At 41.4% G+C, this 72,089-nt stretch overlaps 2 protein-coding genes across 6 annotated transcripts in view; one reads left to right on the top strand and one right to left on the bottom strand.

Annotated features, from left to right (window-relative positions):
- The window catches only part of CARD19 (caspase recruitment domain family member 19), a 40,397-nt gene extending 14,113 nt beyond the window's left edge, over positions 1-26,284 (top strand). For 3 of the 4 annotated variants that reach the window (XM_063121260.1, XM_063121262.1, XM_063121261.1), the window contains exons 2-6: positions 8,299-8,441; positions 9,623-9,776; positions 16,372-16,431; positions 18,447-18,518; positions 20,479-26,284. In XM_063121260.1, the coding sequence (XP_062977330.1) occupies positions 8,299-8,441; positions 9,623-9,776; positions 16,372-16,431; positions 18,447-18,518; positions 20,479-20,594 (545 nt within the window). In that variant the 3' untranslated portion in view covers positions 20,595-26,284. The remainder of the gene's footprint in view (positions 1-8,298; positions 8,442-9,622; positions 9,777-16,371; positions 16,432-18,446; positions 18,519-20,478) is intronic. The other variant, XM_063121263.1, reaches the window with a different exon arrangement.
- Positions 26,285-36,145: 9,861 nt separating this feature from the next.
- Positions 36,146-71,073, bottom strand: NINJ1 (ninjurin 1). 2 transcript variants are annotated; one of them, XM_063121266.1, is made up of 5 exons: positions 70,626-71,073; positions 51,919-52,150; positions 45,698-45,853; positions 37,419-41,317; positions 36,146-36,644 (listed from the first exon to the last, which is right to left on the bottom strand). In XM_063121266.1, exons 1-3 carry the CDS (start codon positions 70,704-70,706, stop codon positions 45,705-45,707), a joined length of 462 nt encoding a protein of 153 aa, XP_062977336.1. In that variant the 5' UTR covers positions 70,707-71,073; the 3' UTR covers positions 36,146-36,644; positions 37,419-41,317; positions 45,698-45,704. The 2 variants fall into 2 exon arrangements, with proteins under 2 accessions (XP_062977336.1, XP_062977335.1); XM_063121265.1 differs by having other exon boundaries at positions 45,713-45,853.
- Between the last annotated feature and the right edge of the window lie 1,016 nt (positions 71,074-72,089).

Here is a 72,089-nt window from a genome sequence, read left to right as displayed (position 1 = left end):
GTTGCCTTGGCTGTGTTCAGATAACACAATAACCCACCCTGTGGAAAACATGCTGCATTCAGACATTTGGGCAGCTGCTGCATCAGCTGTCTACAGGAATTTTACCACTTTGTCATGGAAGGAACACAAATGTATCCAGTTTATGAGAAGGTAATTGAAGTCACACATTACTTTAACACTTTCTCCTTTGGATGCCTCCCTGATTTCTTCTTGCACTCATGTCCTGCCAGTGGGCTTCCCTTAGGCATCTGGTTGACTACTGTGGCAATGGAAAGCTGGATTCGATAGGCTTTGGTCTGATCCAGCAGAGCTTTTCTTGTGTTTTTAAGTAGTTGCATACTTCTTTAGATCCAAGCCTAGAGTGGCAGACCTAGGAAAGCTTACCTATATGCCCCATCCAGTGCATTGGGACATACCTCTGAGTAAATAAAGCATAGGCTTGCCCTGCAAATGTACAGGAATACAAGGCAAGTGTACAAAAATACAAAGCATTGTTCTCTCAATATCCACTGCTGAAAGTCACCGATGCAACTAACAATAGCCTATTAGCAACAAAAAGAAGTTACATCAACTTGGGGCTGTCTAAACATCACCTTTGCCTTGTGGTGGCTCTGAATCAGCGCTACATTGGTTATATGACACAGTTGCTGATTCAGAGCCACCACGGGGCAGAGAGGCAAAGGTGCGCAGGAAAACCGTTGGGGACTTACCTCAACTTTTCCTGTGGGAGTGAGGTCAGCATGGCTCTTCTGCCATCTCTCTTTGCTCCGGTGCTGCGCTTGGGGTGTTCCATGGTGGAAGGCAACCTTGGATTGGTCGCTGGAAGCCAGGCAAGGGGGAGAAGATGGGCCTCTGGAAAGCCCGCACCGCCTCCCTATGTCAAGATTGTTCACTACTACCTTGCAGCAGTGATACCACGGGGTTTGGCAGTGGTGTGGTGAAGCCAGCCCCATAGTCTGTTCTAAAAAAACACATTGTGGAAAACTGGAATCATGCCTATAGCTGCAGCTCTTTAAATTACGCCCCCAAACAATTGCTATCATTATCTGAAGCTTTGTGCTGACCCATAAAAGTCCCATATTTTAGGCAGTACAGATAATGATGCGATGTATAATTATGTGATGTATAATGAAACCCTGGGATTTCAGGCAAGGTTCTTTTTTTAAGTATTTTCTTCAGTCAACAACAAATGCGAGGTAACATTATGTACAGTAAAGAGAAAATTCCTCTGGCCCCACCTCCCATATATGCATTATTTCTCTCTCCTCACTCCCATCACAACTACTGCACATATACACTACTCTGTTGTAAATTCAGTCAGCTCAAAATCCTGACAAGCACAATTCAAAAGCATTATTTTTATCCATTAACATAAAGGTATATTTATGGAAAACAGTTGGCCTGGGTACTTTTTCAAAAGACTATTAAGTTATGTATAAATTATACCTAGATCAGAGCCAAAGACCTTTCCTCTTCGCGTATTTCTTGGATGATTAACGCATTCACTTTTTATTCTGGAGGGATCTCATTCATTCTTGATGCTTCTGCTGCCATTTTTACAGTGCCATCACCAACATCTACTTAAAAAAACCCAAAAAACCCTCCCCCCCTTCTGCTCTAACATTTATCATTATCTTACCCGTACATCTTCCTGGGGATCTTGCCAATGTCTCATTTTGAATATGGCAAAAACATCACTCCTGATATTATTTATTATGTTTTTATCTTGCTTTTCTTTCAAGGAGCTCACAGCAGTGTACCTGGTCCTCCCAACTTGCATTTTATATTCCCAACAACTCTGTGAGATGGGTTAGGCTAGGAGAGAGTGACCGGCTCAAGGTCACCCAGTGAGCTTCAAAGGTTGATTGGGCATTTGAACCTGGGTCTCCCTGATCCTAATCCATCTCTCTAACCACTACACCAGAATAGGTGTAGTGGAAGCTTTCTGCCTTCTCGGAGCCCTTTCCATATTGACTGGAGCCCTGTTCAGTCGATGTCCTCAGAGGTGAAGTCTGCCGAATACACATAGGTTGTCTCCATGAGCTGGAATCCTGAACTATCAGGATTATGAGACAGGCTGTGAGTTTTTTTTAGCAAACTTCTTCTCTGCAGGTCCCAGCTCTTGCACACAGTTTTAATTTCACAGAGAGAAGGATGGCTCAGTTGGGGGTTTAGCCTGTGCATCATAAGGTCTCTGCCCAGGAAGAATGTGAGTGAGCTTCTTCCATCTGCTTCTCTGCTGCCCTCTCCTCATGAATAAGCCAGCTAGAAGTTCTGCTGGCTAGAGAACTCTGCCTCCTGCCTAGACAGGGCCAAGCTAGACTCAGCCTCTGCTGGATTGTATTTGGGGCAGGCCTAGAAAGAAGAATGCAACCTGGGGCAGTGGGTTGTCCCTGGCAGGGTCACCTCCAAAAGGGAAACACCAAGTTGAGGGCCAGGGCATCCCTTCAGGCAGGACTCAAGGCTAGGGCCTGGATCTTGAGAAGCATGGCAGCTGGGAGGAGGAGAGCTTGGTATGTATTCAGGTGGGTTAGAAGGACTGTTGGGGTGCCAAGAAGAAAGTGGGGTCACTATAAGACTATTGCAGGGCAGAAAGTGTTACAATATCATTTGTAGGGACAGCAGTTTAGACATCTTTGAACTGTTCCCCTTCCCACATCTCTCTCTCACACACACACACATACGCACGCACGCACGCACGCACACACACACACACACACACACACACACACACACAGCCTGAGTAACCTTGGAAGCAGGCCTTTCAAGTAGGAGGTGGTGTTTATGAAAGCCTGATTCCCAGAAAGAGCTGGGTTGTCTCTGACCTGATTGCAGAAGAGCATACTGACCTGGCTGGCATCACCAACACTTAGTTGGATGAAGAGGGAGATGTTATCCCCTCCCAACATGTCTTCCTGGTTAACCTGTACACAGTCTCAGGGAGGTTTACTCTAAAAGGTGGCTCATACTTTTAAAAAACAGTAATGCTAGTAATAATGGGCCATGTTCTAGGATACACAATTCAAGCAGAACACTGGCTAAGCCTAGTTGCCCTACTTGAACACAGGATATGGCTAAGGACACACCTTGAAGCTGCACCTTTTAGGGAAAGATTGATGGTAGTAAGCAAGCTGTCTTTTAGGGAAAGCTGTGTGCCATTACTGATCTCCCTCTCAATGTGAAGCCCCCTTTAAACATCCAAGGAACTCTTATGTTCTCCAGAACACAATTGTAAACCACTGTATTCATGTTTTCATCCAAAGTCACCCCATCCTTATACATCTTTTGCAGGGTGCCACCTGCCTCCATTAAAACTATGTTTGTCATTGACTATGCTGAAATTCACATCACAACAAGCAAGACAATTGTCAAATCCTGCTATGCCTACGTGTAGATGATTAATTATAATTATAATAGCATAGCATGCAGAATCTACGCAGGATTCCATTGTAGTTTATTCTCAGAGTGGGACGCCTGTGTATCGCTACTTATGCGCCATGCCAACATCTAAACAGAAAATATTTCATTCTTAAACATCACTGTGGATCAGCTATTTATTTTTTAAATATTTTTGCTTTGACAACTGTTCTCTCTATCAACATCAACAAAATGCTTTCTTAAAAAAAAATCCAGCCCATAATCTTTTAATCCAGCCCTAGCTTTATTCCCACATGAAGCAATAACTATGGCAGATCACAGGCTTCAGAATCTCTAGATGCTGAAATGAATTCAGGCTTATCTTAGACTCCACTATGGAAACAGATATGCAAGGAGGGCTAGAGATATTTCAATGAAACTGACTGACAAGAATTTTAAAAGGCACTGGTATTTTATCAGATTGAAAGAGCACATTTTATTTATTTAAAAGCATACACTTTTAATAAATCTAAGACATCCTCGGTGTTTTAATGGAATGGAGGGACACATAGAGCCTAATACGTTTTATGCACAAGGAATGCCTGGGGGTTGTGACTGCTTCATTCGTGGGGTTCGTGACTGTATTACTCTTCCATCTGCTACAGGGCTCTATTTTGTCTGATCAGACTCTAAAATAGAGGTGGAGAACTTCGTTCAACCCAAGCGCCGAATTCGGTTGCAGAGAATCGCTTGGGGCCAAAAATACCAGCCTATTGTAGCTTAAAAGCCTTCCTGCAAGAAAGTCAGCCTTAAGAGAGGCATTTCAACCTTTTAGAAGAGAGGGGAGGTTACACAAAAACTAGGGAAGCCCCCTAACAATTGGTGGTTGGGGAAAGGGGCCAGGGCTAAGGGATGCGGTCATCTGGGGGAACCCCAGAGGGCAATACATGGACCCCAGATGGCTGGATTTGGGCCTGACATTCCCCACCCCTGTTCTAAAAAGAGGCAGGAAAATGCCAGCACTGAGCCCAGGTAATGTGGCAGGGTTGGGGGGTCAGTAGTGCTGCAAACTGTGTGTGTGTCTGCTCTGGACCTCCTAAAGACGCCTAGTGAGGCCCACACTGGGATCTCTTGATGCTTAAACTTGACAAGTGATCTTCTGCCAATTATGCCAGTATGGAAGTGTGTGTATATCAGTGGAGGGCAAGGCCTGGCCCGTAGGCCCAATCTGGCCTGCACAGGTTGTCCCCCTGGCCTCAGAGGCTTGAGCTCTATCCACAGGCCATGCTGCCTTCCCAAGCCCCTGCCCTTCCTGTACAATATGCTGTACATTACTATATTTAAGCACTTGGGGTAGGTTAATATACTTAACATGAATGTTTTGCTACGGGGTAATCTATGTACTGTATAATATTCCTTTATATACTTCTCAAACATATTTTCAAAAACATTATGCAGGATTTCAGAAGTTTATTTGAGGAGGGTATCCTCCCCATCTTTCACTTTAGAGGATTGCCAATTAGAGTGGGAGAATTTAATTTTCCAGATTTTAGTATCATAAGGCTTATTTGTAAACTTATACAAAGGACTGGAAATTATTGTTCTGGATCCAATGCCTCTTTCTGGCTAGATTGCATTAGGATCTAGGTACAATGAAAGGAATGGCTCTACTTGCAATTTCAGCAGCTAGAGACACCTGGCACACAATGTCTAATCAACTACAGTTTGAACCATATTATGACACTAAATTATCTTTATGGGCAAATCTAGTTTTGAAAATAGAGAGATGGCCTTTTATGAGGAGAAATTGGGTTGATAGTGGAATCTGTGCTTCAGATCGATTAATAGGATCAGTAAGTTTTTACCATTTTCAGTATTGTGGCTTAGATATCACTTACCGTCTAGTGCTGGGGGGCAATATATTCAACTACAGCATATGCTGGAGTCTGTATATGGGCCATCAGTGATGAGTGTTTCAGCATTTCCTATATTGTTGGAGGAATTAATTGGTTCTTTACAGAAATTGAAGCCTACAATAGCTCCTTGCATGTCTTTTGGAATGTAATAAAGCGGATGTTCAGTATGTTAGAGAGGAAAGGGAATCACAATGCTCTCTACAGACTATTAATGGAAAGTTGCCCTAGCTTCCATATGTACAATTACTGTAGATTTAAAATTGAGACTGATTCAACAAAAATTCCTGTTTCATGTATATTAGACACCACAGAGGCTCATTAAGAAGAAGCTGGATTGCTCTGCTAGATGCTGGCAATGCATTGTGGACAATCCATCTCTGAGACATACGATGTCTGTGATTGCTTCTTTCTGGTTGGAAGCCATTGCTTGTATAAATTTTGTTCTTGAAAAATCAGTGATGATTGTGGGTATTCATGCATTTTAAATTACATAGCTATGATGTGGGGATTAACAGATGGACAGAAAGAGTGGACTTTGAGAGTGCTTACAATTGCAAAGCGACTCATGCTTCAAGCTTGGAAAGAAACACCCACTACCTATCGTTCAGTGGTCTGAAGGTATCTGCTGCTTTGTTAGGATCAAGCCTGTTCTCCCTATTGTGGGGAAAGGGGTTTGGGGGGCTGAATCGGACTCCAAAACTGAAGGAAGAGGACCAGGACCAGCCCAAACAGGAAGTGGGGGAGAAGATTCTCCAAGATTCTTGGAGGATGACTCTTGCCAGGAGCTTATTGGACAGAATGCCAAAAGCTCAGAGACCATCCTCCCTCCCTCCCCCCCTCTCTCTCTGTCACACACACACCGGGAACTCAGCCTCTGTCAGAGGGGGAAGGGACTTCAGAGTTGACAAATCCCAGAGTCTGCCACAAGGTCAAGTGGATGGAGTTGAGAGGAGTTGAGAGGCAGTCCCTTAGGGTAGCCACTCACTTCAGGACCATCCCTGAAGTAATGTGCTGGTTGGACTATGGGGGAAACTCTCAATTTTAGTTGAAAGGCAACTGCTCAGCTTTGTTAGGATTTGTCAGGCTAATTAAGCTTAGAAGCTAGCTCCTAGCATTCACACTCCCATCAGGTGTGAAGAGGTACAGTGTATATTTGTTGAATAAAGCTTTGTCAATTACACAGGGGACTACTTTATTTTCTCGCATCTCGGCAGGAGGGCTTACAATCACGAGGTGCTCTTGCAGCATTTGAACATATATATTACAGTCATCAACTTCACCTGGATCCTTATTTATATGGACTGCTTATATTAATTGTATCATTGAAATAGATGTGTCAAACCCTTTTTTCTTTTTATTAATAGAGTTGTGAATGATTTACTGTGAATGAATATGCTTTTATGTCACGTCATGTTCTTTCTTTCTTTTCATACTTCCATGCTGTTTTCCTCTCCCTTTTCCATTTTGTTTGTTATGTTTGCAAATAAAAAAATGTACCACACTTACACAACTGCAGCTTTGTCACACAATAATAATAATAATAATAATAAAAAAAAACATATGAAAAAGGCTCATCCAATATTTAATCAAAAGGCTATCCCAAAACATACCACATCCCCATAGATTACATTGCCAAGCAGTCCAGCAATATGGGGAAAAAATAAAGCAGGTATGTTAGTGCATCAAACAAGCAATGCTAACAAAGCAAAATCCTCATTGGGTTGGCCTCCAGGCAGAACTTAAAATGACAGAACATTACTCTCTTCAAAATGCAGGCAATTATCGTACTAACAATGTTTGCTGAATGACCAGGTTATTATGATAACTGCAGATGGTTTAAGGCTCCCTCCTTCCTCCCTTTATTCATTCAGTTCTTGGAAAGAATTAAAAAAAATCTATAGTTTGTCGCAGACTCTGCAAACAGACAATTTGATTGCTGCTGGCCACATAGCATAAGAGGGTATCATTATATAGGCATCATTATAGGAAAGAAAGACATTACAAAGCTATTAAAAATCAGACCATTATCTAGATATAGATTTGGAGGGGGGGTTGTGCTCTTTTTTTGTCCTTATTTCTGATGTTTTAGGATGCATAGTTTATCCCATATGCCTATTTTTCTGCAGCCTCTCTGATCACCAGACAGTGGAGGCAAGCCATGGGGACAAGCCATCCCTGCTCTGCTTCACTTGTGTGGTTCCCTGGGGTGGGCATCCAGTTGTAGACAGAGTACTGGGCTAGATTGACATGTGTTCTGATCCAGCACAAGCAGTTCTCATATTTGTGAAAAATAGACTTTAAAAAAACATTTAAAAATAAGGCATCAAAGTTTCTCAAGCCACGGAAGAATGTGAAACTACTCCCCAGAGAGACTGGTCTGGCATCTACATAACTGTCTTTCCAATGTTAGGTGAAGACCTTTTTTCATTCTTAGAGAGGCATTTTAAGAACTGTTTTCCTTGTTTTTAGTAGTTTATTCTGCTGCTGGTTTTAATTTGTTTTTCTGTGCTGGAATAGCTTTATTATTTGCTGCCTGTTTTATCTTGGTTTTATTTGTGCACTGTTCTTATCTTTAATGTTTGTATTTTATATTTTAATGTGTTGTGCATGTTCCAGAGAAAAATTCTAGTGTGGAAGCAACCCTCACCTGACTGGAAGTCACTTTAAGCCTACAACAGGCCATGGGTTTTTGAGGGTGGTTTCCCCATGTTTGGAGGCAGGTGTGGGTCAAAGTGTAATAAATAAAAATAATAATACAGATCTACCTTACAACAGATGGCATGGTGTATGTAGCACTCTGAACATGCAAAGTGCATTGTATGAATGCGAAGTAATCATTAGCAGTTGTACACTTCTATCAGCCACTCCAAAGGTGCTTGCATTTACAGTGCTCTCAGGATGTCTGGAGTTTGACAGTGCATAGGAAGTCGTGTCCCAGTGTCAAAACAATTATTTAGCACTCACCTTGAGTCATGCCTTGTGATTATGGTGGCTTGTTTTTAAGAGTGTTGCTTCTGTTTTGCAGATCAGACTTATTGTGATCGTTTACGGCAGGACGTGGCTTTTCTAACGAGCAATGGCAGACTGAGTGAGCAGCTGGTTGACAAAATTATCCTTCAGCTAAACAGAGTTTATCCGCAAATTCTCACCAATAAAGAAGCTGAAAAGGTAATTGAAAGAATGCAGTGTTTCTCTCGATATATATCTTTCCACCCCCACTCCCCCTAGTTCTTGATTAGATGCTCTAACTATCTCATTTGACATGGTTAGGGTTGAACATTTTTAAAGGTTCTATTACCAGTTTGAGATAGTGGAGCCTAGGAGATCCAGAAGCACGTCTGTGGTGTGGAGAGCAGTAAGTTTTGGTGGCTCTGAGCACAGATCAGAGCAAAGCCTCTCTTGGTTCAGCTAAGGTGTTCCCTTCTTCAAATCCTGCCCACACTGTAGCAGCACACCTCCTCCATAGTTTTGCTTAATACAATCAAAACTAAAACTGGGATGCTACTGGACATTATAAATGCACACAGAGCAGATAAGGTGCAGAATCCTTTTGAGGTGGGAGACTAGATTGGATGATATCAGTGGTGTTCCTCATGCATTGATGTCATGTGGGGGAGTACAGCTGCACAATCTGATGTCATTGCCAGCCCTTTTTCTTTCTGTCCCTGCTTCCTCCCAGCACAGAGAAAGGGACTTGGGTGGTGCAGAGACTCCTTCCAATGCCAGCCAAGTCCCTGGTTTCAAGTGGTGCCCAGTGCCCCACAGAAGTACTCAGCCAATGCCAGGAAAAGCAGCCACTTTTCCTGGATGGGCCAAGTTCCCAGCTTGCACAATTCCCAGCTCCCTGTCCCAAGCCTCCATTGCTCACATCCCCACTGTTATCCCCCACTGGAGATTGGAGATAACAGTGGGGATTCCCCTGCTGGTGTGCCTGTGTGCAGGGGAATCCCCTTAGTTTGCTTCTAAGTCCAAAGCTTCAAAAAGATTTCATGTTTACTGCTGATTTTTTTACCCATTAATTCTTTATTAATACAAGCATTTAACAATCGATCATTGCTGCTTGTTTTTCATAGGGTGTGAGGACTGGTCCCTGTTAGATAATGGAGAAAACTTATTTATTCTCCCTTGGTAGCAACTTCCTGTCATGTCAGTAAAACACCTTAAGTGGTTTGCATAGAGTCATATGATCTGCCTTAGGTATGTTTAAACAAACTACAGAGCTAGCTTTGTACTCTTTCATGTGCCATAGAAATGAGATAGAGGTTGCTTTAAGGTCGTATTTGTTGTTGGTTTGATAGCTGCAATCTATTTTTTTGCCATCTCTATAATCAGTGCTTTTTCTCTGGCAGTTTCGGAATCCCAAATCTTCCCTTCACAGTCGGTTGTCAAACCTTATAGCCCACTTGCAGAAGCAAGGTGACAAACCGTGTCAAGAATTTTACCGTGCTTTACAGATCAATGCAGAACAGCTGTATAACAACTTGCCAAGCAAGAGAATTCTAAGTAAGTTGGAGCGTTAGCAGCTTTCTTCAGCCGCTCTGTTATAATGCTGCCTCTTTTTTTATAAAGCTGCCTAAGCGATCTGGCAGCCAAGTCTTTACTTATATCTGTTAGAGTTGTAGTTGCAAACCGATTTGACAATTTTGAAACTGTAGCAGCATTGGGTCCTTTACAGATATTCAGTGTGTCATTTTATGAGTGACAAAGGCTGAATTCTGGAGTAAGATTGTGGAGTTGCCCAGGAAAAGTTATCAAGTGCCTGGCTTTGTATGTTCCTATTTTTTCCAGATCTTTCTCTCCGTTTTTCACAGAATCCAAACAAGACTCTTCTTACTCTAGATTGGTTCTGAAGTGACTACATAGAAAAACACAGTGGATGACTTGCCTTCTGTAAGGATGAGCATCAGATATTTCAAGGTCCAGAGTTCTAGGTTGTTGTTGCTTTTAAGGGCAAATGCATTTGCCCAAATGATTGTGTCAGTCAGCCACGTATTAGAAGATTTATATTATTCCAATTTGTTATCCAGGTACAATCAGTTCTTCATCTCCGAGAGTCATTGGTAAAACTTATATTGGTAAAAGTTTGTTATACTTAAATATATAGCTCTGCATAATTCTTGTTAACAAACTGCTTGACAAAAAAGCTAAGTGTGAAAAGTTCATCTTACCAAATAGACAAATGATTATAGCCTAGATTAGATCTATTTACTTCTATGAGAAACTCCCTTGGTTTAAAAGGTGTCAGTTTTAGAGTATTTCACGGTTAATCCTACTGGTTGAAGTCTTGAGAGTGCTTGTGTAATGGAGCAGTGTTTGCATTCAATTCATTTAGGGTGTCATAGCTCTAACTGCATGGAGGGAAGTTATCTGTAGTTTCGGCTAATGTAACTTTCATACCTTCCAGGGAAACAATGTGTTAATGGTGGACTTACCAAATTGCTGGAGTCTGCAAGTGATACATATTTACATCACACTTTTTAAGTAGCTATGGCATGGTAAATAATAATTTGAACCTCCCTCACCACCCTTATTTGCAGGTGACATGGCTTTCTGTTACATCTGGGTTTATAACTTTTGCACTTCTTGAATAATAACTAGCTTGCTTTGACAGAACCGCTTCTGCCTTGTAGCTATGACCCAAACTAACAAAATTGGATCCAGGCTTAAGTTCATCATCACTACTAATGCTGCTGAAACTTGAAAATCAGCTTGCAAATCAAATCTGGTAGGTTTGTCATTCTCAAACACATATTGGGCCTTAACTTTGTTACAATTATTTGTATTGTTTTTATAATTCAAACAAAGATTGATTCCAAGTTAATTTATATTTTCTGCGCAATTTATATTGTTCTGCATAACTACACATCTAAACTCTACCATTTCTGCACATGCACCTTCTTGAAAGTATCTGTGTCAGCAGGATGTCAGCTCCTCCTGTGATGCTGAGCAATTAGCAAGTCACCATGGCTCCTCCTCCATGGTGACTTGCTAATTCATTACTGTAAACAAAGTACAGATGAAAAACAAATGAAGAACCCTGTGGCACCTTAAAGACTAACAATTTTATTATGGCATAAGCTTTTATGGACTATAGTCCACTGCATCAGATGGAGTCCACAAAAGCTTATGCCATTGTACATTTATTAGCATTTAAGGTGACACAAGATTCTTCATAGTTTCTGCAACAGACTAAGACGTCTTTCCTCTGGAAAAAGCATATATGATAACAGCCAGTGGGAGAAGGATATTCTGTTATTTGTGGGGCAGAAAAGATGCTCTTCCCAGGATGCACTTTGGTGATACACATGCACAAAAAAATCTGAAGGTAATTAAAAAAATATCTCATAATGATGACATGCTTTCATCTGAATTTATAATGTTGGATTTGTAACTTGCCAAGCTAATTACTAATTATGGCAAGATCAGTCCGTCCATCACTGGTTGTTATTGTTAAGTTCTATTGTTATCTAGGTTATAATAATACCAGGAGTGTGCATGAGAATTCACAAAGTACAAGAGGACAGGTCTCTGCCCCAGAGAACTTACATTCTGAAGTTCAACACAGGGGAAATGACAAGAGGGCTGGGAGGGAAGTGGGATTAAGTGTACTCAGGGAAGCAAACATCCTGTGGTTGTTTCAGTTGTACCTGCCTAGGGTTAGTTACAGGCTCAGTTATTAAAAGCCATAAAAATTAGGAACTGATTTCAATGGAATAAAAGTGAGATTACTGTAGCTTGGATCCAACACAGGGAGTTGGCTTTTGCATAGACCTGCATTAGTTCATTTCTGCTTAATAAATTTAACCTGCTTAAGGTATCAGATCCTATGTGGTATTCAGTTCATCACTAACTTCTGCAAACATGACTGCATGTGAGGCATGTCAATATGAGGATTGGTGTGTGTGTGGAAATATCAAAGTCTGAAATAAAATATTTGGGAACCAGCATAACTATTTTAGGTGCTTTAGGGGACAATGTTACGCATGCTTAGACAGAGAAGTCCTCTAATCCAGCATTCCTCAGCCAGATTTTTTCAGTCTAAATATACACAGGATTGTGCCCTTAAGCAGGGTTAAGGATTGTGTCTGCCAATCTGGTTCCCGCTTACACAGGCTTCACAAACCAGTATCAATATCCTGGTCACAGTGAGATCTCTGGTTAGCCTTGACTGTGGTTACAGTGAAGCCAGAAGTACGCTTTCACCTTGTGTCACTTTTGAGCTGTATCCAGAGGACGGAAAATCAGTATTCATCAAGTTTCTCAACTGATACTATCCTATTTTGTTGGTACAGAGAGGAAAATCCACACTGATTTCAAGGTAGGATTGTTCTAATAAACACACTGCAGGTAGCAGAGATGGGACATAGATGGACTATTTTCTCCTTATAATTTCTGAGTGTTCAGCCTAGGCAGCAGATTAGTGTCAACATAGGCATTATCTCTGTTCTGTGGCTTTGGTACACTGTGATAAAACCCAAATCAAATAGACTTCATTCTGGGCACACCATCTTAGCTGAAACCGCATCAAGGACAGTAACACCGGATCACTCTTCTGAGATGCCAGAAGGACAGTAGAAAAATTCCTTGCTTGCTAATTTATTCGCCTTTAGTGTATTATGTGGAAGCACTTTCTGCAATCTAAGAGAGAGTGAGCATGTGAGGCTTGCGCAGCTGGCGAGCGTATGGCAACATTATGGAATCACTCTGACTTTCTGCTCCACTGAGACATGTTGAATGTGTTTAGGGTCAGATTTTAATCATCACATTTGTATCCTCTCCTATTTTACAAGGAATTCAGTGGAGCAAAAACTGTAGGGCAGGCAGAACTGAAGCAGGCAGGCTGGCAGGAAGAAGGCAAAGAGAGAGAGAGAGAGAGAGAGAGAGAGAGAGAGAGAGAGAGAGAGAGAGAGAGACACTTGTCCAAGTATATCTAGTGAGCTGTCGGTCATTCCACACATTATATATGGCAGCAAACTCAGGTCTGTGGGACTAAGCAGGAGCTTAACAGGAAGCTGCAGCCATTTGTAGCAGTTAAATAAGTACACCGAATGATAGGTGTATTTTCAAATGTGAGTTTGTCTTATTCATAGATTTACAGTTTGATCTGTACTATTTTTTCTTTCCCCCCTTTTTTTAAAGTCCTAGGTGTACACCCCAAAATCTAAAGTGTAATGAATAAGCTCTGAGCAGGGATTTGAAGTCCAGCCATTCCCAACCTAGAGTCCTCCAGATATTTTGGATTGCAACTTCCAGGATTCCTGACCATTGGCCATGCAGGCTGGGGGATGCTGGGAGCTGTAGTTGAAATCCAATACACCTGGAGGGCCCCAGGTTGGGGAAGGCTGGGCTACAGACATATGTGCACTTTCCTAGGAGTCTCACTGAACTCAATAGAACATACTTCTGAGTAGACATGCATAGGATTGCAGTGTGGGTAAAGTTATAATTTTACAATGGTGCAGTATTGTTGGGACAAAATAGTCATCAGCTTTGTCACTTGTGGCAGTAAAATATCTTAATTACTTTCAGCTAATATGTTTCTTCACATCATGGAAATATTAATATATAGGAATTGGCAATACGTTCAGTATGGCGGGCCCATATTAGAAATATATCAGGGGATGAGTTTGGCAAATCTGAATCTTTGAATCAATATATTATTAACCCAGTTTCCAAATGGAAGGCCACAGACAGTGGCCAATAGAAGTAGTTATTCTGTGACCTTGCTGAAAGAGCCAAATGTGAGTGTGTGTGCGTGTGTTCATGTAGTACTGGAAATCTTCTGTTCTTTAGCCCTTCTGAGAACACAAAAGTTTATTAACTCCATCTGTAGCTCTAGCTCAGCATGCTTAAATAACAAAGCAGAAGGATCAGTCGTCCACAGATGCTTTGGGCTGCCTTTTAAAGTTGAAGCAGCTTCCCTCTAAACTCAAGCTTTAGCCCTTTCTTTGCTACTTGTGCCAACTAACTATAACTTGGCATGGTGATTTGGAGCAAACTACCTGTTGCACTGCAGCTGCATGTCTCCTGAGGTCCCAAGGACTGCCTCTCGCTTGCAGAGTGCCCATGGCAGGCTTCCTCAACCTGTTGCTCTCCAGATGTGGTGGACTTCAACTCCCATCAGCCCCAGCCAGCACAGCCAATGGTCAAGGATCCTGGGAGTTTCAGTCCAAAACTTCTGGTGGTTACCAGGTTGGAGAAGACAGCGTTGTGACTGTGGAGGGAGCAATTTGCATAGGAAAAGAGGCAGGAGGCAGGGATATACTTAACCCTTCCCCTGTTACATTGCTGTAACCATTTACCCTCATCAGTGGTCCAACCCTATATTTACTGGGCAAACTTGGATCTGGAACACAGTATGGTAAAAGCAATATTTGATCCAAATACTAGGCATTTATCCTGCCATCTATCTTCAGCATTGGATGTGTGTGTGTCTCAGAGTGTACGTTTTTCAGACATGCCCCTAATGGCTTTTCAGACATGCCCCTAATTCTAAGTGGAAAGAAAATGGGGTTTGCATTATGGCAACTGAATTAAACGTTGCTCTTTTAGGAAATCTACTGCTCCAACTGCTATGGATGGTGACTGGAAAGTCTGCCCTGCTTGACTTTCAGAAATAGGGATGTTCTATGCTATGTGACTGGGTGGGGCGTAGCGCTACACTGGCTCTTCTGAAGTTGCCTGCAAATTCATTTGCAGGTACAACTAAGGATAAAAATCCATGGAAAATGCCATCAGCTGTGAAATGGCTATAAAGATTTTAAAAAATGGTCTGGGGGGGAACTTTTAGAGTGGAAAGTAAAATAGATTGGTGGTTGTATACCTAGACAGTTGTGAACGCACTTTTGTTCTGATTTCTTGTATTACGAACTTCATATATGAAGTTCCACGAAGGTGATAAGCTGGTTGCATTTTGCCCCGCAAATCTTTGACCTGGACAAATCCGGAGTCCATCGCTCTTCCCACTGGTTTTTGCTGATATGTTTGTGACACCAAGTATGTACTGGGATACAAACTGAACAAGTTTTCCCAAAAGGAGACACATTCTCCATCCTCCATGGCTGCAGGGATGCACTGGTTATGTCCTGGGTATGCTTTCAGCTCTCACAAAGCAACAAGCCTCCCCAGATGTACCCATCGTGTGACTCTGGAACAGGGAAGCAGAATCTCAGCCCTGAGGGCCAAATCCAGTCCACCTCAGGTCCCTCCTGCCCCTGGTCCCACCCTCTTCCCCTTGAACATCGAGAGTTTGGTGGTTTCCCAGTTTTTCCACATTTCCCCCCATTCTAAAAGGTTAAGATGCCTCTTCTCAGGCTTAGATATTGTCAGTAAGGACTTGAGGCTGAAATATGCTGGAATTTTTGTGTATTTTGTCCCTGTCTCATTTTGCCTTTGGCCCTGCCCACCACTAGAGTATAGCCCCCAAGAACAATTCTGAACTTGAATTTGGCCCTCTGGCTGACACAGCCTTGTCCTGGAACATTCCTCTGTTATCACAGTTCTCTACAACACACGTGGAGGTGGATCCTTAAAAGATGTTTTGAAAGCCACTGAATTATGGGATTTCAGTGATAAAACGATCAAGTGTGTTGCCTCTTTCTTGCCATCTGGGAAAATTAGCCATTTTCTAAATATAATGGTGCTATGGATATACTTTCACTTATGTTCAGCGAGATGTAGAAGGTAAAGCTATATTTTGCCCTTGATCACTTTTTTTAAAAAATAGTTACGTTTATTTGATGAAAGCACAGGGGTTAAATCAGAGGTTTAGCAGGGCCTCCTAAGCTTTTCTGTTGGCCCCTAGAGCTGCAGGTTGTTGGTTTTTTGAAGGCTTATGGAGAAGAGAATGATTTAGCTAAAATTGAGGAGGGAGTCAGGGTTTGTGGATTTCATTAGGGATCTCCCTCCCTTCCCTTTATAATTTGAGCAGTGGCGCAGCGTAATATTGTAGGTGGGGGAGAATCCGTGGGTCATTTTATGTCATATTATATTACTTTGAAAACTGGTAATCCCTTTCCTTCCACTTTGCATGACTTGCTTCAGAAGTGTGCTGGACTGAATACAACACTAACTCTTGGTGTGTTGCTTTTGTTTCTAGAAACCTCAGATTCCACAGGGATAAACCCTGAGAAGGAGAAATGTATTCTAAATGACAGGGGTAAATAACACATGAAAAGTACTGTTGGCTAAATCAATATTGGACAGTAAGGTTAAGGGGAAAATATGTTAGTATAATTTATTTTTATGGTAGTAATTTTAAATGTGTTTGCTGGGAACATGTACTTTGATTTTAATAGATTAAAGGTATATATGAATAATCAAGGGTGTTGTTTTTCCCCAATAGTAATTTCTGAGTTGTTCAAACTAATCATCCAACTTCATAAAATCTATGGTTTTCTAGCGATTGAGGGTTGATCAACTTAGAATAATAACCATTTGCACAAGCACCACTGAAATTAATAGGTGCTGTGCAAAAGCGTGTTAATACCATTCATTTTAGTGGGGCTTGCACCGATCCCCAAAGTGCTAACAACAGTGGGACTCCAGATTAAGCGTCTGCTAAGCTATATTTGCATTGACATTTTTGAATACTTGCAAATGTTTTAATAAGTTTCTGACTTCGTATGGAAACTTTTAGGTTAATCTTAAGTCAATCTTCCCCGCCCGCAAACTATTCTCAGCTGCTGGGTGTGTTCGCAACACTTTGGGGTTTCAGATATGTACATTAGTTAATCTTAAAACAGCTCTGCAAATAATATTTGAGATACTGCCTCCACTCTGCTGAGCTTTGCCACCCTCCCTCCCTCCTTTTGGTTCTTTTGACATCTGAAGGCAGGGAGGGGACCAGGCAGGCAGGCAGGTTGCCATTAGTGCTGTATCCTGAGAAATGCAGCACATTGCTCAGGTACCTATGACCACTGGAAAGTTGTGCACCTGGCCCCACCGACATAAGTCTTACTTAGAGTGGACCCATTGAAATGAATGGAACCTGACTTTCATGGCGTCTACATGTGTACGTTCAAATATGCGGAAGTTCCTGTATGCATGATCCAGGTCCCTAGAAAACACAGGATCCTGGATTGCATATACAGAAGCCTATGTGCAGGTGGGGGCATAGGCAAAGGCTCCATGCAAATGAACATGTGGGTGGGTGGGTGAGGGGCTAGCAGGTTGGGTCTGACCATTTGTACCCAAGTAACATATGAATAGGGCTATGGATCCTTAGAGTAGACGAGAGATGGAGCTGCTGTGCTCTGTCTCTATAGAGCAGCGTCTACACCAGGGGTGTTGAACCTCTTTCAGCCCGAGGGCCGAATTCCATTGCAGAGAAACTCTTGGGGGCTGCATTCCTTGTGGGCGGGACCAAAGGCAAAAGGGGTTGGGCCAAAATACAAGCATATTTTAACTGAAAGCTGTTACAGCCAATAGGTAAGCCTCAGGAGATGCATTTCAATCTTTTAGAATGGGGAAAAAGCAGTGCAACAATTGGGAAACCACCAAACGATGAGGGGAGCCAGAGGAAGAAGACATGGTCATCTGGGGAATCCTGGATGGCCAGATTGGAACCCCAGGCAGGCTAGATTTGACCCGTGGGCCTGAGGTTCAACACCCCTGCTCTACATGGAGGCTGTATGGTGGTTGCACGCACTGCTCATGAGACCTAACTTCTAACCTTGACTAAGCCAGGATGGAAAATGAGGGAGCAACCAGTGCAGTCATCATAGAGATACCCCAGATCACCACATGGCATTTCTTGAGACTGGTGGCTTTTATAATCTGATATTCGAGCTGGTAGCTAATGACAAGCCAGATTTATTTCCTAGACTTTAACAATCTAAAAATCTCAGGAAATTTTCCATTTTGTCTTGCAAGTTTTAAATGAGGGTGAGGTAAGAGATTGGCAAATTACAAAGAATCAAAGCATTCCCAATCGCATAACAACAACAACAACAACAACAACAACTACAGTACAAAATAATTGCTCTAGGAAATATTGATTGCACATTATAGTACACAAAGCACAACGCAAACATAATTATTCCAGTTACATCCGAATCAATGTAATTATGCATGGTAACAAGAGTAACAGCCAATGAACCATTAATCTGAAAACATGATTTTAATCTTTCTCTGCTGTTTTAGTAAGTGGCTGATTTGTCTTTTCTTCCCTAGGTCCTACATTCTTTCTTGCCTGCTTCAGTGTTGCTGCAGGTTTAGCTTTCTTCATGTATTACTATAACCCAGGTAATTATTGCTCTGAGATTTTTTGTTCTGAGAGGATAGTTTTAGAAGGTGGGCATATAAGCTTGTTTATCTTGGCATAACACATGTTGGAAAGTTTCTAATATATGGATCAAGAAGGAACCTCTCAGATATGACTGATCTGTGAGGCTCCAATGACAAAAGTCGTGGCTACACATTTTGGCAAGGCTGACAAGTTCTTCATGTGTCATCTGGAGGCTGGAAAAATAAAAGGGAGTGGAAAAGGCCTTTGCTCAGATGGAGCCCTTCCATATGTCAAGATGTGTGAATCAGCAAAACTCACGTTTGCCAAAGTTGTCCAAATTCCACCTTGAAGCTTGTTCCGACTTGAGTCCATATCAAGTCGTGAGTTTTGTTTTTTTCCCTTTTTGCATGAAAATCCAACCATATTTTAGTGCATGTTAGTCTACACATTCATCTCCAACTGATTAAAATGTATTTGTGCACAGTTTCCTAAAGTATGCATCTTTTTATGAGCATTTTTCAAACGTAGGCATGCTGTTGAACATATTCTTTTTTTGGTCCACAAATCACTTTGCAAGCTCGGAAATATACAGACTTTGACCACAGATTTCGTCTGAGCCCGCATTCGGTCCAGAAGGCACAAACTGTATAAAATCTTGATCAAAAATGAACTGAAACGAATTTCTCATACATCCCTATCCATATGCCACCAATGCTCTATTTCTGAAAGTAGGCACAGCCTGTTTATATACCATGCTTTGTTGACATTTTCCCCTCACAGTTGAATATGAAAGTGAGAAACCAGGGAAGGAAAGACCACTGGGAAAGATATAGAAACATGAAAAAATAGAATCATAGAATCATAGAATAGTAGAGTTGGAAGGGGCCTAAAGGCCATCAAGTCCAACCCCCTGCTCAATGCAGGAATCCACCCTAAAGCATCCCTGACAGATGGTTGTCCAGCTGCCTCTTGAATGCCTCTAGTGTGGGAGAGCCCACAACCTCCCTAGGTAACTGGTTCCATTGTCGTACTGCTCTAACAGTTAGGAAGTTTTTCCTGATGTCCAGCCGGAATGTGACTTCCTGAAACTTGAGCCTGTTATTCCATGTCCTGCACTCTGGGATGATCGAGAAGAGATCCTGGCCCTCCTCTGTGTGACAACCTTCTAAATATCTGAAGAGTGGTATCATGTTTCCCCTCAATCTTCTCTTCTCCAGGCTAAACCTGCCCAGTTCTTTCAGTCTCTCTTCATAGGACTTTGTTTCCAGACTCCTGATCATCCTGGTTGCCCTCCTCTGAACATGCTCCAGCTTGTCTGTATCCTTCTTGAAGTGTGATGCCCAGAACTGGACACAATACTCTAGATGAGGCCTAACCAGGGCTGAATAGAGGGGAACCAGTACCTCACACGATTTGAAAGTTATACTTCTATTAATGCAGCCCGAAATAGCATTTGCCTTTCTTGCAGCCATATCGCACTGTTCAGCTTGTGATCCACAACAATTCCAAGACCCTTCTCATTTGTAGTATTGCTGAGCCAATCACAGTGCTCTACAATTTGGTTGTCAGAGCTCTAGAGTTAATTTATAGTTCACTGTGGATTTAAGTGGAAGAGGTGATTTTGATTAAATATTCAATTATGACAAAAATAATTGCTCTTTCAAAGTTAGATTAAGAAGTCTCCTTTACAAATCACAGTTCCTGCTATAGCTTAATTTACAAGGCATTGCATAAAGTAACTTTCCACAACTTGGTGTATTGGCCATGCTGGCCAGGAATGATGGGTGTTGTAGTCCAACACATTTGAAGGGCTCCAGATCTGGGAAGACTGAATTGGAGTAATTCTCTTTCAAAAAAAATTGGGGGGGGGGTGCAATATATTGTTTGGGAAATATCCTTTGTCATGGTGATTGGTTGCATATCCACTTAAGAAATGGTCCATCTGATCCCCCCCCCCTCCGCCTTTTTCCATCCTAGATTCAAGAGTCCTAGGAGGAGCCAAGAAAGTGCTGGGATTTTCCCCTATCATCATAGGAAGACATGTTAGGAATATTTGTATGTTATACATGGAAGACTCAACAAGGAAAGAATAAGAATAAACTAGCTCTGCGGACCAGCATCAACTGCCCCTACCAATGCAAAGGCTGCATTGCAAATATATAAATATATATGCTATTTTTCTTATACCAAAGATATAACTAAGTGGCTTTAGCAGTGTGTATATACTGCTTCAAAGGGCTTTCAAAATATCAGCTATATATGCCTTTTACCTGTGGGGGTGGATCATTTTATTTTTGTACAAGCTATTTTAAACTATTTATCCTGTGGAGAATTGTTTTTTTTAAAAAAAAATATATATACAAGCATTTTAACAATGTCCTAAGCTGTTGTAAAGTCTTAAAAGTCCCATTTGATTCTGGTCCAGAGGATAGACAAAATGGTCCCCACTCTGAACTGGACAGAGTGTTGCCCTCTTGGGATTCTCTGCTTGACGGAGAACAAACAGAAGGGACAATATCCATCGCTGCCCATGCGCATCCACTCATTCTGTTGTGCCCACGGGAGCACCCACCGATGCAACCAGAAGCTAGCATTTCTAAAGAAATCCTGGAAATTAGCCAAAATGCTCCTTTCCAGAACAGGTCAGGTCAGCAGAATTCCCTTCTGCATTCTCCGCAGGTCTGCCCTGTTCCGGAAATTAGTGTTTCAACTCATTTCTGGTTGCTTTATGAAGTGCTAGCGGTGGGCCTCCCTGGCACATGGGCTGCGTTGGATGCCGCCCAAGGATTCCACTGAATAATATGTAAAGTTTGTGTGACTGCTGACAGAAGTATCTGCACAACACGTCTGTCCTGGCGCCTCAGCTAATCTGTTTGCAAGTGTAAGGGATCCTCTGTGTAAGTAGCAAAGACACTTGGCTTTAGACATTGTTTTTTGAGCAACACTTGAAACTTATCAGCAATACTTGAAAGAAATGCACCCAAAGCCTTATTAAGACATGGGACTCTATGGCTTAACTTTTAAAGGTCAGGACTGTGTGTTCTCTTTCTGTTCCTTGTACACTCTGAGAACTCGGAGTGACATGAATAATCCAGGGAAAAGAAAAACTGTTGTATATTTGTTTGCTATTTTGACTGTGCAAAATTTCATGTCATTTCTTTTGCCTGGTTCCAGGAGCACCGTTTTAAGTGTGTGGAAGGAATTTAGCAAGGTCCAAAACTCTGGATGGCTGATGTATTCATGGTGAAATTGGGTGAAAGGGAGTTGTATATTTTAGGAGCATTTGTTTGTATACTTTATGATACTTATAGCAGTGTTAATAATGTAAGACCAAAAGAAACCCTCACCCTTTTTGGAACCCAATGAATATTGGCCTTCAGCATGCATACCTATTATATAGGCCCGTTTAATTGTTTATAAAATATCATTATATAAAGTGAGTTGGCTACACTAGAGAGGCACCTGAAGCATTGTTTGGAGTCTGAAGCATGCACATGTGCACACCTCTGATTTAGTGTGCTGTGTTGTATGCACAAGCCTTGGTTTCTGTGCTTTTTCCTTTTCCTCCGGCACATAGGAAGAAGATCAGAAGCTTTTGCTTCTGTTTTCAGATAACCAAAGTTTATTGTTATGTCCATATCTTAAACTGTGATTAATTTAAACTATTTTTTAGGGCAGGGGTGACCCTCCAGATGTTTTGGCCTGCCACTCCCATCAGCCGTAATCAGCATAGCCAGAGTTGCCAACCCCTGGTTTAGGGAAACAAGCCTTCATAAACAATAGTTTGAACTTGGCTTGTTTCAATAATCCATAGTTAAACCTAAGACTAACCCTGGTTTGTCCAGGTTTAGACATTACAGTAAACTATAGTTAGTTAAAAATAGTAGTGAAAGCATCCAGTCTCCTTGGGGCTGTGCCCAAGGAGGAGAGGTGTGAATTGATGAGCCCCAGATTCATTTACATGATGAATGAGGCCATAGACCAGCCTCCCCCAACCTGGTGCCCTTCAGACACATTGGCTGATGGTCCTGCTGTCTGAGGATTAATGGAGTTGGAGTCCAAAATGGAGAACAACTCCCACAAGTTGAGGAAGCTACGGAATGACCATGAGCTTAGGCCTTCCATGCTGGTTTTGTAAAGTAATTCAGAACTCTGTGCATAGGTACAAATATTTTTTTTACTTATTTCATTTCATTTCATTTTTGTATGTTGGAAAAGTTAATTTGGGTGCCATTTCTAGAGATGATGAGGAAAACGTTAAAGCTGCATGAATTATTATTATTATTATTATTATTATTATTATTAGGCTGCACTGGTGATAGTTTATACAATTTGAGGGATCTGAACTGCTGTTTAACTTGAGCAGGGCTGTGACTTTTGTTTATAACTTCAGCGTCCTGTCAGGGACCTTAGGGAGCAATTAAACGTAAGGTGGCATCATCCGTGGTTCTGTTCTAAAAGAGCTCTTAAATAAGACCACACCCAGCAGCAACTTCCTCAATGTGCATTACCTGGAATCGCCACAAGATGGTGAAAGAACACCACATCCTCTGTGGGAGTTACTTTTGCACTCAACTACTCAGTGCTTTTCTTTTCTTTTTTCTTCTGTTTTCTTCTTTTTGTCTTTTTTGCACATGTTGCACCGAGAATTAGCATGGCCATTTTAGGTTTTGAGTTCAGTCTTACTCCTAGCTTGCCTATTGGGGCCCTTATTGTTTCTGCGTTGGAAAATCCTAACTAGACGTGCTCATTTTGTCGAATATACGTTCTAGGATTTTCTGCGGTGCATCGAAAAAGGTATTGAGATTTCAGATGACTGCACAGAGCGGCACCCGAATGGAACTGCAGCAAAAACTGTAACAAATATAGTGAAGCATCAGATAAACTACTGCTTAGGATTGGCTGTTTCTCTGGAAGAGTTAAAAACGAGTTAATGGTTACGATCTGCCCAGAGAGCTTCGGCTACTGGGTGGTATAGAAATGTAATAGATAATAAAATACAAATAAAATAAAAACAATTTGTTCATACTCACAAAAAGGGACCTTACAAAGTAAGCATGATATCTGTCAGCTGAACTGTGTCTCTGATCATTGCCTGCTAGATTTTCCTCTTAAATCAGAGGGTCTGGCTTCTAAAATTAATACTATATCCCACTTTTTTTCCTTTTGCAAGGAACCCAAAGCAGCTTACAAGGTTCTTCTTCATTTTATCATCACAACAACCCTGTGAAGTAGGTTAGGCTGAGAATCAGTGGCTGGCCCAAAGTTACCCAGTGAGCTTCATGACCATGTGGGGACTAGAATCTGGCTCTCTCAAGTCCCAGTCCAACACTGTAACCACTGCAGTGTTTTTAAAATTAAGGTGTCAGTGACTTGTTTTCCACCCTAAAGGAAAATTGCTCAGCCAGTACTCAATAAGATTATGTTGATTTTAAAGGCACTTATCAGTTCTAGGACAGCAACACCTTATTTATGGAGGAATGACTTTGTCCAGTTATTTTTTTCAAAATAGGGGATTCATTTAGAAAAGGAATATTGTTTACTTGTGCTTCAGGCCACCTTATAATGGAAGCAATGGCAGGGCACTTGACACTTAAGAATTCTTCCCAACCTTGGGCAGCTTCAAAGCTCACTTATAAGATCAAAGCTAAGGACAAGTAAGTCAGGGTTGAAACGTAAACTATTACTCCAGTCAACTTAGAAAATAGCTTTGAACCTGTCACGCTGACTATGTGACCAATACATCAACCAGCTCCAATGAAAGCAAACAACTTGCATTATCATGCAAGAAGCATCTAAACAGAGGAATTGCACTTTGCCTCTCTGAGCAATGCTCCCAAGAGGTAATAGCAGGTGGGGCCATGAAAGTTTGTCTCGCTGCTTCTAACTGCAGTGCAGGAAAAAGGAATAAAGTCAAGGCAGGTTTGAAAGGGGGCTGGCATTGTGCTTGGAAAAATGATTTCCCAAGTCATGAACCACCATAAGTTTTGCCATTAATAGATGCTAAATATCAGTATTTAATGTAGCATGGTGGATCGAGGCTCGCTTAACCTGCTATTTCTGCAGCATATTTGCCATTAAGATGTCAAATTGCACAGTCTGATTCTAACTACATAATTCGTTAGCCCAAACCCTTGGGTGTGTGGATTTGAAATATTTACAAATGTCTTTTCAGTTTGAATGGCGTTTACCCAAGAATAAGTGCTAATCAGTTACTGTTTTGTGGTTTAGAAGTCAGAGAAATTTTCTATGGCCCATACTTATGTCAAGCCGCGTAAGTAAGCACCTTGGAATATACAGATTATGTAGTTTTGTCAGAAGTATGCACTAAATGTTGGTTTTATTCCATACATTTACAAAAGAAAACATCCCTTCCAAGATTGACATTTGTTCTCCAACCCCAAGGAGTCTTATACTTTCATATGAATATTAGAATATAGTGATGATAACATAGAATCCTGCTCTTTCAGCCATTCTTTTCAGCACAGTCACATGGCTTCAACACAGCTAATGCCTTTTTTGAATCCATGCCAAGATCCCAGTAGAGATGGCCGTTTTTTTAATAACTAGCTCTCTCTCTCCTTGATATTACATTCTGGGATGTGCTCAGTGCTCTCTATTGTCCTTAGCCAATGACATGAGGTAAATTATGAACAAGATGCACTTTTCGCTATGGAATTTGCACAGATATAGACCTAGAATGTAGTCTTCTTAGGAGATTGTCACCTGCATGGTAGTAAATAATATCCCTAAAATTCAAGTACTTCGTTTTCACCTTTCCTTGGCTGTGGGGATTTTTTTGTTCCAGCCAATTCAACTTGTTGGAATAAGGGCCTGCAGGTGAAGACAGTTGTAATATAAAAACAAAACAGAGTTTGCAGCAAATTCTCTCATTGCTCTGCAAGGATGGCTTTGCAACAAAGCAATGGAAGTGTATGCCGACTGATCAAATCTAGGCACAGCCTTTATACTTGACCCATCCCTCTTTCCTCAAGCAAACTGCACGCATATGTTCATGCCTTTATCTGTTCACATGCATCCCCTTATTAATATATTTGTTTTTAAAAGGAAAACCTTTTGGCTTCTTAAAGTGCAACCCTGCTCCAGGGGTTGGTTTCTTTCTAGATAACAGCACTGTTGCTAGCCAATCAATACTGTGCTTCTGTTTGAAATCATCAGAGCTATTTTTCTCCACAAAAGCTTGGTGTTAGAGCAGCCTTCCCCTTCCCCAATCTCAGGGGCAGGGACCTGATGCCATCCAGATATTTTAGAGTACAAACTCATCTGCCCCGCAACCATTGCCAAAAGTCAGGGATTAGGGATGTTGTGCAAAATATCTGGAGGACACCAGGTTGCCTACATCTGCCTACTCTGGTACCCTCCAGTTGCTACAACTCCCATCACCCAGTCAGCCAGCATGACCATTGAAATGAGAGTTGCAGTCCAACACTTCTAGAGGGCACCAGGCTGGAGAAGGCTGCTTTGGAGGAAAGCAGGTGTTTTTGAGGTAGAGAGAGAGTTTACAGGTTCAGCCTCAACGGTCCAAAGATGTTATATGTAACTTCATCCTCCAATTCTGATTCACTCAGGACTGCTGCACTACCTGCAGTATTTGACTTGATTTGGGACTTGGATTCCATGTACTAATGCAAATCTCAGAGTTTTGTCTGTTAAAAAGGGAAACATTAGATGTAAGTATCTCTTATATAGCTTTTCTGGTCTCTCTGTGTGTAATGTATGTATCAATACCCCCAAAATTAAAGCATATTTGACACTTTAAGAATCTCATTTCTCTTATTAATATGACATTCTTCTAAAGTATATGGCCAGTGTCTTTGAAGGGAAAGAAGAAGAAGCTTTGCTGAAAGTGTATCCATGCAATAAAATAATAATACTTGTTCTCCATTTTAAGCAACATTTCTTGTCCCTGGTTTTATGTCATTAACGGCACAATCCTATGCATGTTTAGACAAAAAAGTCATAAGAAGAGTCCAGCTAGTCCAGCACTCTGTTCACACAGTCGCCAAACAGCTGCCAACCAGGAACCCACAAGCAGGACACAGGTGTAACAGCACTCTCCCACCCATGTTCCCCAGCAACTGGTGTATATAGGCTTATTGCCTCCTTACAACTCTCAGCATTTTCTGCCTAAGCCATGTATAGGGTTGCATCCTGCAAAAACTTGTCAAAGCACAAAACTAAATTTCTCAATTCAAGCTGGGAAAAAAGCCTCATTGATGGAAACAGTTCTTTAATAGGAAGGATGTTTGAATCCTCTTTGTATTTTATCATTAGCATTGAGCTCAGGTAACTAGACAGCAGGATCTTCCAAACACAATTTGGCTCTTTGAAACATAATTCCTCTAGGCAAGGTGTGGGCAACTTGTGACCCCCCAGAGGTTTTGGCCTACCATCATCCCCCAGCACTGGGTATGCTGGGCTAGAATCATACAATACTAGAGTTGGAAGGGGCCTACAAGGCCATCAAGTCCAACCCCCTGCTCAATGCAGGAATCCACCTTAAAGCATACCTGACAGGTGGTTGTCCAGCTGCCTCTTGAAGGCCTCTAGTGTGGGAGAGCCCACAACCTCCCTAGGTAACTGGTTCCATTGTCATACTGCTCTAGCAGTCAGGAAGTTTTTCCTGATGTCCAGCTGGAATCTGGCTTCCTTTAACTTGAGCCCGTTATTCCGTGTCCTGCACTCTGGGAGGATCAAGAAGTGATCCTGGCCCTCCTCTGTGTGACAACCTTTCAAGTATTTAAAGAGTGCTATCATGTCTCCCCTCAATCTTCTCTTCTCTGAACATGCCCAGTTCTTTCAATATCTCTGCACAGGGCTTTGTTTCCAGACCCCTGATCATCCTCGTTGCTGGCTAGGGCTGATGGGAGTTGTAGCCCAAACATCTGGAGGGCCACAAGTTGCCCACTCCTGCTTTAGGCAGAAGGCTCTGGGTGCACAGGGAATACAGACTCAATCCTATTAGGCGTGCTGTGTTTCAGATTATATCTTCAGTCTAAAAGGCAATACCAGCATGGTAGCTACATCCTTAGGAATGATGGATGAGTATACAGACAACGGTCTGTTTGTTGCTGTTAGTAATGTGATGTATAGAGATTTACCATCAACAAGAGGTCCGGATGCTCTCTATGTATTCGTAGTAGTGCCCCAAAGAGAAGTATAGAGCTTCGAAGAGCCAGGCAACTGCCATGGATTCCTGTCCAGTGGGTTGATTTCAAATGACCAATACATCACATACAACTCTTGCCTCTTGCACTTCCCAATGGGAGTATCTGAAACCAATGAACAATGGAACTACAAAGGGTTGTGCTGCAGGTGGGGCACAAGAGATGGAAACAATTGCTTCTTTAGTCAAAGCACCTGTCTCAGTAACAGGCGGAGAGCTTGGATTGTATTTCCAGTGGTGCTTTTGTGCAAGTGCCTCTTTGAAGTGATTGTTCTCAGATTGCTGTTTCTGCATTTGCACCAGATTCAAAGCATACAGGGAGAGGAAGAGACGGTGGCCCAGGCAACCCACCTGCCCACCACACCTCTTCCCTCCCCTCTCCTTTTCCTGTCACACCCAAGGCAAGACGTGTACTTAAAATGAAGGACCTTCTTTCCCATCATTTGGCAGTTGCAGGTGAGCACAGCAACAGCAAAAAAGGCAGGCGCTACTGCGGACACCTCTTGTTTTAATTTCCCCATAATGCTTTTGCCCAAGTGCACAAGTAATAAAACACAGCAAAGTAATACAACCCTGAGCACACACACAATCAGACAAGGGAGTAACAGGTAAATTAACAGTGAACACCATGCGGCAAAAGAAAAGAAGATAATCCACTCAGAAGCCTGAGTGAACAAATAGGTTTTTAGCTGACACTGAAAGCTTGTAAGACTTGGTGCTGCCATTGCCACCCATATATGAGAGGGGAGAGGATTCCACAATCAGGGTACCTGGATGGAGAGAACCCTCTCTTGGGTTGCTGTGTATCGAACTCCAGAGGCAGTACATCCCCATTTATTTATTTATTTGCTAAGTGTCCACCACGTCAGTGGGTGGGTATTTCAGATCCACAACAACAGTTCATTTACTTCTTGTGGCCTTGCAGCATGATCACTACTTAGGCATTGAAAAGTGGCCATTTTATAGCAGAGGCGGAACAGCCTATACTGGCTAACCCCACAAAAAGCCATGAAGGATGGCGTACAGTCAGTTGCTTGTGTTTTTAATTATTGACTCTTCCTAAGCGCAGGCAACTTTTCACCCAAAACACATTGATCAGCCCCGCCATTTTTATAGTGCAATCCACTCCAAGCTAATGGCACAGTTTAGAGATCTCTACCCATAAAGTGGCTTTTCCTTCCAGTAAAATGCAGCCTGTCATATGCTAAAGGGAATTAAAACCAACTGGCGATGAGAACTCCACCATAAAACAGTACTGTGGACTTTGGGCTAATAAAGATCACTGTAGCAAGCAATAGTCCTCTCTTTTTCTAATGCGCCCGTTTCTACAGAGCAGCGTGAGGCACGATAAAGGACGGTGGTCCCAAGATGACCAATAAAAGCTCAAGTTACTTTATTATTCATGATTGTTTTTCTATTGACACTTTTATACAGACTGAGCAGTACTTCACTCGTAGTGTATGTCAGGGACATTAGAGTTAATACAACTCTAATGTGATCCTATGTCTAGTTATGAAAGGGTATGAGATCAGGCTTAAGGTAGAGGTGAAATTAATGTTTTGAGGGAGACGGAGAATCTCAAACCAATGCCCTGACTTGCAAATGGAGCATGTACAAAGCCAATGGCAGCAATGTTCTTCCTAGAAGAAACTATTTTTATTTCAGAAAATTCCCATTGATATTTTTTTTATATATCCTGCCTCAGCCCCGCCCCCTCTTGCAAGGGACCCAAGGTGGCTTACATGTTCCTCCCCCTCTCCATTTTATCCTCACAATGATCCTGTGAGGTACGTTAGGCTGAGACTCAGTGACTGGCCCAAAGTCACCTACTGAGTTTCATGGTCAAGAGGGGATTAGAATTCAGATCTCCTGAGTCCCAGCCCAACACTCTAACAGTCCCAGCCCAACACTTGTGCTGGCTGAGGAATTCTGGGAGTTGTAGTTCTCCAAGGGCTGCCATTTTCTCCCAGAACACACTTGGAATGATGCTACATGTTGATGTAACCACTCAGGGTGGAGTCCTGCATAATAAAAATGGCAGCCCCTGGCCATCAGCTCTTGGGAGCTCTGCCATCTCCACTGTAAAACTGGCAGTAATGGTGAGAAAAGGGGAATTGGGAGCATGATAGGGACTCATCAATGAGCGCAATACTTCCTGTCTAGCACCACTGATAATGACACAGAGGTTCCCATCTTCTGCCTCTGGCAAAAGTTGCAGTGCTATTATGTATAGGAGCAGTGGTTTTGTTTTACAGCTAAAGACACATTATTATTATTATTATTATTATTATTATTATTATTATTATTATTATTTAATATCCTACCAATTTACAAAATACCCTAAGCAGCACTTTACCCAGGCCCTGCTTTAGAGGAGTCCCTATAAACTTCACACCACAGAGAAAGCCCTTTTTTTGTTTTTCTGCCTACTTTCTTGAACTGAACAGCACAGTCACTTACTGATCTGTTCACCAGTAACAACAGTTGTCATAGTCAACCTTCCATTTTCAATTACAATCCAGGGATGTCCTGTTCCTAGGTTGTTACTGTGATGTCTGAACCTGGAGCTCTGGGTTGTTTAGGGGTTATACTACCCAGAGTTTAAACCAACAACAAACTATGGGTAATTGTTTCAGACATTATAGTAACAACCCAGGAAAGGATTGTTCTTGGATTGTTAATTGAAAGTGGAAGCAGTGAGCATGCAAGAGGCACTTGCTCCTGCTTAGCCATGTTAAACAACCCAGGAATTGTTGTTACCAGTGGGCTGACTACATGTGAGGAAAGCCCCGCAGTGGCTGTGGAACTGTGCCCCATCGGTTAGATGACGTAGGCACAGGTTTGCAGCCACTGTGGGGCTTCCCTGCAATACTGTGTTTTGAAAAAGTCAGGGATTTATCCTGACTTTTTCAAAAGGGGTGATGCCAACGTGGTGCTTCCGCCATGTAATGTTGCTCCGTGGCTGACCCGTGGGCAGAGCCTGGTGGAAGGCAACCAGCAATTGGTCGCCTTCCACCAGGAAGAGGGCAGGGGTGGCTCGAGACCTGGATGGCTGCCCAGAAACCCCACGCTCCCTCCTCAATGTTAGGATCACCCAATGCTGCCTTGGGAGAGGGAAAGTGTGGGGTTGAGGAGGGAGGCAGCACCAACCCAGCACTGTGAAGACAGCCCCAAGGTCTATAACTAAAAACACAACAAGTTTATTTAAAAGGCATTAAGGCAAAAGTTAAGATAGATCGAGTTTCCCCGCTTACTGGGGAGCCACCATTGTGGCACGCGCTGGTCCAAGGGCAGGAAAAGGAAGGGAGCTGGCAGCCCCTGTGAGGAGGCAACTGAACAGAGCAGCCGCAGGCGGTTCCCGCCCTTGTCTGCCTGCGCACGGAAGAACAGAGCCTCGTGGGTCGGCTGGCGCCATTGCCGTTGCTAACTTCCCCACCCACCCACACCTGGTAATAGCAGATCTTGCAGTGGACAGAAGTCAGTTGCCAGTTAATGGGGCTGGGAAGGAATTTTACCTGCCTTCTAACTGGCAAGGAAGGGGGCAGGTTTTCACCTTCCTCGTTGCAAGATTAGTCCATGTGTAAATAAGTCAAACTATATATTTGTGTGTTGTCTTGGTGGAATTTTATTGTTTGTGTCACAACTTTGTGGGGTGTGATAGGCATTGGGCTGGATCAATTTAGGAGGGAGAGCGGGATTGGGCTTCCCACTCCCCCATGGTGGGATCTCCTTAAGGGTAGGTGTGGCACCAAGACCAGGCCAGGACGGTGGCTGCAAGGGTGCCACATCCAGGGTGGAAGGAAAGGGGCTTCACGTTAGCAGCCTGTGCCAGGGTGGGCCTCTGCCCCTTCCACCCACCACTAGCACTCCTGGCAGGTGGGACAGGAATGGAAATCAGACAGCAGTCAGGCTGCCGGATGGCGAGATCCAAGCCTTTATGCCTCCGCCAATCCTATTCAAAATCAATAAAGGTGTGGCCAATTTAATGGCCAATTTAATAACCCATATAAGTTGATGTCTCTGGTTTGTTCCTTTCACCTGCCGCACAGACACAATTAGATGCTGTGCTACACAAATACTATGGTTCTGTGTGACAAAGTTTAGAATGAGAGGAGGTAACAAAACAAACGTTTTAAAAGAACAGTTCATACATGACCCAATACAGCTTTCTGCTAGCAGTGGTGACCCCGTTCTGGGAGTGACCTTTATTCCTTTGAATACCCCATTCATTGTATCAGACTTGATAATGGCACAATCTGATTGGCCTCTGTACTTATGATATTCTGGTCTATTCTCATCTTCATGTGACTCCCACCTACATCATTTGTTTCTCCTAAAGTTTCAATAACTTGTCAGTTCCTCCAGGATGCCCTTGGAGACCTCTCAACCAATCTATTTGACCCCATACCAAGTCAGCAAATCTGTAGTTCTTGCATGTAGCTATGTTCCTCTTTCTGGGACTTTCCATGGTTTCACTACCTTACCTTAGTTTCAGTTCTTGGCCACATTTAAACTATAGCTGTGCTATGAGACTTTATGACAATTCCGAACTAGTACCAGAACATCTGAGATCCACAAGTTCAATCGCAGCTTTTAAAGCTCAGCTAAAAACTTTTCTTTTTCCTAAAGCTTTTAAAACTTGATGTTGTGCGGACTTTACACTGTTAGTTTTACCCTACCCTGTGCCTGTTTACCCTACCCAGTGCCTATTTGCATTCTCTTCCCCTCCTTATTGTTTTACTATGATTTTATTAGATTGTAAGCCTATGCGGCAGGGTCTTGTGATTTACTGTTTTACTCTGTACAGCACCATGTACATTGATGGTGCTATATAAATAAATTAATAATAATAATAATAATAATAATAATAATAATAATAATGCCAAATCCTGCCCCCTATATTCAGGATTATTTTTGTCTTTCTGTGAAAGAGGCATTGTTTTTTCTGCCTCGTTTGCAGGGAGGGGGAGAACTTTTTATTCTCTCAATAATGTGAATCTGTATTCTTGAATTCTCACGTTTCAGTGGCAGCAATATGTGCTTCAGTCACTGTATATGCTTTCAGCTTCAATGGACAAAATCATTCAATTATGTAATGCGTGATAATGTATTCATCTAAGATTGTGCATGCAGTGAGAATATTCTCACATTAATTAATATTTCATACTTCAAACTAACTAGAGAAGTTTGCAAATGCCATGCTCTTTCTAGATAACACCAAGGAACTGTTTGTGGACAAAGCAGTTGACTGGGAAGCCTACAAATAAAATACACTGAACATCTACAATTCTGATTTCTTCAAATGAAAAATATTGTTTTTGTTTTGGGAAGACTTATTCCAAAAGGAAGCTCACTGAATATCATTGTATAAATTCTTAACAACTTTGAAAATTACATCATATATTTAGGAAGGCATGTTTTCAAAGCAGAACTGTCATGAGCAAGAAAACCTTTGGAGATCCAGAAATATGGGTTGTTAGTTTTTTAAAAATAAAATGGTATTCCTCTCATCACCCCCAAAAGTGGGTTCCAGAGCTGTGTACAAATTTGATGTAGCATGTCAACAATAAAAAACAGTAGAAAATCAATCCAAAACTGAGAGGGTTAAAGACAGCACAACCAGCTAAAACTATATGGCAATGTTAAAAATGACTGAAAATGCCCAAGCAAATAACATTTTAATTTGGGGATGTCTAGACAGGTTCTTTGCCCCAACCTAAATGCACAGATTCACTTTTCAGGACACATGACACAGCAGTTCATTCGCTGCAGGGCCGCGTTTTTAATGCAATAATGCACAGATTCGTAGTTGTGATTTACCACGACTTTTGGATCAATGTTCAAGTTTGACCACGTTATGGTTATGTGTCGTTGGGGATGTTAAATCGCATTTTGACATTTGGGCGTAGCTTTGAGAGCAGGACAAAGTGATTGCCCGATTTCCTGCCTCCCCACCTATCGCGTCCTCCTCTGGCTCCCTCGTTCCTTTGCGTCGTTTTCATTTTGAATTATATGATTCTGCACAGCTCTGCAGATAAAGTTATAATATTAAAACAAATAGGGGGAACGGGTAGCCAGAGGGAGGAGACATGTTCAGTCCCTCTCTCGATCATTGGAAAAAAGCTCAGTGTGTTTAAATGCTATATCCCCCTGAGCTGACCACCTCTTCACCCTCACCCTGTGTTTCTTCTGCCTTTGGAAAACCTTGTCTTTTTGGAGGGTTGTCCTTTGCAACACACTGCTCCCCCCCCTCTCGCATCCTCCTCTGCTGCCTTGTTCCTCCCCCTCGGAGCTCTGCAGATAAAATTTATAGCTTTGTTCGTCTGTGCTCTGTATCATCATATGTGTGCATGTGCACATTAATAACTGCACTTCAAATATAAAATTCAGGAGTTAAATCGTTGTTGCTGCTGCTGCAGTGTGATGCTCTTTGCCTAGATTACAATCAATGAAAATTCGGGTTTATATTCAATGAGGAGCAATCCTGTTGTTGTATAGACGGTGGCTTGGTGCCCAACAAAATGCTAGACTTGATCTTAGCCAAAAGATCAAGATGTGATCACCCAACCGAATACAACATTGGTGCAAGCCGTGCCAGGCGACATCTGGTGTTCAGGCAGAGATCCCTTTCAAGATAAGCCTGAAAGGTAACTAATTTCCATTCATGCAAGATGTTTTTGACTTGTCAAGTAATCACATAGCTGTTAAAAATGGATTTTAATGCCTTATTTCAGTGTTTTAGTATTGTATGCTGATGACACACCACTTTATTTCTACGTTCTAGATAATACCAAGGAACTGTTTGTGGACAAAGCAGTTGACTGGGAAAAGCCTAGCTGGCCGGGGATTTATGGTAGTTGTAGTCCAACACATCTGGAGGGGACCAGGTTGAAGAAGGGTGGATCTAATAATCATGGAATATATATTGCAGTTTCCCTAATGCACTCAGCCCCAGCCCCAAAACTTACAAATAAGCATCTGTGGGCGAAACACCGTGGCCAACTCCTTAAAATGGCACCCCTGGTACCACTTCTTTTCCTAGAATCTAATTGAGGGAGATGGAAGGAGGGGTCTATAGGCTCCTAGTTGGAATGATTGTGCTTCATTTTGAGTAGATATCCATGGAAGCAACTGTTTCCTCATGTTTAGAATACTTAGAATCTTGTCGTAACTGGGCTTAAATGACCTTACAAAGGAAATGGAAGGAGCTCAATGGGAAACTCTGGCCAGATAAAGGGAAACTGAACACAAGAGATAGGTAAAGTGAAGTAAATCAAGCAAATGTGGAAATACAGATAACACAGAGAGCAAAGTAGAAAAAAAATGCTGGAAAAGTAAGTAGGGGGGAAATGTAACAAAACAATAGGGGTAGGAATGCACAAAGGCTCAGGGACTTGTGGTCACTTAATACTCAATGATTCCTGTAAAACAGCTTAACAAATTTGGCTTTACTCCATGGAGAATGTGCACAAGCAACCTGAAAATCTTTGGATTCATCCATCCAAGGAATGATCTCTAATATGCTGTTGATTGGAGCACCCGCATATGGCAGCTCCATGAACTGAAAAGGTGTGTGAGTTTTCTTTTATTCTGTATCCATTTTATATCAATAAACTATCATTCCTTTCACAAGTGTCTAGATACATCTTGGTAACCCAAAGAATCTACTTTGACTAGATCAGGCCTCCAGAATAACACAACATCCTAAATTGGGTTTCTGATTTTTTTAAAACACAGGCACCAGAAAAAGACTTTCATGACACATCTTTTAAGAAGCAACATTAACAGCAGATGTCTCCCACCCCTGCCTAATAAAATCAAGAAACCCCAATGGAGGATTTCCTTCTTCCTTTAACCCCCACCCCACCCTTGAGGGTTGGAATTTCTGATTAAAATATGTCTGGGGGAAGGTTTAGTTTCCCCTTCTGGAGTGCCAGAGTCCCAATCTGAATTGGGGCCATGCATGTTTATTCTGAAGTAAAACAAGGATATTCCTGCCTGAGCCAGCTTCTCTTGCTCCAAAAGGTGAGAGAGTGGGGCGGGGGGGGGGGGGAGGCTCAGGTGCATATCTGCTGGATTACGCATTCACCTTCGCCAGACTGATGGGTTCGCAGACCCAGGTACTTTTTCAAGATTCTGCAGCAACAACACAGCAGAAGCTAGCGCATGATGACACAGGGCAGCCAAACAAAAAGATTAAGCAATTTACTTGTCCTTTTTCAGGAGTGGGGTTTGGGGCAGGGTGCCAAACATCCTTCCCTCTGACTGGCACTGCTACAGGCTCATTCCATGGGGAGAAAATAAATTGGAGGCAGGCAAATCCCAAATCCTGGCTGAAATCCAATAACCCATATGCTAATAGAAACAAAACTGATGGTAACAACACAATCACATTAAGCCTCATGTTTGGAAAGACTAGAAATGAAACTGAAGTTGGAGCATAAATGAAAAATGATATACATAGCTAACAAAAATGTTTTATTTCTAAATAACAAAAGCAAAATTCATCATCATAATTAAAACACCTCTAACATAAAAACAGCGACAATAAGAATAATAAAAAGGATCCCAACCTGAGTAGAAGGATCAGGACCATTTCAGACCCTGCATCCAAAAATGGGCATTTAGAGAAGGATATATCACTTTTTTGATGAGGCACTCAAGATAGAAATGTCTAGCCCTGATGGTTCGGAGTTCTTTCGTGATCATCACTTCATAGCACAACAAGTATCTGACAGTCACTCATTTCTCGTGAAGGAGCCAGACATCTCTCTTGAAGGAAGAGCTTCCATTATGAAGATGCCTCATTTCTTCTCTGTTTGTGTCTCACAGGCATTGACAGGATTGTCCTTTGACAAGTGACATAATCTATCTGCACAGTTCTTGGGTTTTCAGAAGCTGAGGCTGTATGATTGTCTTGTAGTAGTACTGATGTAACAGTCCTTTTTAAAAAGTACTAAACACAAGTAAGAATACATGCTTATCCTACCCATAGCAATTTCCTGCCAGCTTTGTTTACCCCCACTACCACCACACACACATTTTGGAAAAAAAATATGGTTTGATTGCCATGTACTCTACCTTCTTCAATGCTGAAACCTTCCCTAACTTAATCCAGTATACAGCTACACATGCTTAAGTCCGTGGAAGACAATGGGCATAAGTGCACTTAACTCCACATAAGATTGTAAACTACATTGTTAATGATGATGAATGCTGAAGCCAAAGCCCAGTCCTAAGCAAACTTACATGGAAGTAAGTCCCTTCAAAGTGTTATCAAGATTGTATCCTCATTCCTATAAATTTTAAGTAACCATTTACTTTCTAGAAGGCTTTTTTAAAATATAAACTCTGTCAAGTAAATTTTATATATTCTAAAATATATAAACCTGCATTCTTCAATAGGTGAGATATCTAATTATATCACACAATTCACTGTGATAAAGAATTGAATATTTCACTAGGTTAATAGTTAGCTGAATATTGTGCTGCATTCTTTATTCAGTGTATAATTAATAAGGAAGTACATTAGCTGTTAACCAAACTACTCTTTTAATTCTGCAGCCCTTTAACAAACTTACTTCTGCTTTGTGTCTTAGAACAGATCAAGTTGAATCCAGACTTAATTGTACTTACAGGGTTGGATCCAGGATTTGCCTTTCGCAAGAGGTTGGGTTCTGCTCATAGAAGATCCCTTTCCCACCCTACCCCACCCCAGCCCACAACTCACCTCATTCAGCAGGTTCCCCTGACACTCTGTGTAGCATTTTCATGGAGTTGGAGGAGCTGCCTTGGGAAGGAAGAGGCAGGGAAGTCTACTTCCATCATCACAGTTGATCCAGTGTAAATCTGGATCCAACCCACTGAAATCAATGAGGCTTAAGTTATTAGTCATACTTTCAGCATACCCATTGAAATCGATGGGACCTCAATTATTAAGTCCATCGATTCCAACAGGTCTGCTGAAAGTATAACTAATCCTGGATCCAACCCATTACTTTTATCAGTAATAAAAACCAGTTAGCAATTTTAAAATCCAAAAATTTTCACTGAAATGTCAAGTTCCTTCTATGCTCTTCTTGTTCTCTATTTTCCTACTAGAAAACAGAAAATAATAATATAGTCTTGTCCTTGAACATCTGTTCTTATATTCAGTGGAAAAAACATAGCAACTGAAACAGTAAATGAGAATGCTACAGTCATCTCCTGGACTACCAACCATAATGTGCTATGTATATTTAAATTGTATATATGTAATAAATGAAAACGAAAAAGGAATATAATTATAAACTAATATCTATAAAGAAGTTAAAAAAGAAGGCAGCTTATTTTAACATGAGATACATTAGAAAAAATATGATTGATATATTTGCTTAATGTATTTGTGATGCATACAATTGCCAGCAACAGTATGACTCTGAACAGCATGTACTTCCTGACTCAGCTGTGTTTATCAAAGATAATTCTTTTTAAAATGACCCTTTTCCATGCAAAGTTATTTGAGGAAAGCATATGGAAAAAGGAAATTACACCAGGGGAAAAATTGGCCATGATCCAGCAAAGTTAAATGTGGAGGGTAACTGTATTTTGGACTGTAGTGCTCTTGTTTTTCCTACTGAACATGATGACTAATCACTGGAGAATCAGAGAGGCCTGCGTTGGGTCTTTCTTATTCAAAGTCTGGAACAAGCAGCCAGCGGTCTTTTTCATTGAAGCACTAAAACATGGATAGGCAACTTGTGCCCTCCAGATGTTACTGGACTGCAATTCCCATCAGGCCTAGCTAGAATAGCCAATCATAAAGAAAGATGGAGTTGTAGTCCAACAACATCTGGAGGGCCAAAAGATGCTCACCTTTAAAGCTCTCACCATAAAACACTTGGAGCTCTCTCTGCAAAAACTACTGCACAAGGGGCGTATGAAAAGTCCTGCAAAAGGGTAGAGGTAGTGGAAAGATCATAAACCAATGGCCACCAAGCCTTCAAAATGGATGAAATATAAATCCAAATGAATATTTTTTCCTATACATGTGTACAAAGGAGTGGTTCACTGTAGGTTCCTTCTGCTTGTATATGCAGGAAAATACACATGTCTATTTTTCACATACAGCCCACAAGGATGTACATATTTCTTCCCACAAATGGATACATACATGCAGTGTGTGAAGTGATCCATAGATCGACCACCAATTGGGGAAAGCCTGTAGTTTGGCTGGGGAAGCATTTTGCTACTTTTGCCACGAGGAAAAGACAACACCGTTAAACAACTAATCAAATGCTGTAATCACTACGAAATGATTTGGAATCTGATTGAAAATAAAACTGCATAATGCCTCTATACAAATATATGAACACTTCTGATCACCAAACCTCAAAAAGGATATTGTAGAGCAGGAAAAGGTGCAGAAAAGGGCAACCAAAATTATAATGAAGCTGGAGAAACTCCCCTTTGAGAAAAGGTTATAATACTTGTGGCTTTTTAGCACAGAAAAAAGGCAAATAGGGGAGGCATGATAGAAGTGTATAAATTATGCCTAGGGTGGAGGAAGTAGCTAGGGAGTTTTTTCTCCCTCTCTCATAATACTAGGGCCTGATCTACATTTGCTATTTTTCTGGAGAATATCGAGGTCGTCCCTACAGGGCCACATGACACACAGGTGATCCTGGGGTGAACCAGGGGCGACCATTTCATTCTCCTGGGATATCAGACACTGCAGTTGTCATTACTTTTCCCCCATCTCTCTGGGCAATCCCGAGGTCTGCAGGCAGTGTGGGCCCCCTCCTGAAGTCATCACTGTCCCCCACAAGTAGTGGGGCTCAGTGAACAGGCAAGCGGCTGTGTGTGGGGAGCCCATGGGTATCGGGGGTGAGGGGAGAGCATTTTCACCACCACCTGGATAGCTCTCAGCATCTTCCAGTGCCAAGTTTGTTTGTTTTTAAAAGAAATCATACCTTCACGCAGGATCAGTTACGCAATCGTTTCCACTTCTAAAAAACGACAACTTTGCCCTCTTTACTTCTGGGAAAACTCGGTGGCATCTGGCCCCTGAGGAATGATCCCAGAAGTACAATACTTCCTGATCATCCCTCCCCCCTCTCGAAAGGCCTCTTGGTGTAGAAGAAGCCTAGGACTTAGGACTTAGCTAGACCTAAGGTTTATCCCAGGATTGTCCCTGCCTGCTCCCGGGATATCTTGTGTGTCATTTACATGAACAGGGATGACCCGGGACAATCCCGGGATAAACCTTAGGTCTAGCTAAGGCCTTAGGCTCATCCAATGAGACTGAATGGTGGGAGATTCAAGACAGATAAAAGGATGTACTTATTCACAGACTGCATAATTAAACTATGGAATGTGTAGCCATAAGGTATGGTGATGGCTATAAAATGGCTTGCAAAGGGGATTATACAAATTTATGGAGAAAAGACTATCCAAGGATACTTATCAGGATGCTATATGCTACCTCCAGGATTAGAAGCAGCATGGCTTTAAATATCAGCTACTGGGGAACAATTGTGGGACCATCTTGTCCTGTTTGTGATTTTTCTGTAGGCACCTTTTTGGACACTGTGAGATGCTGGACTAGGCTATGGACTGCATTCCAGCAAGGCTATGGACTGCATTTTAAGATACTGCTTCCAGCCAATCTAGTTTGCATCAGTTATTCCAATGAGACTATGGCCCCAGTAAACGCACACAAAAGGATAAAGAATTATTTCTAACAAGAAAAACTTGAAGGACAGACCCTGGTTCCTTTGGAACACTTGGATTGAGAGGGTGAAACTGTAAAGAAGCATGCAGTATATTCTTTCATATTTTATATAAATAAAAGTCTCAAATATGAGACAAATCCATTCTAGAATTATATAAATAAACAAAAAATACTTACTGGGCCAGCTCTACCATTAGGCAGAGTGAGGCAACTGCCTCAGGTTGTTGATTGTACGGTTATAAACAGGGAGCAAATTGTTAGTTATTTAACTTATTATTGCATTTGTATTGACAGGGATGGGGAGAGGTGCTTGTGGGATTTTCTGCTTCCCATGCCAAAATAATTTATCTGGGCTTATGCACACTGACTTGTAGAAGGGTGGCATTTGCTGTTCTGCCTCAAACAACAACATATCGGGCTGTTCCGGATTATATACATTCTTCAATTTGTTTAAAATGCTAGGATTACAGACTTTTGAGAGTTATGACAAACACATTTGCTCTCCTTTAGTACAGGATTTACAAATGTGAAGCCCACCCTTTCAAGTGTAGAAAGTACCTCTTTCTCTGTTCAGCATCCCTCAAGAAGGCACAGAGAGTGAGGAATTCTGAGCTGCCAATGGAGTCATAGGATAACAGTCTCTGGTGAAAGGATTTACACAGCGTCTTTAATGCAATACTGATAAGTTTATGTGGAAATGTTGATGCCAGTCTCCTCAAATGCAGTCTCTTGCACTACAAATTCAGTTGTCCCAACAATACTAGTTGTTTTCCTTGTGCAGTTAAGAGTTGAAATACTTCAGTTGAGAGAGAGAGAGAAAGGCTTGCTTGAATTGCTGTAGGTTCTTCATGTTTTCCATGCAAGAGAAACCGGCTCAAGGTGCAGATACTACCTGCAGAATTCAAAGGTTCAGGTTTCTGGAGGTGGGGGGAGGGGGAGGGGGAAGAAAAATGAGAAAGTAGTTAAAAGGATCCATACATAAAATAGGCTCTCCATTCCTCTTCACACTCCTTCTCAAAAAACATATATTACTATCAAGTCCTTTTGACTTCTATAATTGTATGGAGTATGCGGGGGGCAGGGAACCCAGTATATGAAACCACTGATCTTCAGTGGGCGAGTCATGATCAACAACTGGGTCATGCCCTGATCTCAGGTGGATTTCACCATCTTCACTGAACTATAAATGACCATCACATTTTACGAAGTATAAGGTCCCTGCTTGAGGAGTTTATAGACATTTATCACTTTTCTGTCCACCAGGGCCCTCAAAATGATGTGATATTTAAAACAATACAGTAATGCAACCAAATAAAAGCAGAAAAAAGCTAAAACAATATAAAAAGCCATCGAAGCCTTGGCAAAACCACACGGTTTTCATTGCTTATCCAAAACTCAGAAAGGATGGAGCCAACCTGACCTCTCTTGGGATGGAGTTCCACAGTAGAAGTGCTGTTACACATTCACACATAATGCTAGCTTATAGTTTATTTAACCTATGGGTTGGTGAATTCTGATGTGCTGTGGTGAGTAAACTCAGTCATGCTGACAAACATATTTTGTTAACCATGAACAACCTAGAAAGAGAACCCATGGTTTGTTCTTGGGTTGTGAATTCTGGGTTGTTTAAACCATGGTTTGTGAACCCAGAACCATGGACTGTTCATGGGTTATTTTGCTAGGCTATACAAGCAGTTGGCAAGAATGGTAAAAAACCCAATCACTTACATGGCAGTACTACAGTGCCACAAAAACATTTGGGATACACGGAAGGAGCAGGCAAAGAAGGAAAACAACCCAGGGATTGAGAAACAAACTGTGCTTTGTCTGCTAAATAAGCCCTGGGTAGGGCAACAAACCATGGATTAAACCATGGGTTAGCATTATGTGTGAACCAGGTCCTTGTGTTTTGTGCCCAACAACCTAGCCTTTCTTTGTGTTGAGACATACAGGCAAGCTCATACAGAAGGAAGTGATTATTTTCAGGTAAGTGTTCATAGTATTCAAAGGTTTGCTTGCTTAGTTAAGGACAAGATATGTGGGCTAACAGAGGTCTATCAAAGGCTTAGGCTTCAAAGAAATGGTGACTAGCAGCTATGTCTTTCTTTTTTTCTTCCTTCCTTTCCTTAAAAGTTAGCACAGGGAGCACAAACCAGATTGGGATCCTAGTGTAGGGTTTTTTAACCCTTTGGCCCCCTGCTATGGTCCCAAACCAGATCTTCCCCATGGCTGTAATTTCCATTGCCAAAAGGCGATTCATTTGTTTTAAAGGGGTCACTTTGGGGCAATAGAAATTACAGACATGGGGGACCTAATCTGCTTCAAGCCTCTACACTTACTTTTCTAAGTAACATGTAGTTTGGGTCACAATATTCTGGGATGCAGTTCCAGGCATAAGGGGCAACACAGAAGAAAGGGGAAATTGCTGGAGGGAGCAGAAAGTTGAAGATGGTAGCGGTTGAGCAGTAAAGGTCAAATGCCCGGGTGTATCAGGATATGAGAGGGGGCCAAGGTCGAAGAAGGCTTTCACAGTAAGGATGAGATGCTTGTGCTGGATCCAGGAGTGGAGCGGAAGCCAGTATTGGGGATTTAAAGAGGGGCATCATGTCCAGAGCATTGAGAGAAGTGAATGCTTTGGCAGGAGAGTGCTGGACCGAGTTGCAATAGCGGAAGATCACAACAGTCTTGGTGAGACATAAATGAAACATAGTTTTTTGTTATTGTTTAGGCATTTTAAGGAGAGAAGAAAAAGATGGTACAAAATTAAAAGTGTAAATTCTCTTACAGGTGGGGGTTAAATGTGGCATATAGATCCAAAATATTTTAAGATTGCTGCATGAAATTATGCATTCACTTATGTAAGAAAAAGCCGTAATAATCAATCCAGAAAAATAAACGTTTCTCTTTCTGACACTTTGATAGATGGTATCAGCTGGTGTTTTGACAAGACCAAAGTGACTGTGTAGAGTAAGAATACTGGCAGAGAGCCTGGGAATTCCATCTTGCCATTGGTCCAAAATAACCTGAACTTGTTGACATTTTCAGCATGCTACAAGGCCAGCCTTATTCCCTTCCCTCCGCCCCACCCTGGCATTTGATGAAAATTCAGTTAGACTAGGGCCACAGCTAGACCTAAGGTTTATCCTGGGATCATCCAGGGTTCGCCCCTGCCTGAGCACTGGATCCCCTGTGTGTCACCTAGATGAACAGGTTTGACCTCTGGACGATCCAGGGATAAACCTTAGGTCTAGCTATGGCCTAAGCTGCTGTTACTGTACTGAAGCTATCAGTATTAGGAAGGGCTGGCAGTGAGACCCATTCTTGTGGCTGTCCATAATTTGGAAACTCCTTCCACCATTTAGATAAAATAAAAGAGTTTGAGACAAAATTCATAATTGTAGATGGCTCTAGTCATCTACCAGCGCTCCTATTTTAAAATGTTGCGACAGTGATGGGAATGGAGAATGGATAGATAACTTTCTAGGCCAACCACAGGGACCAGATAAAGGATGAACAGGTAAGTACCTTTCTATTTGTTCAAACACAAAGAAAACCAGCTGATATTTTCCCCCACCCTTGTTTCAGAAGTCTTTCTCCTGGCCCATTCTTGATTTCATCTCTGGGATGCATAATGAAAGTACTTGCTGGAGACCCTGCCATAGTCCTCCATGCAAGTAAAACCAACTTTCACAAGCACATGTGCTACCCCTTAGCCCCTACAATGGCATGTTGGGAGTTGTAGGACTTTTTTTCTGTCTAAACATGCATAGGATTGCATAGGACTTTGGCAGGCAGAAGCCATTTCTTCTCCTATTCTCAGGAGCCTCATTTTCTAATTTCAGGTTAGCATGTGACGCCACAGCAGAGCATCATTTGGGGGTGTCATTAACCACAATCTATCCACATGGCCTTAATGCTAGCATAGATTATTCGGTCTTCTTGGCAGGATAAAAGCTTCTACCAATTAAGTAGCTGTTTTCCTTGATAAAAAGGTCTACTGTGGTTATAATCAGACACAGCTGCTTTCCGCATTTTTCTTCAGACCATAAACAGACAGGCCGGTAAGATAACTTTTTGGAGCTCTTGGTAACTCTTTGAAACAGAAAGATTATGTTTATTTTCTAAAAGGCCAAATATATGGTTTTCCACAGCCTTCAATTGGAGGGGTTTTCTCCCCCACGAGAAAGTTTTTGAGGGTTGGACTCGATGGCCTTGTACGCCCCTTCCAACTCTGCTATTCTATGTTTCTATGATAGGATGTTGAATATTCCATAATTGACGGTTTAACCTGATATGGGTGAGTGATTTTTAAGCTGAATTAGAAATGAGTGCTTGGATTTTATAATTATAGAGATATCTAGACTGAATGTGATGATTATATAAATAATATTATCTTATCTCTGTAGTGTTTGTTCCGATGAAGCTTGAGCAGCCAAAATGGGAAATATATTGCAAAATCCTGTCAACTTACCACGCTAAACAAAATATAATAAGAACAAAATATAATAAGAACAAACCTTATTTACAATATATCTGTGAACATATGTTTATGTACTGATGTTATTGCCAAATGTGTCTAATATACTAAAGTGTGTTAGTGTGATTTTGTTGGGCTATATTATAGACTTGTATAGACTTTAAGTAGGAATATCATTCCAATTATTGGTTTATTGTATTACAGCACCCAACACTACCATTGTTTAACAACTATGGGATACATCAGCTTTTTTGTAATTTTTGTATAATAATAAATGGGTTTCTTGTTAATCATCTCTCTTCACTAGTGGTTTGGGTAGTTGTGTGCTTTCAGGCACCTTATATATATTAGTCATTAACCACAGTTGACCAATGGGTGGGCCCAGCTTTTCAACTGCTTCCTTACCCAAAACTTCTGATAAAGTTCCAACAAAGTACAGTTGCCTATATATTTATTTATTAGTATGCAGAAGCACACGACATGGCATACACCTACACACACTCCTGTTATATTTTTACTTTTATTAGGAACTGAGCTCCTGCTTAGGCTGTTTAATTGTAAATGTTCCATAAAATTATCATTTATTGACTAAGATTTCTAATTAGTGCATTTCTTCATTTCATTAGTGATTGTGATTAATTATTATTAATTCTTCTTTTTGTTGCCTTTATATCAAAACCCAGCTAAGGTCATGCTAAGGTCATAACATAAACATGAGGCAGTTTCATCAAACCTTTCCATACATAAGGAAATAGTAAGACTAGAAGCATATACGCTGCCACTGAAAAAAGTCCTGTTCTAAGATTGCAAAAATCCTCACCTTTCTATTACTTACTTTGTTGAACTGATGGCTTCTGAACTCCAAAAGCAGTAATAAAGATATTTACAACTACTATAATAAACACCAGTCCGGTCGCAAGGTTATTGAGGAAGTCCAGCTTGGCATGTTTTGCAGGGTTATTAAGGTCATATTTGACTGCAAAGGAAAAATATTGAGTGAAAGAAATGCTTTTACCACTGAGGACCAATTAATTCACGTAGTAGAGATGTATTGTTGCTTGAAACCCGTAACAGCTACTTCAGAAGAAAAGATGTCAGCATAAAGAAATAGCATTGCAAAACTATGTGCCAAAAGATCTCATGAGAGAAATGCCATTGCCAACAACTATTTGGACTGTAAAGAACTAAAAACATTTATCCTAAATACTTTTTATTGGCTCTGTTGGTGAAGTATTTGCAAACATGGGCCAAATTTGTAGCAGTGCAGGGGAAAGAATATTTTCGAATGACGAAGTAATTACTTTATTACAAATAACTATTTTTTTCCAATGAAATGGCATATATCAAAGACTTGCAAGGGGTGCTTATTCTAATTCAAAGGTTTGGTTGTGTAAAACGCCTCCTGTTTGCTTGCATTTTCTCTTTGCCTGAATTGCTGACGGGCAAGGGGAGTTAGGTGAAAAGAGCTGAAGCTCACATCAGGTTATTTTTACTTCCACATCTTGAAAAATGTATAAATGGGTTGTATTAAATATGCATCCCCTTGTGTGGAATTGCATGAGGTCTGGAGAAACTGCTCCACATTAGGAGAGAACTAAGGCTCTCCTCAAACAACCTTTCATGGGCAGACTTGCCATAAGGCAGAGGGCAGCCAGGACAGTTTTGATCCAGGTTTGAGTGTTTGTTGTTGTTTTAAAAATCCTACCATTAAAATGAATGAGCCTGGAAACAACGGCCAGAGTTTCATCTCTCCTTAGAACTGTGGGAAAAGCTGACATTAGCAGACTCTCGTCCGCACAGCCTCCTCTCATTTCATTTGTTTAAGGTGGCTTGTGCAAAAAAAGAAAAGCACATTTAAAAGCTTTTAAAGTTTCATCTACAGATTCTTTGTATTTCATAAATATTGCTTTTAAAACACCCACGCATGTTGAGACAGTTACAGGAAAAGCAACATGAAGTGTTTGGAAATAATGTAAAATTTTCTAATATTACATTTAGACTTTAGATTTTTTTGCAGGAGATAAGAACTAGGATCAAAAGACTGAATGTAGGCATGCCTAGGGCCTTGAGTGGGCTCAGGGGTATTTCTTTACATTGTTCCTTTAAACAGCAGGCTTCCCATGCTACATCAGAGAGCAGCTTTGCAAACTCTCCCAACTGTCAAAGAAGTCCCTTGTATGATGTGGAGGGCTTCTCGCCCTCTCTAGGAAAGGTGACCATGTATCCTCTTTTACAGAGGATTGTCTTGTATTTGAAGGTGTCCTCTATTTGAAGGGCTGCTCAGTCCAAGCCCAGCTTGAAGAGTAGAGGTCTGGAAGTTGCTCATGAATGGTTTGTAACTGGGCAGCAGTCTGCACAGGCACACAGGTCACCTGCTCAGTTTCCCCCACTATGGTCAGATGGACTGGCATTATAAAATATAGTGATTATTTCTAAATTTGCAACTGCAAATTTAATGCAAATTTGTGTCCTTTTTTGATGATGCATTTTCCTAAGTTTTTGGTGATGCATAAGTGGCTGCCCTATATGCAGATCTATTGCTGTATCCAATGTTAGCCCTACTTAGAATAAACAAATTGAAAGGAATCGGACTTAAGTTGTATCCATGCTCTGATAACCTCTCGCTTGGATTACTGCAATGCGTTATACGTGGGGCTGCTTTTGAAAACGGTCCAGAAGCTTCAGCTGGGACAAAACAGGGCAGCCCGTTTACTAACAGGGACTGGCCGGCGAGATCACATTACGCCAGTCCTTTTCCAGCTTCGTTGGCTGCCAGTCCAGGTCTGGGCCCGATTCAAAGTGCTGGTATTGACATTTAAAGCCCTAAACAGTTTGGGGCCAGGTTATTTGAAGGAACGCCTCCTCCCATATGTACCTGCCCGGACCTTAAGATCATCTACAGGAGCCCTTCTCTGTGAGCCCCTGCCAAAGGAAGTGAGGCAGGTGGCTACTAGGAGGAGGGCTTTCTCCGCTGTGGCACCCCGGTTGTGGAATGAGCTCCCCCGAGAGGTCCGCCTGGCGCCTACACTGTACTGCTTTCGTCGCCAGCTGAAGACCTTTTTATTCTCTCAGTATTTTAACACTTAATTTTAACAAATTTAAATTTTACTGTTTTAACTCTATATTTTAATCTTATATCAATTTTGCTGCGTGGTTTTATCCTGGTTGTGCTTTTTATACTGTATTTTGTAATTGTGCTTTTAACCTGTTGGTTGTTTTATTGTGGTTTTAATTTTTGTGAACCGCCCAGAGAGCTTCGGCTATTGGGCGGTATAAAAATGTAATAAATAAATAAATAAATAAGTTAGTCTAACAACAGATACTAGTCTCATGGATTCTGGCTATAAGCACTTTCTTCCTCTTTTCCCAGAAACCAGAAGAGTTAGAAAAAGAAAGCTGCTTGATTCCAAGAAATTCAAAAAGTCCAGTGTGACCGATATGACACAATGCAATTGGCAGGAGCTGACACAGCAGTTAGATTAGAAGTGTTAGGGTATTTTTCATGACCTGGGCTGCTGGTAGGGAAGAAATCAGTAACTGGCTCATGGTGTATAGCTCTCAACGAAAGTATTCAAAAGTCATCCAGCTGTAGAGCTGACAAATGCAATGATTCACCAGCACTGGGGGTGTAGAAGATGTTAAAAAGAAAAGAAAAAAAGCATCTTGGTCTATTAACAAAGGCAGGTTCTGAGCTTTCAGAGAGAATTACAGTATTCCTATTTCATTATTATAGTACTACACAATAGAGCTAAACAGGAAACTGTTCTTAAGTACAGGTATTGTTAAGCATTTGGTTATAGTAATCCAGTCCCACAGACTAATGTATTTCCATTTTTGCCACTGTTCAAAAAAATAATAGTGAACAAGGTCTTCTATAGGGTGAATGATGACTGTCTTGCCACCAAAGGAGACAGCCCACATGTTTACAACTCAAATGACAGCATTTTTATTCAGAGACTTCTCTCTTTCTTTCTTTTTTAAAAATTAAGTTGTAATCTGGGCAGAAGCTCCTGACATTTTCAGGTAGGTGAACTGTTCATCTTCACTTAATTCCAACTTCAACTTTGATCAAGGAAAGTAAGCTTTAAGTACTTGTTTTAGAATAGAATAAGATGCTGTCTCGGGGTGGAGGAATGAAGTACTTCAACTCCTCCTGGCCCTCACAATCTAAAAAGACAAGAGAAGGGTGGGGAGTGTCACACTGCAGAAATATAGGCTTGAAATCTGGTAACAAGAAGCTGCTGTGACAGCCAGGGCAAAGGGCATCCAAAAGGCCTCTCTGGCTGCTGAGCTGACCACTTCCTTTCTTCCTGTTCCGCCCTAAGATTTACTTGATTATTAACAAGCCACTGTCCTCTGGCAAAGTAACAAGAGAGCTGCTACTGTATCCTAAAGACCTCTCCAAATCATACCATAGGGGAAGGGGTGATCAACCATTTGGATCTGCACTGCTCGGAATTGAGAAAAAGGATGTTCCTGAGGAGGCGAGCAAGACGCTGTGGATGTCAACAATGAGAGAAGACTTCAACAGCCGAGCTGATGGATTCATGTTCCCATCAGCTCAATCCACAAATGCCAGGAACTGGGCGGGGGTGCCCTTGTCACGGGCATGGATCTCTCAGGGCACATTTGTTTGAACTCGTTTTCCTCAAGGAAAAGCTGCTGCTGTTCACATGCCTAGCTGAAGCCAAGGTATCTGAGCAACATTTCCCCCTTCCTGTCTGTGGGCCACCTGACAAGCAGGAAGGCTACAGCTTAAGGTGGGATTAACATAACATGCTAACTCACCCAGTGTGGGTTATTGTTGAACTGTGGGTTATTGTGATGTCTAAACGCAATGCTTTTTCCACAGGGTGGGTTATCGTGTTGTCAGAATGCATCCCATTTTCCATAGGGTTGCCTGTTAACCATGGAGTGTAGCTTGTTAACTACCCTGAACAACACAAGAATGAACCATGGATTCTCAAGGTGGCTTGTTCGAGAAAAATAAACCACCCTGCATGGTTAACAAACCACCCTGCGGAAAATGTGCTGCATTCAGACAACACGATAAACCACCATGGCTTAAAATGACATGTGAACCCACGTAACTAAGCCCTCTTTGGAAACTGACCCCCTATGGATGGAGTGGTGGGGCTGCTTCACTTTCAGAAACTTTATAAACAGAAGGACAGGAGATGACCTTCTGTTTAATTTTTGTGAACCACCCAGAGAGCTTCGGCTATTGGGCGGTATAAAAATGCAATATATAAATAAATAAATGTGATAACTGACTGGTGTCTGCTCTTGCATAGCTACTTCTAAAAATGCCTTGGACTGGTCTGCTACAGAAAATTGTTTTATATTGATCCCACAAAAAGAAAATCACAAAAATAATTAAGATGCCCAAGGGACCCCTTTTAAAACTATATACGTGGAACCATTTTGATTCAAAGACTACACATGCTTTGGGGTTGTACATTTGCGAATCGTGGCACATGAAGCCATCCATGTATTTTCTCCATAACTATTCCTTTCCAAACCTTGGATGAGTACTTTCCATTGTGTTTACTTTGATTTCTGAATAAGAGTATAGTGTTGGGTTCTTTTTAATGCAGAAACTCAAAAGAATACTATTTATATATTTGGAAAATAACAGCGTAGTTAAAATACTCAGCATGACCTTCCTGGTAGAAGGAAAGTATAATTCTCAGCCTATAAGTTCTGGGGTTGTAATGACAGTTTGTATATACTTCCTGAGCTAAAAATTACTCCTCACAAACAAAAGTCATGAATGAACCATCTTTCTGCATCTCTTTTCAACAACATATGAATGGTATAATGTGAGATTTCAGGAAATATAATACTTTTATCTTGTATCCAACTGAACTCAAATGACCTTACTTTTGAGTAGGCATGTATAGGATTGCACTTTCAGTATCTTATTTTAGCAAATATGTTAATATCTCCGTGGTCAGAGCACTGTACACATAAAGCAACAAATGTTGCTCTAGCACATGTATGGATGCACACACACACACACACACAAATCTACCTGCTCCTACCCACATTAATAGCCTAAAAAACTGCTTACTCACCTAGAAGAAATCACAATTAAGCAGATATTTATATGCCTGGATCAGGACCAAAGGAGTGTTCTTTTGAGCATATTAATATTAAATCACTGTCCCCATATTATGACTGTTATTTGGTGAATCATCAAAATAAGAAAAGAAGAGACTTAGGGTCTCTTTAATGTACGGAGACATGGTATGGGGAATCCTGTTCAGCTCTTCTCTATTCCCCACCCCAGTTTTGGTCCATCAGTGGCACATGAAGCAAGAGCAGGGGAGTATACACCACCTAAAAACGATTCTCAATATGTTGCTGTGAACATCCTGGGACTTGAAACTTTGGGGTTGGTTGGGCGGAGTCTGGGCAGTGAGCTGAAAGTGATCAACCCATGAAGTGCCACTCAGTGAATGAAAGGCTGTCTTCCTGCCTCTGCTCCCCTCTGCTCCTGTGCTCTTTATGAGTGGCGAAAGTAGGCTAGCTATTCTCTCTTTCTAAAGCAGTAAGTACACAATTTTGAAGGGGAGTAAAAATACTATATCACGTTTATGAATGGGAAAGGCAGCGAGAGCTTCATATGTGTCTTGTCAGCCCAGCTGGATTCAGTTTTGGAGCAGTTGTATCCAGTGGTCATTTGGATTCCTGAACATGAAGGATTCCTAATCACAGGGAGAACCTATGTGTGTACAGCAGGCTTTCATTTACAGTCATTTGCTTTGCTTTACCTTTTGGGGATGGTATGCATGGGGGACAGAGGTGGAGACAGCTGGGACAGCCCCCTCCCCACTGCACACAATTACAATCACATGGAAATGAACACATGGAAACACCCCAAAAAGAACAAGTCTTATAAAAAAGAAGTTAGTTGTAAAAGTAGAACATAGCAATTATTTAAAGATAAATAAATTGACATGCCTCTTTTAAAATGAGTATCAATAAACAGTACTATTATGGCATAAAGTCAGCAATAATTCAATTCACCATACATACCAAGGAATATTAGAAGCACCCCTACTCCAATCTGAAGCACAAGTGAGGCGCTGATGAGGATGATAAGTGGAACATAGAATGAGAAGGAAGGTCCTTGTTCCATTACTGCTTTGAGCTGGGATGCATTGGCCATAAGCAAAGCGATGTCCAACATGCTCTCTGCTGCACTCTTCTTATTGGCATAATGGTTTATGTTAATTGGTCTGTTTCTCCGCAGCCATTGTCTTTGAGGCTGAAAGGCAAAATATTTCAAATACATCAAGGTCTAGTGATTTAGACAGCATTAGAAACATGATCAGAGTGGGATGACCACAACCCTTTTAAAAATCAGCTACATTCTTATATGAAATTAGATAGCAAGTTGGAAAGAAAGTTTCCAAAGAGAATTGTCTGAAGGTATATAATAACTTTCAATGGGGAAACCATCTTGAAACCACATCTAAACCACTATGAATACCATGGAAGAAGAGTGTGAAATAAATGATATAGAATCCCACATGGCTATACCAGGTGGTTTTTCTTGGATGCTTTTTTTAGGACAACCCTTGACAGAGAAGAATTGGAAGCATATACACTTATTTTCTCCCATTCAAATTTAAGAAGTATCAACACTATTCAAATGTTAAGGTATGTCCACTAGACACACTTATCATTGACCAATATTCTTGTTTCAATCCTGAGCTTTGTTTGTAAGGCAGATTCCACAGTATAAAGACAGTAACACACATATATGTACAAAGGTTCTAGTTAAACTATAGGAAATATGAGCTTCAGACCTACCTAGGAAAACAAGCATATTTGGGAAAAGATTGATTAATGAATTAGTTAAAAACAATAAATAAATCAAACAATCAATAATAATTATATGCGGCCCACAAATAAAGTTCAGTGGACATTTTAGAATTCTTTATTCCTGGGGCTATTTTCAAATCATAGAATCATAGAATCATAGAATAGCAGAGTTGGAAGGGGCCTACAAGGCCATCGAGTCCAACCCCCTGCTCAATGCAGGAATCCACCCTAAAGCATCCCTGACAGATGGTTGTCCAAAATATGTCCATGAAAGTCACAATCATAAAAACTATTTTGGGAAGTCAAATGAAATTTTGCTAACACTACATGGTTTACACTATATGATTTTCAGTTGTGAACTTTTTCTTCTCAGAGCTCTGATGAAATATTCAAGAAAGGGAAACAAACACCCAGATTTCGTAAGAGCTGGGGTTTCTGAAGTGTCAAATGTTGCTCTGCTTAAAATTAGGATAATGCATGACAGAAATATAATCATATTATACAGCTCTCTTGGGAAGGACTGTAGCACTTTAGACTCCAGGCAGCAGATGGCATGAATGAAAAAACCCTTCCGTGCACTGTCCCCCCCGCCCTCTGAAATTGCACCCTTGCCTGGTAATTGGTCTGAGAAAAAAGTTCACATTTGTGTTAACGCAGCCATTTTTATAGCGATAGAAGATGAGATAGAGAATGTTGCTTTGGCCACATCCACTTTTATTCAAAGTGCTGGTATTAACATTCAAAGCCCTAAATGGCTTGGGGCCAGGTTATCTGAAGGAATGCCTCCTCCCATATGTGCCTGCCCGGACCCTAAGATCATCCTCAGGGATCCTTCTCCCTGCCAATCCCCTTTCCTTTTGTGTCATGTCTTTTAGATTTTAAGCCTGTGGGCAGGGACTGTCAAGAAATACTTTTGTAAGCCGCCGTGAGAGCCTTTTTTGGCTGAATGGCGGCATAAAAATCCTTAAATAAATAAATAAATAAATAAAGGAAGTGAGGCAGGTGGCTACCAGGAAGAGGGCTTTCTCTGCTGTGGCATCCTGGCTGTAGAATGAGCGGTTCACCTACATTATACTCTTTTAAATTATTATTATTATTATTATTTATTTATATAGCACCATCAATGTACATGGTGCTGTACAGATAACACAGTACATAGCAAGACCCTGCCGCATAGGCTTACAATCTAATAAGTTGTAGTAAACAATAAAGAGGGAAGGAGAATGCAAACAGGCACAGGGAAGTGTAAACAGGCACCGGGTAGGGTAAAGCTAACAGTATAGAGTCAGAACAAACTCAATATTTGAAGGCTATAGGGAAAAGAAAAGTTTTTAGCTGAGTTTTAAAAGCAGTGATTGAGTTTGTAGTTCTCAAGTGTTCTGGAAGAGCGTTCCAGGCGTAAGGGGCAGCAGAAGAAAAAGGACGAAGCCGAGTAAGGGAAGTGGAGGTCCTTGGGCAGGCGAGAAGCATGGCATCAGAGGAGCGGAGAGCCCGAGCGGGGCGGTAGTGTGAGATGAGAGAGGAGAGATAGGCAGGAGCTAGACCGTGAAGAGCATTGAAGGTCAGCAGGAGAAGTTTATATTGGATTCTGGAGTGAATTGGAAGCCAATGAAGAGATTTCAGAAGTGGAGTGACATGGTCAGAGCGGCGGGCCAGGAAGATGATCTTAGCGGCAGAGTGGTGGACAGAGACCAGCGGACTGATGTGAGACGAAGGAAGGCCAGAGAGAAGAAGGTTGCAGTAGTCCAGCCGAGAGATAACCAGTGCGTGAACGAGAGTCTTGGCAGAAGAGACAGACAAAAATGGTCGAATCCTGGCAATATTATATAGGAAGAAACGACAGGATTTAGCTACTGCCTCAATGTGAGGAGTAAAGGAGAGCGAGGAGTCAAATATAAAGCCAAGACTACGAGCTTCCTTGACCGGAGTAAGCGTGACATCGTTGACAGTAAGAGAGAATGAGAGGTGAGGAGAAGGTTTAGGAGGAAAAACAAGCAATTCAGTCTTTGCCATGTTAAGTTTCAAACGACGATGAAGCAGCCAGGCTGAGATATCTGAAAGACATGCCGAGATACGATCGTGAACATCTGGAGAAAGTTCCGGAGATGAAAGATATAATTGTGTATCATCGGCATACAGGTGATATTGGAGGCCGTGAGATTGAATAAGCTTGCCCAAGGGCAGCATGTATAGAGAGAACAACAACGGGCCAAGCACCGAGCCTTGAGGAACCCCAACTAAAAGGGGAAAAGAGGAGGACGAGCTGCCGTTAGCCGACACGCTGAAAGAGCGACCCTCTAGATAGGAGGCAAACCAGTTATAGACAGAGCCACAGAGTCCAAGGTCATGGAGGGAATCTAAGAGAAGATCGTGATCCACCGTGTCAAAGGCTGCGGTTAGATCAAGGAGGATAAGAACAGAATAATGGCCTTTAGACTTGGCAGTAAGAAGATCATTGGTGATCTTGGTAAGGGCTGTTTCAGTGGAATGCAAAGGACGGAAGCCAGATTGAAAGGGATCCAGAGCAGAGTTATTAGAGAGAAAGTCAAGACAACGAGAGTAGACCAGACGTTCCAGGATCTTTGAGACAAAGGGCAGGAGGGAGACAGGTCGGTAGTTAGACAGTGATAGTCGATCAAGAGTGGGTTTTTTGAGAATGGGAGAGACTGTAGCATGTTTAAAAGCAGAAGGAAATGAACCAGAGGACAGAGAAGAATTAATGATGTGAAGCAAGGACGGGAGGATAGCGGGGATAAGATTAATAAAGACGCGAGAGGGAATCGGATCACGGGAACAAGTGGAAGGCTTCGATGAGCGCAGTATTATTTTAAATCTGCATAAATTTCTCCATTGCTGCTTGGATTTACCCTAGTTGTGCTTTTATATATTATTTTTATTGTGTTTTTATACTATTGTTTGTTTTATACTGTGTTTATTTTATACTTTGATTTGTGTCTGATGGTGTTAACTTTTGTGAACTGCCCAGAGAGCTTCGGCTATTGAGAGGTATAAAAATGCAAAAAATAAATAAAATAAAATCCCGGGCCAGACTGCATATTTCTTGATGCATGTTCAGAGTTAAGAAGGATCAATCATATACCAACCTAAGTATATGATATGGTCATTCTTGTGTTAATTTCTTTTCTTTTCCAATCAGTAACTCTACATACTTTTTAAGTTTATGCTTCTCTTATGGAAATCAATGTCACAATACTTGGGAAACTATATAAAAATGCTTAAGCTTTCATCCTCCAGTGGATTCCCCCTCCACACACACTTTCTACTTCATAAATACTTAATTTGGCTCATTGCACACTGTGGGGAAAGTATGTGTCTTTCCTAAGAGGGCTGGGTGGTGGTGGTGGTAATGGTACAAACAGAACAGTGTTCTTCCCCCAACCACAGTCTTCAGTGGCATGAATCAAAATCATCATATTTCCGTGCTGGTTTAGACACCAGACATCAGGTGCTTATGCAGTTCCTTTCAAAGCACAAACATTCCAGGCCAGTAAACATTTTCTGCTATGATAAGTAACTTTCCAGTCTCTTCCACGACAGCAAGCTTCCAAAAACCTGACTGAAGTCTTTGTAACTGAACCATAAATTAAGTATTTTACTGAAAAGAAAAAAGTCACAATGCAGCAGTAACTCTTCCTATACTGAAAATAAAACAGCATAATTCTTCTAACTCATGTAGGGGAACTTGTTTATTCAAGCTTTTCTCCCAATGGCACATGGTGGATCAGAAAGTTGAACATTGTTTCGTTTTCAATATTTATCTAGTTAAAGGGACAAACTAAAGCTCCAATTCACTCCCATGACCTCCTTTTCCAAAAATCTAAACAAAAAGTACCTAAGAACTGGTGGAAATGCTGGTTGAGAACTGCTTTGTCAGCTGTTTGGGAACAGGAGTTTGAAAATCCCAGGCATGGGCCACCAGTGGGGTCCCTTTATTTATATTTATTTATTTATTTATTTATTTATTACATTTATATACCGCCCCACAGCCGAAGCTCTCTGGGCGGTTTACAACAGTTAAAAATAGTAAACATTAAAAGTATACAAAAAATTAAAAAACATAAAAACAGTATAAAAACAACAGTATCCATTTAAATCACCAAGGTGTTGGTTTGCCAAGCAAAAAGCATGGTACTTTTGTTGAAATCAGCCTTCCCCAACCTGGTGACCTGTAGTTCTGTTGGCCTACAATTCTTATTCTCCTCAGCCAGTATGGTCATGGCAGGATCTACACTACTGCTTTATAACAGTTTATACTGGTATTGACAACTGTTGGGTTCCAGGACACATTCCATATACCATTTTCAAACTGCTTTCAAAGTGTTTTATATTGCTTGGTGTAGATCTGGCCCATATTGGCTGACAACGATGACAGTTGAAATGCAACACATCTGAAGGGCACCAGGTTGGGGAAGTAAATGTTATGTCCAGCTCCTTCTAACCTTCAGTGGGTCCCTATTGGCTTCTGGGCTCTGCCTTGTAGCCTTCTGGCACTGGCCAGGTCAGCTGGCCCTCCCTGCCTGCAACTGTTCTTGATTCTGGGGGATTCTTTCCCTATCCTGGTGTCTTGACATTTGTTTTGAAGAAACTGCAGTGTGGGTCTCATACATATGCTAATGATTAATACGGTTAATAAGTTCTTGCAACAGGGTAGAATTAAAATCAAGTTAATTTACACTTCCTGCCTGAAGGTTGGTGCCAATGAAAAAGGTTGCCAGATGCTTCTCTTCACATGTCATCACTCCTACTCCCCATTGAGCTTTACATAGGACAGCTGTGAGCATTTTCCTTTGCTCCTACAATATAATTTGAGGGGGGGGGGAGAAGAAAAGGAACAACAGAGCTTTACCTCTTTTTTGTTGCTTCTTAAAGTCAGTGCTGTTACTTAACAACCTTCTTTGAAGGATACTGTAGCCTCAACAGCACACAACCACCCACATGACCACCCTCACCAGCACATGACCAACCACCCAAAAAACTGATTCCTCTGTTGGTGCCATCATGGCAGATGCTCATGGGAAATGGATTTGCCACGAACAGGCCCTTGGTGAATACCGACAGCCTCTTACTAAATGCAAATTTAACACAGTGTGCATGTAACCATCTGGTAAACTGTTTATCTCTGCCAACCTGACAACTGGAAAGGATTTTTTTTTAAAAAAAACTACATAGAAGATGCTAATAAGTAGTAAAATATAGTTCGCATATCCTCCTACTGAGATTTTGCATGACAGCATAAATCAGCTCGGTTTCATCTCTACCGATTCACAACATGCTCTCTTCTCTTTTCTTGTTATGTTTCTTTCAAACTCTAAATTAAAAACACACACGCATACAATTTCCCCGGGAAAAATGTAACTTTTTTGAAGTGGTGCAACAGCATCCTGCCTAGCAAGAAGGTACTTGAAATCACGAGTATGACTCATGATTTTCAGTGTCTAGGAGCTTCCTTTTTTTTTCATTGAAAGAAGTCATTTAGCCATTTACAAAACATTACAGTAGGCAGTGTCACATTCTTGGATTAGATGAATTTATTGGAATTGGCAAAACTGAAAATGCTTTTGTCTGCAATTGAAATATCAAAGCCCAGAACCATTCTTACATACCAGCAAGATACTGACAAAATGTGGTGGGTTCACTCAACCCACTGTCATCTATAAAACATTAGCCATAGCATTCTAGAATCTCATTTAACAGTTCAAGGCCTAATCTACATCAAGCAGGATATTGCACTATGAAAGCGACATATAAGAGGCAGGCGCCACACTACTGCTGTATAATGGCATTGAAGTGCACTGACAACTGTTGGGGACCATTGACACATACCATATATCGCTTTCATAGTGCTATATCCTGCTTGGTGTGGCTGCTGCCTTTTATATACCATTTTCATTCCACTTTCTTTGTGCAATATCCAGCTTGGTGTAGATTAGGCTCAAGACTGAAGAACTGGGAAAAATAGCACTTGATTTACATTATGAGCTACTAATTCAGATTTCTTCTTATCGCATAGAAAGGGGATTTTTAAATTCTCTTGTCCCATCATTGTCTCTGGTCAAACAGTTTGCAAGGTTTTGAACCATTCAAAAATGTGTAAAAACCCGTGAACAGATATCGCAGCTGGATGACTGTTCACACTCTGGACAACAATGCCACTATCCCGTCACTTTTAGTTCCCTGAAAAAAACTATTGTCTGACTCCAGAAAACACATAAGTATTAGCAGTGGGCCAATGGATGACATAAAATGAAATGTTACAAGGAACACAGTCTGGTAAAACCATACTGACCCTGTTCAGACAACATGCTAAGCCAGGGTCAAGCATTTTGAGTTAAATATTATGGCTTTGCATGTCATGTGAACTCTTCCTAAGTATGGTGGCTACATAACCATGGTTTAAACATGCACATTAACCATTTGCTGAAAAAGTGTTAGTGGCCTAACTATGGCTTAGTGTGTTGTCTGAACAGGTACAATCTTATTAGGAAGTGCGGCTGAGGTAATTGGAGGGATGGGACTCAGAAGTCTTTTGAAAGACATTTACAGTGAGGATGGTGGCTTTTTTTACCTCCAATTTTATCTGGAAAAAAATATTTCTCACTCCGTAATTTCAGGTTCTATGTTAGCATTTCCTGTTATAAATATATTGGGTAATATCCAACATATTGGGAAATATCCAACTGTGCTCAGCACTAGAATCAATGACATTGCACTTGTGTAAACCAACACTTATTCAACATAGCTAGTGCTCACTAGGGCAGTGGGGAAAAGTAATGATTTTCCACTGAACTTCAGCAGTCAGACATGTTTTCTAGGAGGATAGAATTCAAATAAATGTAATCTTAGAAAATTAGCATGTGATCCTTCAAAAACATAAATGAAATGCATTCATTTGAGTTCACTGGAATGTGTGCAGTTATTCACAGGATTGTTTCTATTATCAAGGCTTTAACTATTTCTTAGAACTTGCACAGAAAGTAGTTTTCCTGTTTGTTTGTTTTTTAAAATTACTATTAAAAACTCCAGGCCTGGGATTGGAGGACAGGGATTTGTTGTTGCCCTACAGAGTGCTAGTTACATTGCGCAAGTGTCAGTCTATGCTAGTGCAACATTATTAGCGGTAGAACTGGGGTAGGGTGGATACTATCCCTGTTAATACCAGCTGTGTTTCTGGTAGTTTGTGTAGCTTTTCATTAATAACACTTTTGAAATGAATATCTCTATAAAATTATCTTAGTAGTTTTGAAACTATGGTCAGTGTTGCTTGGCTCTTCCTTGTCCCCTTGTGAATGGTATTTTTCTCCTAGAAGTTTCACAAGCGTAATTATGTTAAAACAGTAATTATGTTAAAAGAGTATTTTAATCTTGGCATGCGGCTGGGCATTGTTCTGTTTAACATCTTATGCTCTATTCCTCTCAGACATATGTTTTCTAAGAGGATAGAATTAAAATCATGTTAATCTTAGAAAATTAGCATCTAATCCTTCAAAAACCTAAATGAAATGCATTCAATGGAGTTCACTGGAATACATGCTGTTATTCACAAGATTGTTTCTATTATCAAGGCCTTAATTATTTCTTAGAACTTGCACAAAAAGTAGTTTTCCTGATTCGTTTTAAATCACAATTAAAAAATAAGTAACGAGCCTGGGATTGGAGGACAGGGCTTTTTGCTTGGGAGGGTGTCTTCTTCATTTTTTTGCCACAAATTCCACTACCTTGTAGTACTCCAAAATTCCACCCAGCCATTTCTCAATACATCTACCAGGAAAATTCTTTAAATGTAGTTAAAGACGCAAGAGGAAGTAAGGGACTTATTTATTTAATACCTTCAATTAGGTGGAGTGCCTAGTGCTACACCACACTGACAGCAGTGCTGATTTAGCCAGTGACTAGGAGGAATGCATCCTTTTTATTACTGTCATGCTAACCTGTTTATTATTAGCTTTCTCTAGACTATGTTTAAGAACTAAGGCAGATCTACACTCTCTGGATATGAACTGGTGACATCACTTTTTAGGGCGGAATCCTATGCATATTTAGACAGAAAGATGTTACACATCCCTTAGCAATCCCCAGCCAGCATGGGAGTTGTAGAACTTTTTTCTGTCCAAACATACATAGAACTGCACCTTAAGTCTTAAAGTTTAAGATGAGGTTAGTTGCATACCGCTAAATACAGTAAGTACCATAGAGTGGGATATTGGCCATTTGTAAACGAATGGCTTAAATCAAGTCAAGAGCAGAAACAAGAGGGTTACATGTTGTCTAGTTGATCTCTAGGTATTGGGCCTTTTGCCTGTTTCAGAAGCCAAAGTGTAATTTTGCAAAGAAAAAAGAAAAGAAAAACTATTCCTTCGTTCTGAATTCCAGAAGAAAATAAGACAAATTTATTACTAAATTAAAAGTAATTTAAATTGAGAATCTCAATAATTTAATCACCATAATGAACTGCTTCCCAGAATACCTTTAATATCCACATTCCATTTAAATACGTTTTACATATTGCAGTGGTTTTTAAGGGCTCTTGTTAGAAATTAGCATTAGGGAAGATATTAAGCCTGTGCTTAAATATGATTTAAGGGCTACAGTGAAGAGGTTTTATTTATCTAAGAATCCTATTAAAGGTATATAGACCAGAATCTATTCTATAAGAAATGTCTTTAGCCTTGCACAGAATATGTTCTGTGTGCTACACCAGAACCTTTAAACCTTACAAAGCCAAAGCCAAATCTGATGGCTGGTACACAACTCCTTCACCACAAACAGGAAGTTGAAAGTGGCCTTCACATCATCGACTGTTCACACCAGAATGATAACATGAATCACAGCTATTATATGATCCTTCTCATGGTACCTGGTGCTGACAAAGAAACTCTCCACACCAGGTATCAGAATTATAGTTGGTGGTACGCATTATGGAGGTGATTTCCAGCTTCCTTGTTTTGAAGAAGGCAATATGTGGTGTGGACTCAAGTCCAGCCTCTTTCGTGAAAGGAAATGTATGCTGTAAAGTTGCTCATGCCAAGGCTGCTATTGACCTTCAAATGACAAGCTCAGTGATCCCATCCAGTTGTAATGTATATTTAATTCAATATACTTAAGACTAGAGTTGATGTATTTATAATGAATCCATCATCTAGTTAAAAAAGAAAAACTTACTTGTTTGAAATGTTGCTTCAAGTAACTAAATAGATATTTAGAAACATTCAGAGATGGAGAACAGCAGAAATAATGTTCCTGAAGCTGATGTATGATGAGGTGGAAAAGGGTTTGCAGGAAGATTTCTGGATAAAGGGACCACACCTTCATACACTTGTATACCTCCTCCCACCCCTAGAGTAGATTTGCATGTGAAAACATTTCCAGGTAATGGGCCCCTATATGAAGTCAATTTCACAAAATATGCCCTATTTATTTATTGCATTTCTATACCACCTTTCTGAGACCAACCAAGGCATACAAATAATTCAAAATGTAAAAGACATCTTCACATAAAAACGCAATAAAACATTAAAAACCAACATTAATATCCCAGCTATATATGTCAGGGGTGAGCAACTTGTAGCCCTCCAGATGTTTTGGCCTGCAATTCCTATGAGCCCTATCCAGCATAGCTGAGAGTTGCAGTTCAACAACATCTGGAAGGCCACAAATTGCCCAACCCTGATATATGCCTTAAATTACTCAGGAATATTCTCTTGGAAGTAATTCCAAAAAGGTATATCCTGAAGGCTCCTGTTGTGGCTTGCTGACATACTTGAATATTAAATTGCAGAAGTGCTCCTGCCTGCACATGGAACTATGCTTGGATGAGAGGAAAAGATAAACAAGTTTTGAGTCATAGGATTAATGCTATGACACATAGGCATTTTCTAATATCTTCAACCTTGCAGAGAAATTAGCTCAGAGACAAATTATTCCCTGTACTATCACTTGGAGCTCATTTCTATTTCTGTCCTGCTACTGATTGTTTTCACACAACTGAGAATCAGTGAACTGTGCACAGTTCCTTTATGTGGATTTACAGAACAAAAACTGAAGCTTAACTAGCAGGCCTCAGTGGTTAATTCTGCATGATAAGTTGAATATTCAACTATGCATTTCTTGTCTAACTAAAATTCCCACTAGCCCCCTTCAGAGCACACTGTAAGAAGGCTAAACATCTAAGTAAGTTAAATAACCTATTCATGGAGCCTCAAGTGAATAGGTTATTTAATTTACTTAGATGTTTAGCCCATCTTATCTATCATGTTCAGAGACAAAAATACGTATTTTAAAGCAGTAACATAACTGAAAAATCCAAAATTTAGATTTTAAAAAGTTAGAAATTAATAAGAGGTACTAAAGATGTCTCCACTCAACTGTAGACCTCTGAATGATGTATCCAGATAAAAAGTTCACCTGGTACTTGCAGATGATATTTATTTACAATATTTATATCTAGGTCTGACTTCCAGTGAAGCTCTAGAAGATGTTTCACATCTGAGCAGAAGCTACTGAAAAAACTCATGAGTGTGGGTGTGGGTGTAGTAAATCAGCCTGAAGATGGGGACAGGGCGTTTTGAGCTATGCAGCCTATGACATCAGCTTTACTCTTGCCCTTTGTAGCTGATACAAGATAGCCGAGGAGGAGTGACTGTTTGGATCCAAGAGATAGTTAATGCTTCTCTGAAGGACAGCGGGGAGGGGGCAGTTCCAGCCACCTTGAAAGAAGTAGTCAAGAGCCCTCTTCTGAAGAAGCCCTCTCCAGACTCAAAAACCTATCATCTTGGGCAAAGTGATCCCTTTTGGGGGCAGGATGGTAATCATTCAGATCCAGGCATTCCTTGATGACACTGGTTTTCTGGCCCTATTTAAATCTAGTTTCTGACCTGATTTTGGGATTTTATTTATTTATTTATTTATTATTTATTTATTACACTTCTATACCGCCCAATAGCCGAAGCTCTCTGGGCGGTTCACAAAAATTAAAACCACAGTAAAACACCCAACAGGTTAAAACACAATTACGAAATACAGTATAAAAAGCGCAACCAGGATAAAACCACACAGCAAAGTTGATATAAGATTAAAATACAGAGTTAGAACAGTAAAATTTAAATTTAAGTTAAAATTAAGTGTTAAAATACTGAGTGAATAAAAAGGTCTTCAGCTGGCGATGAAAGCAGTACAGTGTAGGCGCCAGGTGGACCTCTCTGGGGAGCTCGTTCCACAACCTGGGTGCCACAGTGGAGAAACAGGGGACTGCATCTTTGATATTTATTTTCAGCCTTTCAGCAGCATTTGATATCACAGCCATTTACTTCTCTCATATTTGAAGTTGTAAACCACCGTTACTACATTGGCAGAAAGACTGAATATAAATGTAATTAATATTTAATTTTAAATAATATGAATGCACAACTCTTACTTCAGTCATTTTAGTGACAAACATAAACTTCTGTTTGGAAACAGATTGGTGGCAGCTAAAATGGGTTATTGCATCAATGTGAAATATGTTAGTTTAATCTTGTTTAAGTGTTAGAAGTGTGATGAGCATAGTTGTTCAATTAGATCAGCTCTGAATTCATAGGCTGATTCTCACTTATGTGTGCAACAAATCTGCATTTACCACAAGAATAAAAACACAATAAAGTCATACATAGCCATGGCTCTCTGGTGTAAGTATATGTGATGGTAAACACCTGTCTGTCACTGCATAGTGCAATCCTAAACAACAACAACAACAACTTGCTGCATTAACCACATCATCACACAGTACCACCAGAACTGTGCCCTGGAATCCCCATGCCATACACTGCCTGGGGAAACCCACAAACACACAATTCTAAGTTTGCTAGAAGCCTGTGAAAAGGTATTCCCACATTTCATACAGAAAACCCACTTCTCTATTTGTGGTGGCCTGGCTTCCCCTTTTCATCACTTTCCCAGGTGAGTGATGGGGATAGAATTAAATAGGTTTCTACCCAGTTTTACACAGTGATTAGAACCAAAGATTCAAGTTAGGTGGCAAATGCACTCTCTCCAGTGTCAACTTTAAGGTTTGGATGTAGGATCTGCCTTCTGCAAGTGGAAGAAACAAACAAATCCTTTCTGCTTACAGAAAATCCCTCTGCCTGATTTTTGGAGATCTCCCCTCCTCCACAGACCACAGCTCACCCCATTCAGCAGGGTCTTCTGAGACTGTGTAACATTTTCAGGGGTCTGGAGGGACTGCAAGGGAAAAGAGGGGGCAGGGAAGTCCACTTCTACCAGCCCAGCTTAAACCCGGATCCAACCCTATATATGCAATAGAGTAACTCAACAGCAAAACATTAATAGTTGGAATTTATACATAAGTAGAATATGGCCAAGATTTCCTTCTAAAAAAGAACCAAATATATACAGTGATGGTGTTTCAAACAGGACGTCGTCCTTCCCTAATCTTAAAAATGGGAGGTCCTATACAGGATAGAATAGAACAGGATAAGTCCTAGATAGTAAAAGAACTTAAAGATCAAGAAGAGCACCTTGAATTTATTTATTTATTTATTTATTACATTTTTATACCGCCCAACAGCCGAAGCTCTCTGGGCGGTTCACAAAAATTAAAACCACAATAAAACAACCAACAGGTTAAAAGCACAATTACAAAATACAGTATAAAAAGCATAAATTACATTTGGAGGCAAATTGGAAGCCAGTGCCAAGGCATCTAAATAGCTGTTAGATGTTCCTGGTGGCCTACCCCTTTTAAGCAGCACTTTCAAGTTGCAGTTAGGAGCTATGTCTTCTCACTTCTTACTCAAAAGTAAGTATGGGGGCCCAATCTGGACTGAGATTCCAGAGAGGGGGATAAGGGACTTTAACCCTTTGCCCCCTGCTGTGGTCCTGATTCAAATCAGGCACCCCACGCCTGCAATTTGTGCTGCCAAGAAAGGATCCATTTGTTTCAATAGATCTTATTTATTTATTTATTTATTTCATTTATATACCGCCCCATAGCCGAAGCTCTGTGGGTGGTTTACAAAATTGTTTTTTGGCAATGCAAATTGCAGGTGAGGGGGTATGGGGCAGCAAGCATCAAAGCCTCCATGCTCCACAAACTAGGATTCTGATCCAGATGGAGTCTCCCATACTTACTTTTGATTAAGGAAAAATACTAGCTACATCTCCGAAATGAACATGTAGTTTGATTGGGATGCTGCTGAAGGCTTTCAAAGGCAGCTGCACATAGAAATGGTTTCCACATAATGCTAGTTCATGGGTTACTTAATCCATTAATTGGTGGGGCTATGCCAGAGTAAGCACACATGCTTTCTGCTTCCACTTGAATCCACTTTCATGAACAACCCAGGAACATTCCTGGGTTGTTTGTTGTTTTGTGCAAACCTGGAATTCTGGGCTAATGAGAGATAAAGAATCCAAAGTTTTAACCCAATAACAAACAATGGGTTAAAACTGTGGTTTGTTTGTCCCACAAGCCAGAGTTCTGGGTTCACACATATGATCAAACCACACAGGAACTTTCTCGGGTTGTATGAAAGCTGATGCAAAGCGGAACTGGTGAGTACGTGGGAGGCAGAGCATTGCTCGCTGCCAAACAGCCCCAACTAAGTATGGGTTGTTTCACAGAATCATAGAATAGTAGAGTTGGAAGGGTCCTAAAAGCCATCGAGTCCAACCCCCTGCTCAATGCAGGAATCCACCCTACAGCATACTTGACAGTTACTTAACCCGTAGTTAGTCATTACATGTGAACTGGATCATTGAGTTCACATGTAATCAATCTAATTGAGTTTACAAGAACATGGATGTCACTTATTCCTTGACCTATAGTAATAGGGAAAGTCTGCATATTGAATGTAGTTGGACAAAGAAATTATGAGAAGCTACCTCTGTGACCAAGGATATCACATCTAATAGGACATTCTTGTTTTATAATTGATCATCACCAGGGCTACTATTCTAGCAATCACCAAAAGAACCCCATCTCCTGGATTCTAGATGACTCTAACCATCATCACATCTAGTTCTACTTTGTCTGAATTCAGTCTTAGCTTATTTGCCATCATACAATTCACCATGGCCTCCAAATACTATTTTAAGTTCTTAGATTGTTGCTCCCGGATCTGAGAAAAGTACAGCTAGGTTTCATCACTTTGCTGTGAACAATGCATTCTGAAACAGCTTCATACATATATTTAAAAGAAGTAGGGATGAAAATGAACTAGAATAGTTCCAAAGAACTCTGTCCAAGTTATTTCAGGAACCATCCTGTGAAAAGAGTGGAAACCCTTAAAAGCCATCTCCTAACTCTTCCTATATCTCGCAGATAATTCAAGAGAATTGATATGAATAAAAGATAATGACAGGTCCAGTAAAATCAATACAATTTAACTAGCCCACAATCTCCAAGACAGTGCTCATTCCCCAGGGCAAATAAAGCAATCTGAGTTCCTCAGCCAGTTCAGAAACAAGAGTGAAGCCTATCAAAGAAATGTGTTTTCTCTAAGCTACATGGAATTATGAAGTCAATTATCTGCTCAATCATGTTTCCCAAAAAGGGGACCTGAGCAACCGGTCAAAAATTAGAAGACTTGTTGCCTTTTTTCCTCCAACAACACAGCACTGATGCACTGTCTCAATAAGCAGACTCATGATTATTTTGTAGACAAAGGAAAGCCTACTGGAAACACCCCAAATTTCTGAAGTAAAGGACTTTCCTCTGAATCCTTGATATGTGGGGAGTTACTCAGTTGTAATTGAAATGTATCTGTTTGTTTATTTATTCATTGCATTTTTATACCACCTAACAGCTGAAGCTCCCAAAAATTTACAAAAATTAAAACCATTCAAAGTATAAAACAAACAGTATAAAAACATTATACTTTTATATTGTATTTTGTAATATGGTTTTATACTGTTGTTTTATACTTTGAATTGTCTTAATTTTGTAAACCGCCCAGAAAGCTTCGGCTATTGGATGGTATAGAAATGCAATAAATAAATAAATAAATAAATAATATAATATAATATAATATAAAATACAATATAAAAGCACAACTAGGATAAAATCAGCAGCGGTGCAAAAATACAAATTTAAAATATAAATTTAAAATACAAATTTAAAATAGCCAAGTTAAAAATAAATGTATAGACTGTTAAAATGCTGAGAGAAAACGTCTTCACCAGGCATCTGAAAGAATATAGTGTAGGTGCCAGGCAAACCTCCTTAGGGAGTTCATTCTACAGCTGGGGTGCCACAGCAGAAAAGCCCCTCCTCCTGGTAGTCACCTGCCTTACTTAGAGGCATTTTCACGTGTCTACAAATGTACTCACCAGAGACAAATGTTCCTGGGCTTCTGGAGAAAAGGGCACCCACTGCACAACATTCCTTCCCCTGAAAGCTCAAATGCTGAGATTTGGATAAAAAGCAGTGCAAGAAGATGGTTGTTTCCTACCTTCCCCAAACCACAGTGCAAATGAGAGAAAATCCCACTCACCAACAAGCTCTCTGGCAAGTGCAGAGGGCTTTGGAAAGAAGTGTTTTTTATTTCTCTTACACTGAGGTTTTCATAAAATAAGAAACAGCAGGTGTCTATCTAGTTGTGTTTTACCTTCTCTGTACTCCAATACAAATGAAAGAAACCCCCATCTCTCTTCCATATCCTTTGTACTTGCCAGAGGAACTGGGTGACAGGAGGCAGCTAGTGGTGGGTGAAGAGGATGGCTAGTATGCCAAGGCAATAATTGTGTGCCCAAGACACTGGATCTATTCTTACTCTGTATTATCCTATTTTCAGCACTGGCATTGAAAATAGACACCAAGGGCTTGTCTATACGGCTTCTTTATCCCGACATAAATGCGCAGATTCATGTTTCAGGACACATGAAGCAGCTGTCCATTCGCAGCAGTGCTAGGTTTTTAAAGCAATAATATGCATATTCGCATTTACGATTTACCACGACTTTTGGAGCAATGTCCAAGTTTGCACCGCATTAGAGTTATGTGTCTTTGGGGGAGTTAAATCACATTTTGACATAACTTTGAGGGCAGGACAAAGTGATTCACCAATTTCCTGCCTTCCTACCTATCATGTTCTCTGGCTGCCCCATTCCTTCCCGCTGTTTTCATGTTGAACTCTATGAATCTGCAGAGGTCCGCAGATGGAGCTTTTAAAATTAAAACAAAGAGGGGGGACTGGGCAGTGAGAGGGAGGAGACATGTTCAGTCCCCTGCTCACATCCTCTTCTGCTGCCTCGTTCCTTTCCTTACTCGGTTTTCCTCCAATAAGGGGAACAGGCAGACACAGCTTTTAAAATTAAAACAAAGAGGGGGGAATGGGCAGCGAGAGAAGGAGACATGTTCAGGCCCCCTCTAGCATCCTCTGCTGCCTCATTCCTTTAAGCCTTCGGTTTTCCACTTCTAAGAATCTGCGGAGCTCTGCAGATAAAGTTTATAGCTTCGCTCGTCTAGACTCCATAGCATCGTATATACAATAATTCACGGAATAAATCACTGTTGCTGCTGCAGTTTGACGATCTTTACCTAGATTCGAATCAACGAAAATTCAGGTTTATATTCAATGAGGAGCAATCCCGTTGTCGTATAGACAGGGGCCAGGGCTGAGCCCCAGCGAAAAGGACTCCCCATTCTTCAACCAAACAAATAGGTCCATTGAGCATGTGGCTGTCTGCAACCCATCTCACATCAGAAGGAGAAAGCGGCTTGAAAGTAGATCTAAGGAAATTTGACAAAAGGAAGAGGATGACCCTTTTGTATGAAATTCAGAAAAAACAAAGCAGTGCAAATTATGGAATGCAGTGCAAACTGTCACAACCCCTTGCAAGATTTTCATCCACATTTCGAAGAATGTGGATGCACCCTTAGTAAGAAGTTAATAAAGATGAATATCCATTAGACCTTAATCAGAAACTCATTTTCCTATAGGGCCACTTTAAGACACATATGGGAGGTGGCTGGGCTAGTGGTGCTCCATATGCATTCCCAAAACTGGCAGGCCATCGAGTTCTGTTGCCACCTTTTTCATACTTCTTTTGTCTCCAGTCAGAATCCACGGAAGGGTGGGGAGTGGTGGACATTCCAGATGGCAACCACCTGGCCGAAGGCCATGAATTTCAGGTCCAGGTCAAATCCATTTCCTTGCTTTATTCTGAAGGCCACATACCACTTGGCATTGTTTTGTAGATCAGTAACAAAGCTCTTTGCTCCTGTCTCTTCCTTCACTTTTATTTACCACACTGTGTCCGCTCACTGTCTGCTACCCACCAGGCACTATCTCAGGGAGAAAGCGGCTTGAAGGTAGATCGAAGGGAACGGATGACGTTGGGAAGAACTTCAGGCTATAGGGTGGCGGGCGGGGAATTACTGTCAGTCTCCGCCTAGGCGGCCGAGGCCCACGCAGTTGTTGCTGTTTACATCCAGCCTTGCCGGCCTGGATGTAATCCAAAGCAAGAGAGGCTGACGAGATTTGCTGGAAAATCCCCGCACAGAAGGAGAAGCCAGGCTGGCACCAAAGCAGCTCGCTACTTTCCCTGAGCGCTTTTGCCAGGAAAAACAGACACCCCCCCCCCCGAGCAACCAGTCTTTGCCCACCGCCTGGCAAAACCAGGCCCTTTGGAGCACACTGGTTCCCATGGAAAGCCGTACCCAGCAGCGGTCGGCCTGAAATGTGCCCGGCGGCACTGAAACCATAGCCTCAAGCCTTCTTCTGCGCCTGCCCGCCCAGTTTCCCTCCCAGCAACATCTCCGGCCCCGGCTGACGAGGCAGGACTAGCGGCCGAGGTCCCAGGCTGGCAGAAAAGCGCTCCGAGGCAGCGACTGCGCGCGCGCCTTTTAGGAACTCCTCCTGGTTCCCCTCTGGGCAGGAGAGGCGAGGGTCTTTTCTTACCTCGTCAGGAGGCGTCGTGTCACCGTTGCCGCTTCCCGCCGTCAGCCCGTTCATCTCGTGGGTTTCTGTGGACGAGTCCATGTTGTTCCGCCAGCTGCAGCGGCCCCTTCGCTTCCTGCCGGCCGGCCGAGAGGGAGGGAAGAGAGTGCAGCGGGGCGGAGAGGTGGGGAAGCGACCCGTCAGCTAAGGAGGCCGCCGGTTTCTGCGCGAGGCCCGGAGGCAGGCGCGCTTTTAAGAAAGGCGCTTTCGGGAGTGCGAGGGAAGAAGGGAGGTTCTCTTCCTGGCTCTCAGCAAGAACTTGCGGCACAGACTTGGCAAGGGAAGCCCCGACCCGCCTTGGACTGACAGGGGCGGCTGCTGCTGCTGCTGCAGATGTGTAGTGGGCCGCGGAACTTCCCTTTGGTTAGCTGCGGCGGCGGAGGCGGCGCATTTCTATTTGCCAAGGACAGGTTGCTGCTGCTGTTTGAGCATCCTGGGCCTTTATGCCTGCCCGCAAGCTTTGCCAGGGCGCGCCCTGGAGCTGGCGCGATCGTTTTTTCCAGGAAAGTGGAAATTGGCGTACGGCAAGAGCTTGCACTCGTTGCCGGCTGAGGATGGCTAAGCCCTTAGCAAACACTGCAGAGGAGAGATTACAGTTAACCGGCGAAGGCAACGGCTAGTCCTATAAATAGCCTACTGGGTCTTATCTGCTATTCGCTTTAACAATGTAGCAGTCATAGATCACAGAATAGTAGAATTGGAAGGGGCCTATAAGGCCATCGAGTCCAACCCCCTGCTCGATGCAGATTAAATGTATTGTGTCAGTAAAAAATATATTTCCTAGGACCAGCCAGCAACCATGATGCACTACGTGAGCTTTTGACTGAGACAGAAGTCTTCTATGGACTGTGTGTTTAAGAAAGTGTGGGTGGCTGGCTGGGTGGGGGGCAGATGTTTCTTCACAGTGATCCTTTTCAGACAACATGCTAAGCCATGGTGGTTAAGCATTTTTAGCTAAACATAATAATGATAATATATTTCTTGCCCGCCTCTCCCTCTGGATTGGGTTAGCATGTCATGTGAACGATGACTTAGTAAGTCGTGTGAACCATTCCACGTGGCTACATAACCACGGTTTAAACACTCACTAACCATTTACTACAAAAGGGTTAGCAGCCTAACCCATAGTGTATTATCTCAACAGGCTCATTGTTAATATATTACACTTTGTTTGTTCTCATTTGAATATTTCATTTTAGGGCCAACCCACACCTTCACACTTACAATGGGATTCTTCTCAGGTTTCCTTGGAAGTCAAAGCAGTTTGTTTCAAAAGGACTTACTTGAGGACCCACAACTTGCACCAGTAAGACCTGGTTTGAATCCCCACTCAAAAATAACATTTATGAGGTCCCCTCGGACCAGTTACTGCCAATCTCAACTGCCGCACAGCACAAAGTAAAATGGAATCATCCTCAAGTATGA

The sequence above is a fragment of the Elgaria multicarinata genome, chromosome 3, assembly GCF_023053635.1.
Source record: "Elgaria multicarinata webbii isolate HBS135686 ecotype San Diego chromosome 3, rElgMul1.1.pri, whole genome shotgun sequence".
NCBI classification, from domain to species: domain Eukaryota; kingdom Metazoa; phylum Chordata; class Lepidosauria; order Squamata; family Anguidae; genus Elgaria; species Elgaria multicarinata.
This window is presented reverse-complemented; position numbering and strand designations above follow the sequence as displayed.

Coding starts and splice junctions, on each gene's coding strand:
- NINJ1 (XM_063121266.1), bottom strand. CDS start 70,706: ATGGACTCGTCCACAGAAACCCACGAGATGAACGGGCTGACGGCGGGA. Junction 52,151..70,625: donor ACACGACGCCTCCTGACGAG/GTAAGAAAAGAC, acceptor TTTGCCTTTCAG/CCTCAAAGACAATGGCTGCG. Junction 45,854..51,918: donor GGTGCTTCTAATATTCCTTG/GTATGTATGGTG, acceptor TTTCCTTTGCAG/TCAAATATGACCTTAATAAC.